Consider the following 66,119-nt stretch of genomic DNA (forward strand, 5'->3'; position numbering starts at 1 on the left):
CCCCAATATGCCGAGGTAGGCGAGGCTGAGTTTGTGTAACTGGCCCAAGGTCACCCAGCAATTTTCCAAGGCAGAGAAGGGATTCAGTCCTGGGTCTCCCAAATCCTAGTTCAGCATTCTAAGCACTATTTCAACACTCTTGTTGTCCAGCCAAGAAAAAACTCCCTCTGAACCATTATTCACGTAGTTGGCTGGGCTTCCGCCCAATAAGTCCTGTGCAGATGTTTTCCAGTATATGCCCATGAATTTCAATAGGCTTAGGCTGGAATAGCACTGCATAGGAATGCACTGCTAATCTTCTGTTCCCACTTTCCAATCAAGAAGGAATTCAAATTTTATAACCTGAACAAAGTGCAGTGGGTAAGGTTTTGTGTGTTGTGTTCCTTAGCCTAGCTATGGAATCTGGGATGCTTTAGCCAGAAAGCCCTGATGCTGTTGACATCAAACCTACATAGGTTGATTTGGTTAGCCTGTAACTTGGCACTCCTGCTCTGGTTTTAATGCAGTAATTTCAAATTATTTCAGTTGGATGAGGGAGTAACATGTACAATGCAGAAAGTGGGTATGATTTGGAGGATCCAAGTCCACAGTCCTAGCCTGGCAGATATTTTGTCTGCAGTTGTTTCCCTGGTAACGTTTGATGCTCTGCCTTCCAATAGAGCGATTCCAGCTGCTCAGTGTAGCAATCCAGTGGATCCCTTTCTTTCTTGCCAAAGTGTATAAGGCAAAACTAGTGCAGGGGAAAATATTATGAGTCTTAGATTATTCTAAGAATGCATTTTGCATGGAGGGGAGGAATAAAACCATCCAGTGTCTCTATATTGCAAATGAAGAGGAAACGAGAATAAGAGGCACTTTGGGGTGGGAGGATGAATGGTTCCTGCAACCCAATCTGTCTTTTTATTCAGACATTGCAGACAGATGCACTGAGGCTGAGTGACATAATAGGGCAGTGTAACATGTGCTGTTGATATCCCTATACCTCCGTTTGGGATTGTCAACTCATTCTCAAAATTTCAGATGAGAACTGAGGTTGGTTTAATAGGGCTGTACAGCTTCTAGCAGTGGCTTTAGAAACTGTCGTTTGAGCTTTATTGCAAAATGCATTCGAGATTTTAAACAACGTGTACTATCACACAGTAGGTGTTAGCAAGGTATGTTCTGCCTCAGAAAAAGATGTTCGTATGATCAAGTGAGGCTGCAGCAGCTGAGAAAATTGTTTATGCTTCCCCATTAGAATATAGTCCTAATTAATATGAGAATTTTCATTCATTTTTATGCACTGCTTTTGTCAAAACTTATTTTGTGCATTATTGTGAACATGGTGGTTTGGTACAAAAGCATTTATAGTTTTATCAAACGACTATCAAAGAGTTGGGGGAGGTGCAGGGCTAAGTAGGCATTAGGACCCAGGTGGAGCATTCTACAACAAAAATGGTTTGGCATGTTGAGTTCTGTGGTGGAGGAATAAACAACCCTACTAACATCTTTTTCTGAAACAGTCTATATACAGTCATACCTTGGTTTTCGTCGCCTTCGGAAATTGTTGGTCTCTGCTTTCGCCGATGGGATCCAGCCATTTGTTGCCTTCGGTTTTCGTCAGTTGCCTCGCCGCCAAAATCCAAGGCGACTTTTGCGTAAGTTGCTACGCCATTTGCACAGGTGCAACTTACGCAAAAGTTGCCTCAGTTTTCGTCGGTTTCAGTTTTTGCCAAGGTAATCCAAATGGATTACCGACGAAAACCGAGGTATGACTGTACCTGGTACAATTGCATGGTACAGTGTAGTTCAAGTCCATTTATGTGTTCATTTTACCTGAAATCACCCAGCCATGTTGAAATCAGGTTGTACAACAAAATATACCCTATATACAGAAGAAGAAGAAGAAGAGTTTGGATTTATATCCCCCCTTTCTCTCCTGCAGGAGACTCAAAGGGGCTGACAATCTCCTTGCCCTTCCCCCCTCACAACAAACACCCTGTGAGGTAGGTGGGGCTGAGAGCTCCGAGAAGCTGTGACTAGCCCAAGGTCACCCAGCTGGCGTGTGTGGGAGTGTACAGGCTAATCTGAATTCCTCAGATAAGTCTCCACAGCTCAAGAGGCAGAGCTGGGAATCAAACCTGGTTCCTCCAGATTAGATACACGAGCTCTTAACCTCCTACGCCACTGCTGCTCCTTCTGCAAGTGGTAGCTGAATTGATACCCCTGCTTATTTTTGGCTAGGTTTAACTTGGCAGCTGGATGAGGCACTAGAATGGTTGGTGGTGATTCAGACTAGGAGTGATGCCACTTCTGAATTTATAAGATGGACCACAAATAGAGGAAAGCAGAAAAGTCCTAGACTAGCCTTTTACCTAGGTGTTGGTTTACTGTATGCCTACAAGTTTTTAAAAAGAGCCCTTCCCTCTTACAGTCAGAAGTGTGTTCTACCACCTCATTCTGTTGTTTGGACCAGGACTGTTTCATTTTATTTTGTCCTTTTCATTTTATTTATTTTGGCAAGGAGCTCAGAACAGTATACATGGCTTTCTCTAGCTGTGTTTTCTTCTCCCAAGAATGTTGTGAAGTAGATTAAACTAAGAGAAATTGACTGGCAGAAGGTCTCCCAGTGGGTTTCATGACTGAAGCTGAATCCTGGCGAATCTCCCCAATCGTTGCTTGTCTGACATGCTAACTACTCCATCACATTAAGTACTCTGTTGAAGGCAAAGCCAGTGTGATGTAGTGGTTAAGAGTGATGGACTCTAATTTGGAGACGCGAGCTTGATTCCCCACTTCTCCATATGAGTGGTGGACTCTTTTATCGGGTGAACCCGATTTGTTTCCCCACTTCTACATTCTTGCTGGGTGACCTTGGGTTCTTCAGAACTAAAGAGTTTGGAAGCAGTCTTGAGTCTCCTTACGGGAAACGGGGTATAAATCCAAACTCTTCTTCCATGGCATTCACTAGTATGCAGGTATCCTGTATGCTTCCCAGCATAAAATGGAAATTCCCAACTGAAACAGGAAGCCAGAAAGCAAAACATGCCACCTTTTCAGTAGCGAAGATATAGTACTACCACTGATGAAGCTGTTGTGAACCATGAAAGCTAACAGGCAGAGAACTACTGAAAACCAGTTAGCGCTATAGTAACATTCCCTTTGTGAAATGTTGAGGGATCAAATCTGAGATGGCCTCTTCTAATGCCTGTGTTGTGTTTTGCCTCAGTGGACAGCTCCGTATACCCACTCAACCGTCACTATGGGCTTCAGTAATACTGTGTAGATCTGTTGCTGGCTGTTTGATTAGGAAAGTCTAGATAATAGTCTGGTCTTACTTTCAGAGGTTAAGAAGCAGCAGCATCCAGATTGAATTTGGACCTCCTCACTTTATCTTAAATCCGCCCTTTATCCCTGAAGGGATCCTTGAAATATTTTTCAGGCCTTGGGAGAACCTCTACACATTCAGGCTCAAAATAAGCTACAAAATTATATTAGTTTCATGTGTAGACCTGTGTATAGAAATGTTGATGTACTAATATAGGGAAATGTCTGATAAGATTTAAATTCATCATCATCAGTGAACTTCTCAGCCTTGTCTATTCTAGAATCCTCCCTTTCTCTCCAATTTCTCTTCAAAATTTGCCATCTTGGACCACGAGACATGACTTAATGAACGTACGTGAAATTTATTTTAAGGTAACAGAACAAAATAACTACAAGAAAACTGCAGAATACAGATACAAGAGGGAGAAACTGATGTCATAGGCCAAATTGGATGGGTATTTAATTTCTTGAAAAATGAACTTCCCCTTCCTGTAATATAACATTCACCTCAATGGTCTCCCCTGTCTCTTGTCAAACAGTGATAACGGATTCAACCAAATAAACTCAGTCCTATGTTTTAATCAAGGATATTCATGTGGTTCACAACAGCCTTGCGAGGTAGGTTGCTCTAATTTGAAATAAGGTCAACCTGAGGCCACCAAGCGTCCTGGCTGAGTTGGAATTTGAACCCAGACCTGCCAGATCCTGGTCTGAGGGGCTAGCTGCTAAATCACCATGCGTATTCTCTTTAAATACCCCTTCAGGCCTACAGCTCCGAATAAGCAGCCGCCTCCCGCCCGCCCCGTCGCCAATGAATTCCCACAGGCCCGCAGCAGCCCCTCCTCTGCCGCTCCGCCAACCGCTGCCAACGTTAATGAGGTCAAAGGTCACAGCGGTTTCAAATGCTCGCTCGCTTCTCACAGGCCAACGGCAACAGCAAAGCGATAATTGGCCGAGACAGTTTGGGCTCCGCCCACCAACCCGTTTGTCAATCATTCCCTGCCTCTTGTTGGGAGACATAGACGACATCTGCCCCGGGATTGGATAGTTGGAGCCTGACTTGTGACTGGTTAGAGACGGCCAAGCGGCCTCACCCTTTTAGGTCACCTTATTTGTTGTTTATCAAGTCTCTTCCCTCGTCTACATTTCTATTGACGGACGCAGCCGTCGTTTCATAAAACACCCGCCCCTTTTCTTAGCTACGCGTCTCTTGATTGGCTTGGCCGACTTCTCCGCTCTATTGGTGAAACAACCGCAGCCCATCCTTTCCATCTCGGCGTTCCAATTAGTCAGACGGGGCCAGGGTGCGGCTTCGCGAGAAGCGATTGGTCGAGAGGGCGTGAACGCTCTCCAGGTGCCCAGCGTCCATTGGCTCGGGACGCATTCCCGCTCCTCCTTCCGGCAGAGAGGTGGGTTTGGTTGAGGTAGTTTGTTTGTGTGTGAGAGAGGAGGGGGGCAGGGAAGGGGGTCGTCTCAGGTACCTGGCGGGGGAGGGGGCCGCCTTATGTGGCAGGGGCTGGGCTGGGCTCTTGGAGGGTGTGGGGAGGGGGCTTCCCTGGACGGACAGTTGCCTGGTAACCGGGGTGGGGGTGAGAAAAGATGGCCCCCTTATGTCTAGGAAAAGGTGGGGAAGGGAGTGGGCTTGGTGGGTCTTCCCTTGTGGCTCCTGGGGGGTGGGGGGGTTGACATGGTTTGGGTTGCAGGCCTGGAGGATACAGGCCTAGGGAAATGAGGTGGGGAGTGACCCCTTTGCCTAGTAGACGTGTACTAAGGAGGTGTGGAGCAGCCCCGTAAGGTGGGAAAGCAGAAGAAGGGTGGTGGTCGACCCTGGGGCAACTAAAGGGTGAGGTTGGGCCTGAGTGTGAGCTGCTTTGCCCTGAATTGGGTGACTGGGGAATGTGGGATGGAGTCAGCAGGGACTGGTTCAGTAGGGTGGGGCCTGATCCCCTTGCCTAGTAGAGGTGTTTGTTCAGACAGCTGAACGTGGCTGCCAAGGAGGTGTGGAGCAGCCACATAAGGTGTGAAGGCAAAAATAGGGTCCAGGTTGACTCTGGGGCAACTCAAGGGTGAGATTACGCATGTGTGCGTGCTGCTTTGCCTTGAATTAGGTTTCTGGGAATGTGGAATGGGGTCAGCAGGGACTGTTTTAGTAGGGTGGGGTTTGTCCCTGATATCCTTATCAATTGTGTGTATTCCTTGTTTGGGGGAAGGGGACAGCGGAGTTTATTAAGGCTCTCTGGCTTTCCAGTGAAAATGAGAGTGTTGTGGAGCCTGGGGTATTGTGGTGCTGTGGTTGGGGACTACCTGACAGGTATCTAAGTTGATGGTGTCTATCAGTAAGTCTCCAGTAAGTTTCTTGTTGGAATTTCCTTTTGGATTAATATTTGGGTGGATTTGTGGTGTGTTCGTGATTCTAAAGTCTGACTCTTGAGTGTATCAGCTCCTGCAGAGCAGTTTGTGTGCTTCCAGAATCTCTTATCATTAGCTGTGAAATCTTGGCTTGATGACAGTGTGGTAGAGAATCGTATCAAGCACCCTTTGTGTAGTACTTTGCACCACTGAGTACTTGTTCAATGAAGTTGCAACTGACCTGGTTTCTGATCGTCATAAGATCAGAGTGTTGACCTGTTGAAATGGTTGTCATTGCCTCTTGCTATTTGAAAGGACAATTAAGCACTCATGCCTTGTTATAAAATGCTGGATCTTCCATTTTTCCCCTTTGCCTGTCCAGGCCTCTTTTAGAGGTTTGGTTTTTATTGGGAAGCCGCTAATGGTGTGATCAGCATCCATAAGGGGGTCTTGGATTTGGTTTGTTTTTGGGTTGGGCATGTATGATTCCTCCACTAATTCTTGCAACTGTTCTTCAGATGTTTTGGAGATGTGATTTTTAAAAAGTCATAGATATTTCCCTGCTTCAAGGGTGTAATAATCTGTTCTCTTTACAATCTGATTGGACTAAAATGATGTGCGGCAAGCTGTACTCCTTGGTGATACAGGGGTGTCCAACTCTGGTGCCCCAGATGTTCATGAACTATGATTCCCATCAGCCAATTGGCCACGAACATCTGAGGCGCCAGAGTTGGATACCCCTGCTGTCGGTGATGCACAAACACAGCCAGCAGGTTGGAAATTCTTAATTTGTCCCATATACCCTAAGGTTTTTTTTTTAAGGTATAATAAGAATTTGATATTTTCATGCTTCCATCATATAACAAAACTGGTTGTGTGTATCGCGTTAGGTAAGGGAGTGTCTGTTTCCAAGTCCAAGGCTATAGAGTTCTGCTTTGTAATAAATGTGGTGTCCCAATTCTCTTAGTATTTCTCACTGTGAAATTGTATACTTGTGAAATCACTAGTGAGACTGAGAGGACAGGGGAGGATATGAATCATGGAAATCATGTTGCAGAGGGTTATGAGGTCATTCACTGTAGACCTATCATAAACTCTTTGGTCCACCTGGAAATATGCCAAGTGATATGAAGAAGGAAATGTGCCTTCTAATGTTTACTGATGGGACACTATCTTTCCTGATTTTCAAGAGGAAATGACCTCTTCCTAAGTTTGGCATTTTACAAAAAAAAAATGCCTAACCACTTATATGAGGTGCTGTCCTGCTTTTTAAAAGACTGCTGCTGACTTTATGTTGTAAAAGAATTAGTTGTGTATATTAAATGACATGCAGGTCATCTCCATCAGAGCTAAGCTCTTCAAATCCTATTGTGTTATTATACCCTGAAAACCATGGTTAATAAGCAACATTACAGAACTCAAGGAACTCTTCCTAACAGTAAAGCTAATGTGAATAGGCGTTCACAACATTAATAGTATTATAATTCGGCTGTACTAATGAAAGTTCAGCTATTTCTCAGCTGGTGTGGAAGCGTGTGAGTGTAAAATCTTATGCTACAATAAATCTTTTAGTTTTTTAACTGCTCAGTTCTGTTTGAAATCTGTACATTTTAGTGGAACACTCTTAATTCTTCGTTAAACTTGGTGATGATGAGATAAGTATTTTATGGCTGCTTCACCTGTTCCGCCACTGTGAGGTTGCTTGCTCGTATTTATTTAACAGGCATTTAGTGGGGGGGAGCAGATCTAGATATAAAGTTCATCCTTATTTCATCGTTTGGAGTGCGATTTCTCTTTAAAGAAAACAACTTACGTTCTTGTTGCTCAGTGTCATTAGTATTTCTGTGTACTGTCGATACTTCTGCTTACTGCTATGGGCATTGTGTCTAAGGTGGATATATGATAGCTTGAAGAATGTATACTTTTAGTAATCCACATTCCTGCAAATGCAGTAATGCTGCCTCACATCAACAAGTGTTCTGTACTTGTCACTGATCTCATTCCTGCTATATGAAAGGTTTATATTTCTGGTTGTATGCTACTTTGCTTATTTGTGAAACAGCGTGGAGTGTGGAAAACTTTTGGGAAAATGGAAAAGTCCTTCTTAATCATCTTGGGAAAATATCTGCGTTTCCACAGGGAAGCAAAGCAATGTGTAAATAAACCACAGGTGGTCTTACAAATTGACAGCAACAGGTTCAACACTGGAAAAACAAGCACCATTCACGGAATCTTATCCTTCAAACATGTGGCAAAAGGGGAAATATTATTTTCAAGCCCTGCTTGTGAGCTTCCTTGAGGCACCTTTCTGTTCACTATTGTGTGTTTGTAGCAGAATAGACTTTTAGTCAGGTCTGCCAGCCAGGGAACTTTTTGCCTTGCATTTGTGGATATTTGGAATAGATGTCCCTTGTCACTTTCTTGCCTGAAAAGTCGCAAAGGTAATTTTGAGTATCTCATAGTGATTATGAACAGAATTGTGAGCACACTGACGACTCTCAGGATTCTTTCAGGTGCAGCCAGGGGACTTCCATTTGTATAGAACTAACACAAATGTATTTATACTTTGGAGAATTTATATCCCACCTTTTTGCTTTAAAAAGAAATACTCAAAGTGAGCTGCAGAGTGGCTGTTGTGGATTTTCTGGACTGTGTGGCCGTGGTCTGGTAGTTTTTGCTCCTGCTGTTTCTTCTGCATCTATGGCTGACATCTTTCTGAAGCTTGTCACAGTGAAATGTGTTTCTCTCAGTGACCCAGTGTGGAGTGACTGTGTGGTGGGAATATATGTCCATCTCACAGGGGCATGAGGGACATTTGAGTGTGTCTGGGTGGAGTTTATTTACAGTCGCATTTGCAATGTACATATCTATGCAAATATAGCAAAACTAGTTGAATAAGGCTGATCAAATATGTTGACTTTTTAAGTCTTGTATGCTACCTTATTCTGGATGCTCTGGGCATAACAGTAAACTCATTTTTAACATATTTTGTTAACCCAGGTCACCTATCGAAAAAAAGGAAGTCATATTGCTTCAGATTTTCTTACCCTATAGATATAAAATGTTCATTTAAGTATATTTGATGTTAACTCAAGCACAGTGTACAGATTGTATAATATGTATTCTCTCTTGGGGATTGCATTGGGTACAGGGTACAAAGTAATATCTTATGTAGGGCCAAAGCCATGTGAAGGTTTGTCACTTTAGGAAATCACTGTGGCCTCTCTAGTACTAGCTAAGATGAATTGCTACTATTAAGAGCTTTTTATGCTAGTTAGATCTTCAAATTAAAAAGGGTCTGATAAATGACTACTAGATGCTAGCCACAGATGCAGGCAAGACGTTAGGAAGAAGATCTACCATAACCACACAACCCAGAAAGCCCACAGCAACCAGCTGAATCTGGCCATGAAAGCCTTCAACAATATATTGATCACCTTGGTTGGTTTGTCAGAAACAAACAAATGGCACAAAAAAGGCTGGCAGTCACAAGACAGATCACTTTGAGACCATATATTTTACAACTATATCCACAGAATACTCTCAAAAGTATCAGTACAATAATGTGGAACTCGCCACAGGGCACTTTTGCACATGCAGAATAATGCACTTTCAATCCACTTTCAATGCAGCTGGATTTTACTGTGCAAAATAGCACAATCCACTTGCAGACAATTGTGAAAGTGGATTGTCGAAGGCTTTCATGGCCGGATTCAACTGGTTGTTGTGAAAATGTATTGAAAGTGGATTGTTCTGCATGTGTGAAAGTGCCCTCAGTCTCTACTGTTACACAGTCATACAGGGATAATTATCCCAAATACCATTCTTTCCATGTGAATACAAAACTTACAAAACCTTTATCTGGTTTCCTGTAGATTCTTAGTTTTGAAATGAATTGTATCGAGCTAGTGGGCTCCCAAGGAGCCGTGTGGCGTCATAGTTAAGTGCTTGCACTGCCACTCACACGGTCAAGAGTTTGAGCCCCCTGCGGGTCAGATATCCTTGCAGCTGGCTCATGGTCAACTCAGCCATCCATCCATTTCTTGGTCGGTAAATGAGTACCTAGCTCATAGCAAGGGGGTAAAGAATAGTCGGGGAAAGCAAGAGCAAACTACCCCACAAAAGCGGCTTGTCTGTAAAATCACTGCTTGCACTGGTACCCCAGGGTCGAATACGACTGAAGGGGAAACTTTACCTTCTCTTGGAGGCGGAGACCTTCTCAGTGGGTGATTTCCACCCCCTCTCAGGGAGGCAGGATCAAAAACATCACTTCCTGTTCAGGCTAGGATTCCAATTGTCTCCAGTTCTATTTCCTGCCTGATCAGGGAGTGCACAGATCACACCCTCATGGTGTCAAAGGAGAACGGAGACTGGAGAGCGTTCCTCAATCGTCGTATCAAGCACAAGTACATCCACCTGAAGAGTTTAAGATGGAATCCGTGAGGCTCATCACAGAAACTTCTCGCCCAAGAGACATCCTCACTCCACTGGACTGCAGGGAGGCTTATCTACATATATCCCGTAATCGCTATTCTCACACACAGCCCGGGATGCATTCTTCTTTTCTCGACCCATTTGCTCCTAGGTCCCATTATACTCCTGCACCAACGGGGAGCACACATACACCTCTTTTGGGTGACCTACTATAAGATTAAAATCTGCATCAGCAGCACTCAGGACCTACGTCGGACCATGCAGGTCCTACAAGACCACGGTTCCTCGTGATTCGGGGAAAGATCCATCTGCAACCTACTCAACAGTTCATTCACTTAAGGGTAATGATCGACTCCGTCAAGAACACCTATTCGTGCCAGAGGTCAAGACCCAGAGGGTCATCACGATGGTGTCCATGGTGATTAAATCCAAGTGCGGCTCTTACCCCTCTTCTTCCTGACCAAACTTTTAGGAGTCATGACAGTCTCCTTCGACGTGAGACAAGGGAACAGATTTCATTCCAGAGTACGGCAGTCCTTCCGCCGACCTCACCAGTGGGACGCTTCAGAAACTGGACAGATCCCTCGACATTCCTCAGTCTCTCAAACAGAGCTCTGATGGAGGTAATGTAGGACCGCCTTGTCACTGGGTGGGGTCTTGCCAACAAGTCCTATGGGCAGGGTTTCATAGACTTGAGCCTTCAGAGCTAGGGAGCCACATTGGTAGAAGTACTCACGCAGGGCAGGTGGTCCAAACCAACCTCCTCTCCCTCCATCAACGTACTAGAGAGACGAGCTGTCTTCATGTCCCTACAACATTCAACAGAAGGTGAATGGCAAACAGGTGCTTGTTTGAACTGACATTGCAGTGAGCGAGATCTACCTGAACCATCAAGGGAGGTCACCATCATCTGGCCTCCACAAGGAAGCAAGGTATATTCTTAACCGGGCAGAGGGGAACGTCCTGAGCATCCAGGCCAAACACGTCAAGGGAAACTCAACCTGAGCGCCGACTGGCTGTGTCGGCAACCTGTTTTCCCAGCAGAGTCAGTGTTACTTCAGTTCATCTCTCACTTTGGCAACCTGATGGTGTTTTCCCAACAGGTCAGTGTTACTTCAGTTCATCTCTCACTTTGGCAACCTGATGGTGGACCTCCTTGCCATAGCAGGGAACGTGCAAACCCCGGCCTTCCTCTCTAGGCTCATCTATCCTCAGGCACAGGAAGTAGATGCTTAGATTGCCCGTGGCCTCGGTACCTTCTCTACGCATTACCTCCAATGCTGGTAATACCAAGGCTGCTAAGACACAAACGGGCCGAAAAGGAAGAGGTAATACTAGTCGCCCTGTACTGGCCAAGGAGAACGTGGTTCTCCACAATAATGGAGATGGCAGTATCTCCTTCATCCCATTTTCCAGGGCCTTTGGTCCCAGGGTCCTCTTCGTTATCCCGACACATAATGACCGTGTCTGACCACCTGGCCGTTGAGCGGGGAACATTAAGACGCAAGGCTCCTCCGAGGACGTCATGGATACCATGCTGGTCTCTTGGCAGACCTTCCACTGTAAGGTTATATAATTCCACATAGAGGTCATTCCTGATCCAGTCCAGGGGACAACTGCGGAATCCAAGTAATCTCATCGATCTCAGTCCTAGAATTTCTGCAGGATGGATTCCGAATGGGTCTCAGGAGTGCCACTCTCAGACGCTAGGTAGCAGCATTGTCCACAGTTCGTTCCCAGTTCCAAGGTTCTTGGTTTAACACAATACCCAGTGGTGTTACGTTTTCCTAAGGGGATTCAACAGCTACAACACCCTGTGAACCACAGGTCCCCACCTCGGCGCCTTCACACGGTTCTTACGGCTCTCACCAATTTTCTCTTCAAATAGGTTCATTCACTTACGCTGTTTCCGCATGTAAACGATATTCCTGGTGGCAATTACATTGGCCACAGAGCCTCGGAACTCAGATCCTGGTCAGCCAACCCAAACCTTGCGTACTCCATCAAGATAGAGTAGTATAATCGCCAGATCCTACCGTACCTCAAACCTTAGGTCGCTTCTACCTTCCACCTTCAGCGGAACAACATCTCTTCTCCTAAGTTGGGACAACTTCTGTCCATGGCAGTCTAACTCCACCATCAACTGGAAATAGTGGGAGCACATAAGTCCTCAACGTACCAGTTCCTGGGGGCATCACGGCCTACTCCAATAGGAGTGCAGCAACCAATGCAAACTTGCGCAACAAGGCTACTCTAGAGCGAATATGTAGAGCTGCCATATGGGCCAGTTCCACGCCCTTGGTGAGGTATTACAGACTGCAGTCATGCGGAGCAGCTGAGACCGGTTTTGGTTTTAGAGTGCTCGAGAACATAATGGAGGCTTAGCGTAGCCCACACGGATTGGGGACACTGCTTGGGGAGGTCCCACCGAGAAGGTCTCCGCCTCCAAGAGAACGGACCATTGGTACTCACCCTGAAGGGGCCTTCTCTTGTAGGCAGGAGACCTTCTCATCCCTCTCATGGCATCGCTAGCGCCCGGAATGTTCTAAGGTTGGTCCTGGTTAGGGAAACAATCTTCCTCTAAAGTTCCAGTCCCTCTGTGGGTCCTTAAACCTGTCTGCTGCATGTTGATGGATGTTTTGTTACTGTTCTTCCTGTTCTATTTCTGTTTATAATCGTCTTTACCACTGCTCAGTCAGGAACGAACTGGAGATAATTGGAGTCCTAGCCTGAACAGGAAGTGACGTTTTGATCCTGCCTCCCTGAGAGGGGGTGGAAATCACCCACCGAGAAGGTCTTCTGCCTACAAGAGAAGGCCCCTTCAGGGTGAGTACCAATGGTCCGTTTTTTGGTGGGCTCTGGGTAGTGCCTGAGCTCATTGTGTCTTCAAAGGCTTGAAATATTGTTAGTGCTAAATGAGTCTCTCCGCTACAACCATAAGTTCTCTCTAGGACAGTGATAAGTAACAGATTCTCTAGCAGCTGTTGAATATCCTACCTGAAAAGGATGGTGTTTGGGAGAATTATCCCTGTATGATTGTGTAACAGCGGAGACTGAGGGGCAAGTCCCACATTCTTGTACATTGTACTGGTGATACCTTTGAGAGTATATTGTGCATATAATCAGGGGTCTACAACCTGTGCCTCTTCAGATGTTCATGGACTACAATTCCCATCAGCCCCTGCCAGCATGGCCAGCATGAACATCTGGAGAGCCACAGGTTGCAGACCCTTGGCGTATATAGTTGTAAAATATGTTGATAGTGTTGAAGTTATCGAGTCTTGTGACTGCCTGCCTTTTTCTGTGCAATTTGAGGCTTGCTTTAGTTGCATGAGCCCCCAAGTACAACAACATGCTAGCAGAAAAGCAGCCTTGCATACGAAGTGGAATGGTTTGATGTGTGCTCTGCACTTTAATTGCAAGTCACCTCTGAAAGTCGATGCCCAGAAGACTAACAGGCCCATCCAACAGGGGTGAGGGCAAAAGGGCTTTAGGGAGTGGTGCAACTGTGCGCTAGTGCATTTGCCCTCGCCAGGCAGAGGTGGAAGATGTGCCAGCAGCTGGCTGTCCCTCAGCCCTGGGCTGCAAAACATGGAAGTCTGGGCTGCACTGGAATCGGACACCACCATGGGGGCGGCATTCCCGAGGACAGAGTTGACATCAAGGTTATGGCTAGGAGTGCTGTGCCCCGGCCTCTGGATTTATGCCACCCTTTTGCTGATGTAAGCCCTGTGGGGCTTTCCACTGGCCAGGGAGTTCTGGAGTTTCCTCTTGTTTCCTGCGCCTCTGGAAAGCCCTCTTGGCTTTGGATGGGGCTGCCCACGTGTAACCGTTGAAAGTGTAGAATGTTTTGACCCAGTTTAATATTGGTGGGAAAATGACAATGATTCCTTCGAACTTTGCGGTAGAGTTACTTGCTGTAGTATCTGGCGTCAGGATATCCTGGACGCTATCATATCTGAATCTTAAACAATGTGTTGTTGATATGGTAGGCTCTAAAGCTCTAACGTATGGTGATTCAGTTAACTGTCTCCTTCTGTCATCATTTTGTTAACCATTGAAATGCTAAAGGCTTTTCAAGGCTGAAAGATTAAACCAAGTTGTGTGCCCAAGTGGAACAGAATCCAGAAGGAAGATCGTTTGCCAGTGCACGTGTCCCCTGTGCCTGATTCCAGGTCCCTGCTAAACTGAACTTCCCAGCTTGCTCCACCAGTAATTAAAGACTTTCCATTCAAGTCCAGAACAATAGGATGGGGGTAAACTTGTAATCTCTCATCTCCTAAGCCTGTCCTTGAATTGGTGAAGGCAGTCCCAATTCAGATAAGGCTGTTGGTAACTGTCATGCTGAACAATTTATGTGCTTGGACACAAAATTCAAGGGGTAAAAACTTCTGGCCAAAGGCTGCTTGATACAGACCTTGGGAATGTCCGATATTTGGAAGTAGAGCTGCAAAAATTCTGGGAAGTAGCGATCAGCTGCAGTGGTAGCCAATTGTTGCATTTCGGGTTTGGCTAGAGATATGAAGGCCTAGAGGGGAAAAAAACATTTTTTTTCGGATGGAATCGTTTAAAACTTGAGGTGCAGAGGAGCAAATGACTGTGAAATGCTTTTTTCGTTGGAATGGGTAGAACACTTTTAAAGGAAAGGCGTTAGTTGCTCAAAATGCTTGGTAGAAAGATTTTTGAGCAAAACAGCATTCCTAGTTAGAGAATTCTTCTGTGTGCTTTGAATGTGTATTTTCAAAGTTATGCTTAGTGACTAATTTTGTCCACAATTAATCTGTTGCATGTTGGGGGGGAAAGCATTGAACTCTTCAATAGTATATTTCAGGGTCAAACTTTTAACTGGATGTCGAAACATGGTGCTGTCCAAAATAATGTTGTTGTTGTTTTGTTTACTACAAAATGTGTAGTACTCTCTTCCTACTTCTCCGGTTGGCAAACACTAAGATATATGTACTAAGATAATATGGGGAACAATACTTTGTAGCTTCCTTTCTTTAGTATGGAGTAGACTTACAATTGTTTGTAGAGAACTAACAGCCCCATCCAATTGGTGTGGGGCAAAAGGGCACTGAGCAGCAGTGCAGCCTTGCTCTGGTCCATTTGCGCTCCCCTGTTACCCTGGTGGAGGTGGCAGGTGCACCAGTGGCCTCCCATCCCTCAACCTGCCTCTGCAATACCTGTAAGTTCAGGCTGAGGCAGGGATGCGCTGGTGTCCCAACTGGCTCCCTCCCGGGCACCCCAACCTTCAGACTTAAGTTCTGTTAACCCCAGAAGCTTCCCCACGGCAAAGAGGGTGGGGTTTTTTTGCATTTTGATTTTTGTATTTGATTTGATATTTAATTTATATACTGCCCTCCCCCAAATGTTTTATCGCTATTGTATTTATGAGATCTTATATTGTATTTGTTTTATGTCTCATTGTACACCGCCCAGAGCCCTTCAAGGGTTGGGCGGTCTATCAAGCCTAAATAATAATAATAATAATAATAATAATAATAATAATAATAATAATAATAATAAAGTAATAATAATAATAATATTTCATACAACAGCAGCATAATAATAACATAGGTATACTAGCATAATATGCCAAACAATATAACAATAATACAATAACAATATTAAGATAATGTCCTAGCAGTGATTAATGCAGTAATCTAAAGCCACAATAAATATCATTCCCTAGAAGTAAATCAAATCAAGCAAACTAACAAACACATCATTAACCTGACATAATATATACAGATAGATGGTGACTTCCTGATAATATCATACTCCAGCAGCCCAACTACACAATCCTACCTACACTACCAAAAATACCTAACTTAGCACATGCCTATTTAATCTCCCAGAGCATGTGGGTTTGGTGTAAAAATCTTACCAATATTTAAGCCTCCCCAAGCCGCCGGGAAGCCTCCGTGTGAGCAGTGGGCCATTGTGGCTGCTGGCCCATTGGATGGGACTGTTAAGTATTTATATTGATATATTTTGTAAATATTACAGTTTATATGCTAAGTTATAAGCGATGCATTTATATTAAGGGCAGTAAAATCAACTTGGGTTTGAAAGGAAAGCATTTTCATTTGTCTGGAAATTTGGTGCTTCATGTCAGATGGGGTGGGGGCAGGGACAGAGGGAGAGGGAGAGGGAACTGCGCCTGGGGCATGACCTGCCTGTGCGCGGCCCCTGATCCACCCATGCCCCGCCCCTAAGAGGGGGTCTGGTGTGCAATTTTTTACCTCCAATGGTGCACTCCTGGACCACAGCCCCCCACCTTGTCCCGTTGCAGCTTTGCTACTGGGTGGGGGCGTCATATACATCTGGCCGGTCAGTGGTAGCTTTGAGTTGAGGTATTGGTATTTATAATGTCTATAGTCTTCCTCTGTGAGAAAGGATGCTTTACAGTACATAGCTTATTTTACATATGAGTATCTCTTCAGATCTCAGAAGCTAAGCAAGGTTGACCCTGGCAAGTATTTGGATGGGAGACCTCCAAGGAACACCAGGTTCGCAACACAAAGGCTGGCAGTGACAAATCACCTGTGAACATCTCTTGCCTTGGAAACAGCACCAGTAGTCACCACCAGTCAGGTGTGATTTGACAACAAAAACAAGCTATCCTCAAACCAAAAGGAGGTTATTAGAACTGCTAGGAGTGGTTTTCTCTTTTGCTCGGAGTTGCCAGATGGGAGTTCCAACAAAAGAGACTTCATCTAGGTGGAGGCAGTTCTGGCCTACATTCCCTAGAAGTAAATCAAATCAACCAAACTAACAAGGTAATAGCTGGGATTCATGCTGAACGGTTAGCAAACCAGATTGATTACCTTTCCAAGGAGGCAGACCGACTGACACTGCTCATTAGGTCACTCACCACATTTTGGTTAATCAGTTCTAGTCAGGTGTCATCACCTTGTCATGATCTGCCCCCGGAAATACCTGAATCCTCTCAAATCCCCATCATCCAAGGGTTTTCCATTTAGTACCTACATTATTAGTTACATCCTGCCTAGGTTGCCGTTGTATCCCTGATGCTTTCATTTAGTCTCCAGGATTCTTTGCTCCTGCTTTAAAAAAAGAAATGAGGAGAAAACATGATTACATAGAAGAGTGACATGTGAAGCTTACTTACATCTTTCAACATCTTAAATTTTCATCATTTATCTCCTTATTGTCCAAGACCTTGATCTTTGATGTAGTCCCAAAAAAGTTCCATCTCTTTCTGTATTCTGTAGTTGACTTGTGTATCAGAAATGTCAGTTTGCAATTGCGGCGGTTAGTCTGTCTTTGTCCCTATTTAAAACTGTAGGAAGCATGGTTAGTGTCTAGGAAATGTCTCTTTTTCTTCAGTGAGATTAGTAAAGTTGTCTGCTGGGTAATACATAGGTTATAGGGGTGCCTCAGTGATTAGAACAAAAGAACAAGCCAGCTGGATCAGACCAGAGTCCATCTAGTCCAGCACTCTACTACTCACAGCGGCCCACCAGGTGCTTTTGGGAGCTCACATACAGGATGGGAAAGCAATGGCCTGCTGCTGCTGCTGCTGCTGCTGCTGCTGCTGCTGCTGCTGCTCCCGAGCACCTGGTCTGCTAAGGCATTTGCAATCTCAGATCAAGGAGGATCAAGATTGGTAGCCACAGATCGACTTCTCCATAAATCTGTCCAAGCCCCTTTTAAAGCTATCCTCCTGTGGCAGCATGTTCCACACACCAATCACACATTGCGTGAAAAAATGTTTCCTTTTATTAGTCCTAACTCTTCCCCCCAGCATTTTCCATGTATGCCCCCTGGTTCTAGTATTGTGAGAAACAGAGAAAAATGTCTCTCTGTCAACATTTTCTACCCCATGCATAATTTTATTGACTTCAATCATATCCCCCCTCAGACGTCTCCTCTCCAAACTAAAGAGTCCCAAACACTGCAGCCTCTCCTCAAAAGGAAGGTGCTCCAAGAGCATCTGTTTTTAATTTTTTGCTCTGCCCTACATGAAGCAGAAGGGAACCTTATGTACAGAGGAAGCTTTGGAAGACTTTGGGGTATGTCACAAAGAAGCTGTGATTAAACACATTGATTAAATTATGTTTTTGAAATGGATTTGACTCTATATCTTTCCTGTGTAAGTAGAATGGCATATAGCAGTTTCGTTCAGCTGGTCACTGCAGATGCTATGCAGCAAGAGCTCAGCAGAGGTACCTTCCGAGAGCATCTTTGTCACCAATTCTGAACATGATCCCAGAATGCAGATTTAAAAAAAACAACAGCACAGTAGGGCCTGGGACAGCCGGCGGGGGGTGGAATGTGCTTGGAAACTCCAGGTTTGTTTGGGGGGGGATGAAACCGTCATGCAGTTTTTAAAAACCGGAATCAAAGAAAAGTGATGCCTGCGTTCATGCATGCATTGCAACTTTTAAAAAAGTGATGCGTGTGTTCGTGCATGCATTGCAACTGAACAAAATCATGGTCAAAAGGATTGGATTCCCTAGCTATCTCATGCCCTGACCAGAATGGCCCAGGCCAGTCTGATTTCTTCAGATCTCAGCAACAAAGCAGGGTCGGCCCTGGTCAGTATTTACCTTATATGCTCGCGTATAAATCTACTTTTTCAGCACATTTTTTTGTGCTGGAAAAGCCCCCCTCGAATTATACGTGAGTAAGAGTCCCACTTAATTCTTGTGTGGCATTCCTCATCTCCGGTCTTCACTCTCTCCTGTCTTCTTCTCTGCCTTCCCCCTTTCAGCCGCTTTCTCTGCCTCTGCCTTCTTCTCTGCCTCCCCCCTTTCAGCCACTTTCTCAGCCTCCTTCTCTACTTCGTTCTCCTCTACCTTCTTCTCTGCCTTCCCCCTTTCAGCTGCTTTCACTGCCTCTACCTTCTTCTCAGCGGCAGCCAGCTCCTGGCTCTCGGCGGGTGACAGTCAGTCGACCTGGGTGGACAAGCTGCAAAATGGAGAGGTCGGTGGCAGAGACCTTGGGATTGGTGAGATGGGGGGTCAGTGGCAGAGACCCCCAAATAGTGCCCAACCGTATCTATTTTTATTTTTGAAATTTACCAGTAGCTGCTGCATTTCCCACCCTAGATGTATACTCGAGTCAGTAAGTTTTCCAAGTTTTTTGTGGTAAAATTAGGTGCCTCGACTTTTATTTGGGTCGACTTATACACGAGTATGTACGGTATATGAAAGTCCACCAAGGAATACCAGGGTTGCTTTGCAGAGGAAGGCAATGGCAGACCCCCTCTGTTAATCTCTTTCCTTGAAAACCCTGCCTACCCGGTAGCCATAAACCAGTTGCAATTTGATGACACTTCACATGGCCACACAGCAATCTCATAAACCAAGTACTCTTTTAAAAAAGAAATAATTGAGGGGAGTGGGAAGAAACTGTAGGATGGTGGGAGGCGGTGGTGGGAAGAGACATGAAGCATAGAGGTTGGCGCACAGAAGAAACGAGTCAATAGGAATGTGAGTTTCTTTGTTTATTGTCTCTCTGTGGCGTAGATTGCTGTCTAATAGTATTCCTGACTTGGTGTGCAAACTTGCATGTGAAAGCAAATAAAGTATACCTCATCTGTAAATAAATAATGTAATTTGCTGTGATGAAGTAGTAACAAATACTGGGAAACTATTGTAGTCAGTTCGCAGTTCTCAGATGTTATGGATCAAGAGCTGGTCATCCCCTGCCAGCATCATGCTGGCAGGGGATGATGGGAAGTGTAGTCCATAACATCTGGAGAGGGTCGCTGGTTGATTGACGACCTAGTGTTAGTCTAGTAGGAAAGCCCAGATAAATAGGGAATTGGTTCCTCTATCAGTTTCACCAGCATGGCCAATTGGCCATGCTGACAGAGGCTGATGGGAATTGTAGTTCCTGAACATCTGGAGAGCCGCAGGTTCCCTACCCCTGGTCTAGTCTGTAGATCAAAGAGATTTACCTATGGCAGAAGGCTTGTTGGAAAATGAGCAAATCACTCATTTCTTTTGAATTCAGAAGGTATTCAGAGGATTAGCAGTTAGCAAAGTTAGATTTGTCTATTATTGGCCCAGAATCAGATAAAGGGGATTCTTAAATGTGGCATTGGCTCTTTAATGGTGGTTAGACTTGCTAGAACGGGGAAGATTGTATTAAGCCATCCATCCTAGATGTATTTTTAGAAGTAACAAGTCAGATTGCATTGATCAAGCTATTGTACTTGTAAGGCAAAGTCCGTCCCCCCCAAAAAAAGTTTGTATTAATTTCAAAGCATAACAGATTAAAAGAAAAAGCTTTTACATGTAAACATAATAAATGTATATATGAATATTAGATGGACCTTAGCGATGCTATTCAAAATTTGAGTAATATCATTATCAGTCTAACAAACAAAATATATTCACATAACATCTACATACTAACTATGATACATACACTGATAATGAAGAGGAGTTTATATCATACTATTTGCACTTATCTTTTAATCTATATCTATATCAATCAACAACAATATTTAATTAAGCAAATACTTCTAATCTACATTAAATCAAAACAACAAAAATGTATGTATTTATATTGACTCTATAGTAAATCAAAATATTATTTATACATTCAGCCCATTAATTCCATTATATTAGTATTAATCAATTAGTCATTGAATCAAAGCATCACAGCGTCATTAAGTAAAAGCATCCGAACAATACATGAAATGTGGCTTCCACTTCTCATAAAACTCGCAGCTGCCTATTCACAAGTCTAGTAAGCTTTGCCACGGTGGCATATTCTCTTATCTAGGGTTGGGGTCTGATTGAAGTCTATAAAATTATGCATGGGGTAGAAAATGTTGACAGAGGGAAATTTTTTCTCTTACAATACTAGAACCAGGGGTAATTCCATTGCTGGGAAGAATTAGGACTAATAAAAGGAAACACTTCTGAATGTCACCTTAAACGCAGATTGGTGTTTGGAATATGCTGCCACAGGAGGTGGTGATGGCCACTAACCTGGATAACTTTAAAAGGAACTTGGACAGATTTATGGAGGCGAAGTCGATCTATGGCTACCAATCTTGATCCACCTGAGATTGCAAATGCCTTAGCAGACCAGGTGCTCAGGAGCATCAGCAGCAGAAGGCCATTGCTTTCCCATCCTGCAGGTGAGCTCCCAAAGGCATCTGGTGGGCCACTGCGAGTAGCAGAGTGCTGGACTAGATGGACTCTGGTCTGATCCAGCAGGCTCTTTCTTATGTTCTTCACTTCCTCAATTGCTCAAGAAATTTTTCTGCTTTCTGTTTAAATGCTACTATCACTCTAGCTGCTGTTAGTCAATAGAAGAATAATTCTTGCAATTTTCCTGATAAACTTATTAGAGGAATTCCTAATAGCATAGTCTTAGCACCCATCTGAAAATTGATTTTCAATATTTTTTGCAGGTTTGCAGGTATTTCCAGAATTTTTAAATTTTTTAAAAGTTCACCACATATGATAAAACAATCCATGTACTACTTTAAATTTCCAATAGATCCCTTTGAGATTTTTGTTCACCTTTTCAGTGTCTTCTTGAGTGATGTCCCATCTATGAAACATCTTGTACCAGTTTTCTCTCAGCATTTGGCAAGTTGTACATTTAATATTTTCCGTCCATAAAGATTCCCACTGTTGAAAGAATATTTCTTCTTGAAAGTTTTGCATCCATTTCACTGTACATTCTTTCACTTGTTCTGTTTCAGTATCATATTTTAATAGGAGCTTGTATATTCTTCATAACAGGTACTGTTTTTGTTGTATGATTTCTTTTTCAAAGTCTGTTGTTTAATACGCCTGTTGTTTTCAGTTCTCTTCTTAATCTTGAAGCTATTTGAAAATATATCCAACAGCCAATGCTTTCTTTTAGAGTACATCATAATGAAGACACTGCTAAAAGTTCTTGATTAGATTGCACAGGAGAATGATCTTTGACTCCTTCAACCTACCATTTCCCCCCCTACAATTACTTTCCTACTATTTTTGCTGTCAGATGGGGAACAGTCTTAGGATGTGAGTCTGTTTTGCTGAGATTCCTATGGAGCAGTTTGTCACAAATGCCGGAAAATGCACGTTGCTAAGAGTTATTGCAAAATCCTTTTGGGCAGCAGTAACTTAAGATGAAAATGTCTAGGAGGAACTGCAGGCAGCCTGCAAAATGGAATGGTTAGATTTTCTGGTTTTGTCGTGCTCTCCTCTGGCTCTGGTAAAAGGCAATTTAGCCTGGCTAGATGAACTCTAGGCTCAGGGAGAAGACTTCTTCATCTGCAACCTCTTGCATTCTGCAAGTGGTTGCTTTAATGCAGTGGTTCTCAACCTTCCTAATTCAAGTGGACCCTTAATACAAGTTCCTTCATGTTGCAAGTTATGTGGTGACTTCCAACTTCTGCAACATTTATCCATTTTACAGTGATGGAGAACACTGATGCAGAGTAGGCCTTAGGAGACCCCCCCTGTGAAAAGGGTCGGTCATTCGACTCCCCAAAGGTCCCTGACTTCAGTGTTTAGAGAACCCTTCTGCTGTGATTTGCAGTAATCGTGGGATCAAACTACAAAATCTACAGGGTTTGTATCAGGTGTCTCAGTATCCTCTGAAGAGGCCAGTCACAGATGCAGGTGAAACATTAGGAGAGAATGCTACCGGAACGTGGCCACACAGCCCAGAAACCCCACAACACCCCAGTGATTCCAGCCGTGAAAGCCTCCGACAATACATTGTCTCAATATTCATAAGGCTCTTTTAAAAAATACACACACACACACACACACACACACACAAACAAACTACAGTTTATATTTTGTGTGATGGCACAAATTTTTCTCCCAAAGATTGGCCCTTCCCTAGAAAAAAAATTCTTTGAAAAATTGAGGTCTGTCCCCCTTTCCTTGTAGCAAAGGTCTTGTTGGCTGCTGCCCTGGGGACTGTCTCCTTTAAACAGTAGGATCAGTGCGAGGTCTCCCCTTCCGTTGGCAAAAAAGTTGGCATGAGAAGGAGATGGATGGTGTCGGGGACAGGTTCCTTTGACTCCTCAGTTGTACCCCAGAGGGGTATTTCCAAAAGAGAGGAAAGAATATGCTGTGGCTATATCCCTTTGTTTTGAATTTAACCCTTTGTTTCCAACTTCCAGCCTTTGCTTTCCCAAAATAGGGAGGAGTGGAACATTCTCGATTGACATACCAGCCCGCCCATGCCGCCTGAAAGATTCCGTGAGGATTCCTTTATGAAGGTTTGTGCATGTCAGTACATGTGGTTTGGTTTGAAGCTGTCAAATGCTTCCTTGTATATTCATCAAAAAAATACATCTTCTTCTAGAAAGTCAGCTTGTTCAGTCGGTTTCAAGTGCTGTGCGGTCCTTTGAGTGGAAAATCTTGTCAGCATGCAGGTAATAAAAATGCTTTTGTCTGGTTGTGGTGGGTTTTCTGGGCTGCGTGGCCATGGTCTGGTATCTTCAGAGGTGTATCACAGAGGGAAGTCTGTTACACAGTGTGTCCAGTGTGTGTTTGTATTGCCGTGTAAAAACTGCTGGAGAAACCTGAAAATTACGGTTGCATTTGAAGAGAAATGGTTGTGAGCAGGCTGCAATCTCTGCCTAAAACGATGTGCGTAGTGACACTCTAGCAAGCTTCTCTGAACAGGCAGACGCCAGCTGCATAGGTCTGTTTTCTAAAAATGCACAGGACTCTCCCCGCCAAACCGCATGCATGCTTATTTTTGCCAAGCTCTGTCCGCCTCAACTCCCTTCATAAAGCTGTCAGAAAAGGAAGGAAGTGTTTTCCTCATTCAGCAGACTCAGCTAAAGGGAACCTGAACTGTGTGGAGTGTTTTGCCTTCCTGCCCAGTAAAACTGGGAATACAAATCAAAAACTGAGTTCTGCTGTAGAACTTTCTGGGAACTTGCCTTTTCACCGTGCAGATTTCAGTATTTATTTGCTTTGTTTATACCCAAAGCAACTTACATGGTTCTCCTTTCATTCCTTTAATGCTCACAACACTCTTGTGAGGTAGGACAGGCTGAGAGTATATGACTGGTTTACAGTCACCTAGAAAGCTTCCATGGTGGAGTAGGAATTCACATCTGGGTCTCCCAGATCCTCATCCAACATTCTAAGCACTATATCATGCACTAGCATGCAGCTGTTTTGTATTCAACTTGTAGAACATCTGTTGAATTCCAGGTAGTGCTTCTGAGGATTTGTGTTCAGTTATATTTCAAATATGTGGGGGGAGATGAATCTGATAGCAAACCCCCCGGTATCTATTTGACTTTGATACAAGAGAGTGCGGGTGTCATCCATTCAGCCACGACACCCCTATGTACAGACGCTATGAATGCTTCTAGAATCTGACAATGGTTGAAGATTCTCAATAAAGCCAGCAACACACCGCAAATCTCATGCCTCTACATTCCTAAAGGCGGCTCAAATCAAAAATTGTACCCTTATGTGTGAAAAGCTTATGCTGGACAGACAGTCCCAACCTTTCTCTGGCAAGCAAACATTTCACAAGAGTGACCCTTGTTCTTGGATTCACAGTGTGGAAGCAGAGATTGTTGCTGATTCCTTGTTAAGATTTAAAAGGCCTTGTTCAGATTTAAAAGGTCTGGGTAGTGTTTCTAGATATGTAGTGAGCAGAGCCATTTGGCACAGCTCCTTCTCTGTTGCTTCATGCAGATGTCATCTCCAGTGTGACCCATGACTAAGTTCCCAAGAAAGTGAAAACTGGTTTCAAAATTTGGATTAGTCTGTTCAGCAGTCTGGATGACTTTACACATTTTTTTGGCTACCAGTAGTGAATGCTTTAGTGCCACATGTCATGTGACCTCACGCTAGAAGCAAAAGGTGGACGGATCACTTTCCACACTACTCCTTTGTGTTCTGTCTCTATCTCATTGGTCCGGTGGTTCTTTGGTTTGGGACAGGCTAACATTTTCGATCAGCCTCGAAAAAAAATTGCATCTCCTGTCAATTGCTTTCTGCATCTGCAAGAGTTGTGCTGTGGTCATTTTCGTCCACATGTTGACAGTCAGTAAAATAGACTGCTTTTCCTAAGCTTTTGCTGGTAGGTGCACTTTCATTGAAAATAAAGCATTACATGACCCATTATCGTCCAGCTTCCTCTTCTTATTTGTGAACCAAAAACATAATCAAAACGAGACAAGGGGGAAAAGAGGCTGAAAATGTGGGTTCACTCATTGCTTCATGTTTAACTATGTTTTCTGGGCAAGCATATATTGTGTGGGTGGAAGTTGGGACCAAGTTAGGAAGCAAGTCAGCCTGGGGAGAAAGACAATCATGATGCCACAGAGAAGGTTCTTGATCATATTTTCTGGGTTCTTGAGATCTTGTTTATGATGTTGCATCTGATAGAGTGATTCCTCTGTAAAGTAGGAACCTGATATAAAGAGAATTCACCTGGTGACACAGAAGCATAGGGAGGGAGAAGAGCTGGGATTCCATCTCATGTGGGACTTTTCAGCTAAGAGCGATGTTTAGTGCTTCCACCTGTTTTCCAGATGTTCATGGACTACAATTCCCATGCTGGCAGGGGCTGGTGGGGTTTGTAGTCCATGAACATCTGGAGAGCCGCAGGTTGCAGACCCCTGCTAGTGTAACTGAAATGTTACTCACGGTCCTGGTGGATAGTTCTGGGTGAGGTCAGAGATCTTGCCTGTTCAGTCTTGGTACCACATGATAAGCATTACAGTCCAGGAATTGCTTACTTTAGCCCAAGGGATGTGAGCAAGAAAGGTGTCCATAAGTGCTGCTGATTCATTGCTCACACAGCTCAACTGCACGTGGAGGAGCTTCTACTCAAAGGGAATATTGGTGGACGGTCTTTTTTGGAGTGGAGTTCCAAAGGAACCCACGGGTTCCCTTGGGTTTGACCTTTCAGGTTTTCAAATGGGTTCTGTAAGAAAAATGCTGGAGGTCGCAGGAAACATTTTCTGTGGCCCTTGTGGCCTCTGGGCATCAAGATCCTGCTTTTATTAAATGCCCTCCTTCCCTGTTGGAAGGTTGCTTGCTTGGCATCTGTTAGAAAAGTGTCACACTTCCCCTTATGGTAGGACATCCCCATTTCATAGGTGGAGGTGAAGGAGTGGGTCCTACTGCTTCATTTAATTTGAAGCCTTTATCCTAGATTTATCCTTGGCCTCAGGGTCCGTGGTATGGATCCAGTCATTCCCCCCAAGGAGTTTTGCTCCTGCCACTTGTGAAGGAAGACACTGTAGGGGATGGTTAGATTTTTGCCACCAAGGCCAAGGTTAGGGCTGGCTTGTTTGCCCATTGTTCAGGTTCTGTTGAAGACGAAGGACTTTTCAGTTTTGCCGAACCCTGTCACGTGTGTTTACCTCACATTTCTATCATAGCTTTCACAGCATCTCTCACCTGTCCAATCGGCTGACCACTGTTTCCGTCTTATGTTCCAGAAGGAGCCGCTTAACTGTTGGTGGAGGAGGTTGTCATCCTGTTCTAAGCCAAACATCCCCCTGCTCACAACATCTGGTCAGTGGCTGGCAGGTTTTTGCATCGGCTGGGGCACAGGCTGCTCTTGGAATCCAGGCCATGACCAGCAGAGGAGCTGCCAGGCCAAATGGTCAATCACAAGCTAGCAAGATCTGTCAGTTCAAGCTAGTACTGCTGGGTGAATCAGCAGTGGGCAAGTCCAGCCTGGTGCTGCGTTTCGTCAAGGGTCAGTTTCACGAGTATCAGGAGAGCACCATTGGTGGTGAGTATTCAGGCATTTCTTCTCCGAGGAAGGAAAATTCATGGCTCAGGCTTTAAGAAAGTACAGCTCGATCCCATTTAATCTAATTCTACTTCCACCAGCCAAGGAATGTTCACTTTTAAAGGTAGTGCCCGTTTGTCACCTTTACTCAGAACCATGAATGCTGCTGTGCTAGCTTGCCACTCCCACAGTCCCTTGCAAAGTTGTAAAAGCTGCATGTGGGTAGCATGCCCCACCAGCTGATTATGCGCTCTAAAAGGTAATTAGCATCATGGTATGCCTGTCTGTAGGTGCGGGAGAATTATAACATTAACATAAAGCGCCAGTAAAACCGCAGTCTGTGCAATTCCACAGGGCCTGTAAGATCGAGCTGTCTCCTGGCATATGATTGAGGTAGCAACGGATATCATCTGGCTTCCCTACCTCCATTGCCCCCCGACCACCAGGTGCTCAGGAGCAGCAGCAGCAGAAGGCCATTGCTTTCACATCCTGCATGTGAGCTCCCAAAGGCACCTGGTGGGCCATTGCGAGTAGCAGAATGCTGGACTAGATGGACTCTGGTCTGATCCAGCAGGCTAGTTCTTATGTTCTTATGTTCTTAGATAATAGATATTTGTATACCCCTCCTTTAAGATCTAGATCAGGGGTGTCCAACTCTGGCGCTTCAGATGCTCATGGACTACAGTTCCCATCAGCCCCTACAATTCCCATCAGCAGGGGCTGATGGGAATTGTAGTCCATGAACATCTAGTGGATATTTTAGTGGATATTTTAGTGGATATTTTAGTCATCTTGTTTTTAGCAAATGTATGTATAGTTTTAAATGTTTTTCATATTTTTAATTTATAGTAGTTCGTTATAATTGTATTTATTGCGAGCATATAATGTTGGAAACTGCCCCAAGCCTGTAAATGGAGGGGCGGTATAGAAATTTAACAACATTAAAATACTAATATTGAAGCTTTTGCACCTACAGTGAGCTGCCCATAACTGTGTTTTGTAAACTAATATTTTATGCAATTAATATTTTTTTAATTTAAAATGATTTTTTAAAATACAGACAATTATAATATGCATTAAGTTGGATTCAGTGAATTTGCAGAAAAGATGTCCGCCGGCCTGTACACAACACTCACTCTCTCCCCCTTCTGAGCTGAAGGGCCCTTTCAGACAGCATGGGATGCAGCGTGCAAGCTGTGTGACAAGGGATAATGGCAGAAATAGTCCCTTTGTGTAATTACACAAATGGAAAAAGGTCACGCAAAGGTGGGAGGAGATGATTGACACACACACAGCCCCCCCCCCCCCCGCTCTTGCCATACCTTCCTCACCCAACATTCCCTGTAAGACCTGAGGCCACACTGACACCATATTTGTGCCACGCAAGTTAGCCAGCTGCCTGACAGGGGGCGCTCTTGCTGGCGGCTCAGTCCGCTCAGTGAGAGCAAGCTTCTATGCAGCAGTACGGAAGCCTTAGCGGGACCATTGCTTGCACCCCATGCTTTTCCTGAGGCTCTCTAGCCTTTTGGCAGACACAGGTGGCACTGGAAAGAGGAAGTTAACAGCGATGCCTCTGCTCTTTTTTTGTTTTGTTTGCTGAAGGATTTGAGCCAACCTATTGCAATCTGCTGCCTAATGTAGTTTGCTTCCAGTAGTACTATAAATCGTTCTCTGGTTTTAATGGTGGATTTTTAAAACAGTGTGTTCCTTAACCTGCGCTTGGATTCTCAGCTTTAATAAAAGCAGTTGGGAAGCATAGAAAACAGAAGTTCTTTTTTTAAAAAAAGGTCTTGTAGCTCTTTGAATCTCTTACCTATATTCATGGAGAAATGTTACCATGAGCCATTGTTGGTTGGGGTGGGTTGGGTTGGGTTGGGTTGGTTTCTTATACCGCCCACCCCTGAAGGGCTCTGGGCGGTGTACAACATATATGTGCATAGACAAAGTCTGTTTTTAGAAACCCTTCCTCAAATAATTCTGAGAGGTGACTCGCTCATTAAGATCTTATCATGTATTCCATGACTGTCTTCTTTGAGAAGTGAATTTTTCAGTGGGGGTTCAGGAGAGAGCTACATCAAATCTGGCCTAAGTGGAGTGGGGGACAGGCAGACATGCAGGCAGAATTCTGCATACAGGCAGAATTTTCTATAGGAGATTATTCAGACATGAGGTTCCTGCACACGAGGTCTAAAATTAGAGACCGTGGAAGCCTTCATCTCATTACTACGCAACATGTGTTAGGTGACTTGCAAGCACAGGACAAAAATTTCACACTTTCCACATACACATCTTGCTGTCTCATCTTTTTACACTCTTTCATGCCTAAGCTGTTTGGTGGTGTTACGGCATCTAATGGTCTCCATTTGCCATGTAAGTTAAGGGCACTTGGATTAATGTCTCTCCATGGCCACGTAACTAGTTCAGCAGAATTTCAGCGAGTGTCATAAGCACAGACGTCTGAACTTCTATGTTCTCCTGGATGGTGTAGGCCATCTTGTTATTCTCCACCATCAATCAAGGAGGCAGGAAATATACTTCGGTCACTTCCTGTAGGCTGGTCTTAGCTATCTTGCCCCAGTATCTTCCTGCCTCGTCAGGGAGTGCAGCAAATTCAACAGGCTCTTTGCTTATCGATAGGCTTTGTGTCCTTTGGATCCCAAAAACTCCTTTCTGTTTCTGTGAGAGTTTGTAGTCTTTTTTCCTTGTAACTCTGTGTCTGTGGTCCCTGCCCTCCTTGTGTTTCCCTCTTCCTGCCAAAAAAACCCTTCCCTTCAGCAGTTATGGCATCGGCGCCATTCCCTCCTCACAAGGAGGGATTCTGCCGCTCGGCAGCGGAGAACAAGGAGGGCAGTGACCAGGTCTGCCAGTCAAGCCTCCTGCTCTCCCCCGCGCAGCCATGTGGCTGAGAGGGAAGTGCACACCGGCCAGTCCCAGGGCAGCCATGGGGCTAGCCAGCGGGCCTCTTTATTATCGCCCTCTCAGCGCGGAGATGGCCGCGGATGCTCGACCAGCCCCTGTACAGGGTGCCAGGGAGTGTCTGGGCGTGAGAGCCGTGGCTGCAGCCGCAAAGAGGGGAGGCACCAAGAGGACGGCGGGTCATCTTCACGCCTTGATCCTGTTTCCACTGCTGGTGTTCCAACTCTGCAGCCGATGGACGCCTCTGCGGCAGAGGCCTCCGATCTAGCTGGACTCTCCAGGCAAGAGGGAGAGAGGAGGGGGAGGGAAAGCAACATGGCAGATGCCATTCCCTCGGAGTGGAGCATCTTCTCCCCTCACCGGCTGGTAGCCTTAATGCGTTCCGCCATCAGGGAGGAGGTCTCTAAGCAGCTGCAGCCATCCCTTGCCCTCCCTCCTTACAGGCAAAGGGCTCGCTCTAGATCCAGATCCCCCATTCCCTGTAGGAGGGATAGGAACTGACTGGCTCCTGTGTATAACTCAGAGGGCAGTGACATATCTCCTCACAACACAAGAAGGGATTGGTGATCTGTTTCTACTGTTCAGGAAGGACATTTCAGATATCAGTGTCGCAGGTTTCAGAAACCTCACGCTCAGTCCCCGACCAAAAAGGTCCAAACTGTCAAATGGGCTAATTCTGACCCCAAACCAGTTGCTAAAACACAGGAGGCCCAACCTGTCAGTGCAGCTAACGTTTTACAGGTCTCGATGGCTCAGGAAGGAATCAGTAAGATTTATGGAGCCTGTGACAGGGGCTGAGGTGACTCTGATAAACCCCCAGTTTGTACAGAAGATCAGAGTGTACTAGGCCAAAAAATTAAGGTCAGAGGGATCAGTAGCCCAGCCTTGAGGCGAAATTGGCTGAAGCCCCAATAACATACAAGGACTTCCATGGAAATTGGACGAGGGAGTCTGGAGGTATTTAGATCCCAATTCTATTGGGAATGCTATAGCTTCGCAAGCTAAATCTATGAATGAAATCTCTGAAAAATAAGGAAGGCTTCAGTTAACACTAGGCCCAAATCTCTGACAGTGCTGTGGAGACCGTACAGGGACACCTAGAGGAGAATGCAGAAGTGAACTGAGCATCATTCTGCCAGTCTGTAATTCTGAAGGCAGCCGTAGCTTCCAGAGAAGTGATACAGAGCGTCTAGGAGGAGAAGGTGTACTGCTGTTTGGGAAGCTAGATACCAGCTAGTTGTCTCCAGAAAGTATTAAATGCAGCTGAGTGAGGCAGCAAGCTATAATTTATTGGCCTAACGATGGGGAAGGATATCCATGAATTCTGCAATCCCATCCTACGTGACAGCTGGTGGGCAAGCCGAAATATAAAGGCAGAACTCCTTTGCATTCTGCGGGTGGAGGCATTTCCAGGACCCTACGGATCCAGCCTATAACTGCCCTGGCTACTGAGTAGGATGGACCAAGAGCTCTCATAGCTGACGCCAGTCATTCATGGGCCCTTCTGAGGGACACCTTTGAACGCTTATCCAGGCGGTCCTTGATGTTCCCCTCACTGTCCCTTGAGACCGGTTCCCCCGGTTAGAGGGCTTCCATGGGACATTACTATGGGCATTTGTAACATCCTATGGGGTTCCATTTGAAGCACCTCAGTGAGGGGGAGATTGATCTGGCCTCCGTTCACTTTTCAGAGCTGGAAGACCAGGATTCTGAGGGTAATTGCAGTCTAAAAGCTTGCCGGTTCTAGTCCTGCCAGGGATGGGTAATTTTAAGTGGCAGGATTTTTTGCGGCCAGCACAAGTCCAATAAGTCCTTTCGGCCTGACTCTGGTGCCAGCAGCAAGGCGTGGCTATGTGGGCATTCCGATAGGCAGGCGTCTCCTGTCTTTTTGTCACCAGTGGACAGGAACCCAGTGGGTCCTGAACATAGTTTCTTCCGGTTACTCCTTAGAGTTCCGTTTGTTGCCACAAGACAGGTTCCTCCCTTCACCGAGCAGCTTCACTCCGGAAAAACGGGACAGGCTTAAGTGGGCAATCTCTCTTCTTACCTTAATCAGGGCCATAGAGTCCATCCTGTTGGACCAAGTGGGAAGGGGGGTATACTCCCACTTCTTCACAGCCCCCAAGAAAAATGGGGATGTCCCCAGTGAAATCACAATTCTGGTGCACTAAACATTTTAACTGGAGTTTGACAAGTTATTTATTTCAAATATTTATATGCCACATTCTTAAAAATATATTCAGACTTGTCTGGAATCTTTCACAAGGGGGGGCAAGAGAGAATAGGTTACCTTTGGCAGCCATTCATGTATAGAATAAAGAACTGATTTTAGAAGTAATAATCATTACTTCTCAATTCTAAAAGTAATTTCAGTTCTCTTTGAGTCAGTTAATTCACTAACAAGCATTACAGCATGAGGCATGTTTCAGTCTAACTCCACCTGGCGTTGTAGGGTGGCTCTATAAAGGCTGGGCTTGAGACCAACATGAATAATCTAGGATGACATCTAGTGACAGAGTCTCTGGTGTGATTAGCTTCTCCCTGCACCAGCGAACAAACGCTTTCCAGGAAGATCTGTGAATCCTGGTGGTGGACAGACAACATGAGGCTAGCAACATCTCAGTCACGTTGTTTGAATAGCTCTTCTTTCTCCTACTGTTCTGTTCAAGAACCATGCAGTCAACTGAACCAGATGCACAGATACCATAGGTGATCCTGGGATAACCAATCTGGAACCGTCAAAAGGATTAAGAGCGGTGTCTCTGATAATCCTTGAATCACTAAAACCATGGGTAAGGCCAGTAGGGCGCCATCAAGATGACCCTCGCTCTCTGTCGTCATCGTATCCCAGTGGTGACAAGTCGTCATCGTATCCCAGTGGTGACATCGTATCCCATCGTATCCCAGTGGGATACGAACAACAAGCCTAAATCCACTATCCTTATTAACAAAAATAAATATTTTTAAGTTCGAACCACCCAACGACAAGAAGGTGGTTCTGCCTAACTTTTGCTCCAACCCTACCCATCCCAGCAAACGTTTATGGCACTACCTGGATGCACGTTCTAATATGCAAGGAAAATATCAGAGAATGTGAGTCCCTGTTTATTAACATGGTTTTCCCTAGGGTAGGTGAGGCCATGTCTTCTGCGGCCGTTAGTTCCAGCATCAGGGCATGCGTCATTGAGGCACACAAGGCCAGCCGTCTATCGGTTCCCAGTGGCATCACGGCCCACTCTACCTGGAGTGCGGCCACTAACGCAGCCTTGGTCAAGCACATGTCCCTAGAACAGATATGTAGGGCGGCCACTGGGGCCTCCCCCTCCTCTTTTATGAGGCACTATAGGTTGACCTCTCTGGATGCTGTTCAGGCCTCCTTTGGAAGGAGAATCCTGGAGCACATTATCGGAGATTAACAGAACCACCCTACAGGTCACTGCTTGGGGAGTACCCAAACAAGATGGCCTACACCATCCAGGAGAACGACCCATTGGATGCTCACCGTGAAGGGGTCTTCTCCTGGGTAGTTGTAAGCCATCTTGGCCCTCCCTGTTCTTGTTCTTCTCCGGTAATGTGTTTCATATATAAAATTGCAATGTTAACATTCCAAGCTAGAGGTTCAGAGCCTGTGAGGATTCCTTTGAGCTTTGAGCTTCCAGAGTTTTTAGGTTAGGTTCGTTTTTTCAGCATGTTATTGTGTGTGTTGTTGTGGTTTCATTGTTCTTGTCTCATTGTGGTGAGTCCGATCCTCGGCTAGTCAGATACTGGGGCAAGATAGCTATGACCAGCCTATGGGGAGTGACCAAAGTATATTTCCTGCCTCCTTGATTGATGGTGGAGAATAACCCAAACAAGATGGCCTACAACAGTGGTGGCGAACCTTTGGCACTCCAGATGTTATGGACTACAATTCCCATCAGCCCCTGCCAGCATGGCAAATTGGCAGGGGGTGATGGGAATTGTAGTCCATAACATCTGGAGTGCCAAAGGTTCGTCACCACGGGCCTACAACTACCCAGGAGAAGACCCCTTCGCAGTGAGTATCCAATGGGTCGATCTACCTGCCGTTGTGGGTTCCTAACCCAGTTCTTTGCTTCTTGTTTCACAGCGGCTTTCCTTACACAATCGGTATGCCTAGATGATACAACGGTAAAGTTTGAGATCTGGGACACAGCTGGCCAGGAAAGATATCACAGTTTGGCCCCTATGTACTACCGAGGGGCTCAAGCTGCCATTGTGGTGTACGACATAACCAACCAGGTAAACTTGCACACTTTGCTAGCTTGTGGGGAGAAGAGCATTCGTAACTCAGAAATGTGGAGACTAGCTCCTCTTCCGATGTTCTGCAGTCACGCCGGAAACTTCTCTTTGATATTGCTTCAGTTTCCTTGAGCGTCTTCTCTCAGTTTGCATAGAGGCTGCCAGAGAAAAGTACATGTAAAGATTTAATGGGTTGCTTTTGTTTACAAATCCTGGACCCTGTAACATGTGATTACTGGTATGTAAGATTCTTGCCTGGCAGAACTCTGTCTGTATGAAACTTTTCCTATGAGACTGTTTTTAAAGACCGCATATTCCTTACTGTGCTTTGAACTAGAGCGCGCAATATTTGCTTCACTGTATAAATACAGCTGTCCCGAAGAGGTCAGATTAGTTTGGAAAGGAAATGTCTTTATAAATGTATGATTTACAGCTTGGCTTCTCAGGAAGCGAGATTAGAAGGACCTGTTGAGTTCAGTTGGTGTTTTCTTCCACGGTACTAGGTTTGTTATTGTACTATGGCAAACTTGTCAGGGTTTTTATTTTTTTAATAGCATACTGCAATAACAGCTCTCAATCCAATGGCGTCCAAAAGAGCTTATATAAAAAATGAAATTATCAAATGAAAATAGTCGCTGCTGGGGAGAAGTGTCCCTTCACAAGACTCACCTGATTATACTTGAACTGGAAATAGCTGCCCCTCTAGGTTTGCATGTTATATTATGGATTTTAATGAGGGTAATCTTGAATTTGTGGCCAGATTTCCCTTTCCTTTAGTAATTTGTGAGAGGAACTGTTCTTTCTCACTGCCAAGGACACTGTGGAAGTATTACTATTATTTTTTAATTTTTTAATTATTTATTAGATTTCTAAACCGCCCTCCTCCTTGGGGCTCAGAGCAGTGGACAACAGTGATAAGTACAGCTTTAAAACATAACATAAACAACTAATTAGCAATAATAAAACCAGGAACCGTATAGCGTCAGATGGCGCTTCGCCCTCCCCCCTCCTTCCCTTTATGCCCACGGGAGACCAGATGAAATGGCAGCGATGTATTTAACCAGGCTGGCCAAATGCCTGGTGGAACAGGTCCCTCTTACAGGCCCTGCAAAAACTCTGCAGGTCCCGCAAGGCCCTGATCTCCCTTGGAAGCCTGTTCCACCAGGTGGAAGCCAGCCTGATATCTTTAGAGCCAGGGATCTATTGCTGCCAGTGTGGCTCCTTTTTTACTACTGCGATTGTATCAATATTGCTGCTGGAGAAAGCACCAAGGCTCAGCTACTTAGGCTGACATAATGTCTGCAGCCACCTTAATGTAACCACATGATGTACATGCCGACCAGATTCATACCGCATGTGTGCACAGAGATGCAGTTGCTGCATGTGCATTAGAGGGAACGTTATAGGCCCACACAGCCTGCCAGTGTGGGGGCTGCTATTTCCCAACAGCAACCTTCAGCTTTGATCAGATGAAGAGCCTGCTGAAACGGCTTATCCTTTCACTAAACGATGTCCTTGACGAATTCTGATAGGGAATCTGCCCTTTCCCAATTGCTAAACATTTACACTATTGAGGGGAGTTGGTTCCTGTGTAGTGGTGAGGTGCGCAAGAACGTTCATAATAGGTAAGGATCATCCGGTTTTGTTTTTTGTTTGAACCTTTGACCTCTTTTCTTCTCCATAGGAAACGTTTGCACGAGCAAAGACATGGGTGAAAGAACTCCAGCGGCAAGCTAGTCCCAACATAGTCATAGCCTTAGCGGGAAACAAGGCCGATCTTGCCAACAAGCGCATGGTAGAGTATGAAGTAAGTGGAAGCCTCCAGACTTCTCCATGGCACTTCAAGGATCCTCCATATTTTGATGACTTTGCTTTCTGCAGTTCCATGACCAGAATTCTGCACCCTGGCTTAGTAGTTCTAGCACTGTTCTTTCGTTAGTGGAGGCCTTACTCGAATTCCACGATGGACATCTTTTGGTTAATGATATTTTATTTTATATTTGTATTTATACCCCACCCTCCACCAAGGGGCTCAGGGCGGCAAACAACGGTATTTAAAACAATATAAAACCACATCATCAGTTTAAAAGCCATTAAAAAACAGTAACAACCAGTTTAGAATAAGCCGCAGCATACTAAAACCAGATGGTGCCTAGCTCCAAAGAACAGCAAAGGATTTAACTCGCGCCCTTTCTGCATGGGCCAATAAACCCAGGTGAGAGGTGGGTTACATGAACCCGTCCTCGCCCCAGGCTGTTTGCATGGCCGGCTGTCCCATAGGTGTGTGCCATTTTGAGTCCCTGCAGCTTTGCAGGGAGGCAGGACTGCCCTAGGGCCCTCGTATGACTGTGTAAGTGGGAGCCGGGGGCTGCAATTCTCTAGTTTGATTGCAGCCCCCAAACGCGCCACACAGCCGCAGCTGCTGTGAGGCGTGCTGAAATAAAAGAATAGCTAACAACGCGATTCTCAAAAAAACCCACCCTGCAGCCAATAGTGCAGGTGAGGGGCAGGTTAGACTCATGTTAGGGACGGGAACCGTTCGAAGTTTCCGCCCAACACAGGTTTTATCCCGCCCTTCACCTGCGTTTATTGGCCTGTGCGGAAAGGGCCTCAGTTGCAGGGAGTCTGTGTAGTCACCAAATTTCAGAAGTTCGTAGTGTGCTTCCATTAACTTTATTGTAATACCACAAAGTTGCTGTTGATTCTCTCTCCCTGTTTCCTGAGCCTGCTCAAGGGTAATGGTAAGATCGGAGCAGGATGCAGTATATCCTCAGAGGTTTTGTGTCGTACGTGGAACATAAATATTGAAGAGCCTATCTGCCTGCTTTACCAGTTCTTCAAATTGTGAACCTGATGGTCCTGGCCTTATCGATTTCGATCAATTTCGAATACCTTTAATGGCATATAAATAGTTTAAGATTAACATTGCAAGGTAATAACAGCCTTTACAACTTCTGACGAGTTAAAATAACACCATGTAAAAATTTAGCCACCGCTTCCAACAGCTCGTAGTTGTGGCTGTTTAAAAGATATATAACCTTCTGTTTATCTGTAATGCCTTCACTTCCATGCAGGAAGAAGGCAGGGCATTACACCTAGCTAAGGTGATTGCTCTACGCCACCGGGCCTCAACCAGGAGATAAAAGTACTGGGCTACAATTAATCTATCCACAGGTATTCCCAGAGAGATTGGGGAACAGGTTTTATTAGCTTCCTCTAGCATCTGTTGAAACTCTCTATCAAAAAGTCTCTTCTTGATAGCCCCATAGACCTCCTGCTCTGTTAACATTAGCAGGTCCTCCAAGGAAATGCCCAACTCACTAAGTTTGGCTTCGATTTTAACCCACCACTGGGTTGTGTGGAGGATGGAGCATCCCTGGGATGTATAGTCCAGTTCATCTCGATTAAAACAAATCCTGGCCCAAAACTTGAATGTACGGCACCAGGCTCCTGGCCTTATCTACAGAGCAGGGAAATGAGCCTCCCAGAGGTAGAATAGGGATTTGGTGCACATAAGATTCTCCTGGAGGTGGAGTCCATCTTGCTGGGTTATTTCTTACCCCATCTGTGGGAGGCAGGATCTAATTTTTTCTTTCTTTAGCTTACTTCCTGTGAGACTCCATTTTAGGTCGTATTTTTTCCTGCCTCACAAGGGAGAGCACAGATCTCAAAGAGACTCCTCAGCTTTTACAGGCCTCCTTTTTTTATACCTTTTGTGTCCGTTTGTGTGCCCACCGTATCGTACGTTTTCTGTTTAGTGTATGTCGTTCTTAAGTCTGTCTGTATAGCGTGTAAATCCCTCCTATTAGGTTCCCTTCATTTTCCCGCCTTTTTGGCTCTCACTGAAATGACGGGCCGAGCCTTTTCACCTCCTAGGCTGGCCTTCGCTAGGAGCTTGGCTGAAGCCACTAGGGCTGCCTCAGCCCGCAGTAGGACATCCCCCTCCGGAAGCAAACGCGGGACAGATGCATTTTCTTCCAGGACCTGCAGAACATGTTGAGTGGCAAAACGTGTAGGTAGGAGGGAGTGAAATTGGCCTGTTTCTCCAGCCGCTTGTAATGCCCTCAAGAAGATACTCAGAGTCTGACCAGGGTCTGAAGTTGTGTGCTTCACAGTGTTTGTCCCCTGACTCTCACCTTCCCCCTGTCTTTCCAGGAAGCTGCATGCTTTTACAGGGTTGTCTTACCTTGTCGGGAAGTGGAGTAGGATTATAGGGAAAGCACTTCATTGCACTGATCCTAATTGTGTGCACACAGGCTTCTTGAAACTGGAGGGGCAGCATCCCTAATAGCTTCTAATATTCTGGAAGGCAGAGGAGTGGAATGAGAATCAGAGAAATGCATGCCACCACCCTCATCCCTGAACAGCTCTGGGAGGAGAGGTAGCCGAACCCCCTTCCTGCACTGGAATGTTCAGCTTCAGTGCTGGATTGAGAGCTTCCTGCTCACCTAGCCCCAAACCTTAACAATTTGAGCTATACGACAAGTGCAAGTGTACAAATCTGCTGAAGTTCATGGCAAGGTGGCCTACACACCCTGGTTTGCCCCATCCTAAATATGCCAAGGAGTGTGTGAAAACCAGGGACCTAAAGGGAGTGAGGGTTAGCATGCAAGGGAGGGGAGGGAGGGGTGGCATACAAGGGACGGGAGGGAGGGGGCCCAGCATCTGGACATGGCCCACTCACCGTAGCGGGGGGAGGGTGCTTGGCCCAGCAGGGGTGTGTGGCCTCATGGGGGGTGCTGCAGACAGGCCTGGGCACCATTTTGCCCCGGCTCTGGTTCCCCTTGGGGGTGGGTGGCATGCAAGGGAGGGAAAGGAGGGGGAGGGTTAGCATGCAAGGGAGGGGAGGGAGGGACCCCCGGCATCTGAACATGGCCCACCCACCTTAGTGGGGGGAGGAGAAGGGGACAGTGGCGTAACAAGGAAAACGAGTTCTGGGCAAAACCTGAGTTTGATGCCCCCCATGGGCAGCAGAAGGAGGCGGAGCTCCCCCATCTTCCTCCCCTGGTGGCTTATGGCTTCCCCCCTCCCTGCCGGCTGAACTTAGGCGCCCCCATTACCGGCGAAAGGGTATGAGATGCGGGGGGCGGGTGGACAGTGGCGGGCAGCGACGGCATCCAGGGGAGAGTGGTGCGGTCAGTGGGTCGGCCAGGTGCGCGTGCACCCCTGATTGCTAGTCCTGCCACCCCACAAAGATCCATCCGAGGACGCAGCAGGGCTGACAAGAGGCAGAATACAGGCAGCAAGGCTTGGCAGTTCGGCTCGGCTCAGCCCGATCCATGGATCAGGCCGAGCTGAGCCGTTTTGGAGGTGCTTGCAGGGCCAAGGGCATGAGCCCGCCCCCTCTGAACTCTGCCCAATCCGAACTTGCGGTAACATCTGAGATTCTCGGATGCGTTTTTAATTTTTGGTGTTTTTTCGCATTTCAGCCTGCAGGGGGCGTATTTTTAGAGATATTGGCACCAAAATTTCAGGGTATCTGTAAGGCTGGACACACTCAGACAAAGTCGGCTTTGAAACAAAGGAACAAACTATTGAATTGTATTGCCCTATGATACAGGATGCTGGAACTGAGGGTTCTTCCCCTCAGTTCCAGTATATGTAGGGCAGGGGTAGGGAACCTGCGGCTCTCCAGATGTTCAGGAACTACAATTCCCATCAGCCCCTACCAGCATGGCCAATTGGCCATGCTGACAGAGGCTGGTGGGAATTGTAGTTCCTGAACATCTGGAGAGCCGCAGGTTCCCTACCCCTGATGTAGGGGTTGTAGGGGGCGGTCCCTCCCAGTGGCGGGAACAGGGATAACTGGGGAAACAGAAACTTACTGGGAAATGGAAATTTACTGGCAGGGCCGCGACCCTGACAGTATCATTGCTCCAGCACATGAAGCCTGGCGGGTTCCACAAAAACCAGCATTTTTAAAGCTAGTGACACTAAAATTTCAGGGTATCTTTAGGAGACCGTCCTGATGACACCCCCCAAGTTTGGTGAAGTTTGGTTCAGGGGGGCCAAAGTTAATGGACTCCCAAAAGGGGTGCTCCATCCCCCATTGTTTCCAATGGGAGCTAATAGAAGATAAAGGAAGATACCCGGAAAGTTATGTGACTGTGTCTTCAGAAATGTGCACCCCACAGGCTGCACCAGAAATTCCCCATTGACATCAATGGAAAAAAATCAATGCAGAAGTAAGATTCTTGGGCAAATTTCTGGGGGTGCCTGTCAGGGGTGCAATTGTTAAGCCAGTGACATCACAATTTCAGGGTGTCATCAGGAGACTGTCCTGATGACACTCCCCAAGTTTGGTGAAGCTTGGTTCAGGGGGGACAAAGTTATAGACCCTCAAAGGTGCAGCCCCATCTCCTTAGCTCCTATTGGAAACAATGGGGGATAGGGGCAACCCGTTTGGGGGTCCATAACGTTGGACCCCCTGAACCAAACTGCACCAAACTTGGGAGGCATCATCAGGACAGTCCCCTTATGATACCCTGAATTTCTGGTGCCGATATCTCTAAAAATACACCCCCTGCAGGCTGAAATGTGAAAAAACACTAAAAAAATAAAAACGCAGGAGAATGCCCTGCAAAATTCCTGAGCCCTGGGCTGCTGACCACATTGCCCAATGGACATTATGCCACTGGAAGGGGAGGGAGGGAGAGGGTGGCATGCAAGGAAGAGGAAGAAGAGGGAGGGGGACTGTTGGCATGCAGGGGAGGGGAGTGAGTGAGTGAGAGAGAGAGAGAGAGAGAGAGAGAGGGGTGGCATGCAAGGGAAGGAGAGATAGGGGGTTAGCAATCTTGTTTAGCTGTGATGTTTGGGGATATAATTTATCCTCATTATGATTACTCATTGACTTCCAGCTTGTTTTGTTGAATCAAAAATTAGTCTTTCCTCTGTAAGTATAACTTCTGATTTGTTCCTAATTCTCTTTCAGGAGGCCCAGGCCTATGCAGATGACAACAGTCTATTGTTTATGGAGACATCAGCCAAGACAGCAATGAATGTTAATGATCTCTTCCTGGCGATAGGTAACTCCACCCAGAGTCTCATTTCCCCTCTACTCTGGTCAAGCTAATTACTGTACACATTATGATTCTGCATCCTGTCTTTGTGGCACCCCTCCCACACTTCATTCCACCTTAAACCTGATGAAGATCTCTTTGACACTTAAAAGCTTATACCCCTAAAATCTTGTTGGCCTCTGAGTTGCTACTGAACTCAAATCTAGTTGGGTGGATATTATGTAATTAGAAGGAGGGAGGTTCTCAGGGCATCCTACTTAGCTTCATGTGGAGTATGTCTCATAACTTGGCTATAAAATTGGTGTGTTCACACAGGGGAGGGGGGCTTGTATGTTCAGAAGAGCCTTCCCATCTCTCCTCCCCCCCCCCCCCAGTTATTGAAGAATTAAGTGTCATGCTGCTGTCCCAGCCTGGAAAATGTTGCAGTGAATTACAGTCTAATTACAAGTTATACCAGTCTGGAAAATTACAGATTATACCCATGTGCTATTAATGGGTGTGATTCAGTAGTATTCCTTGATATTCTGACCTCTTTGAAATTCAATTGTTAAAAGCTCAGTTGTGATGGTGCACAGTTAGCATACTTGCTAGCCACTATTCAGCAATCTCATGTTGGACAGCAACTTTTTAAAGAGGGTTCACAGTTCCCTCCCCTCCCTTGCATGCCACCCCTCATTCACTCCCCTCCCTCCCCTTGCATGCCACCCCTCACTCCCTCCTCTCCCTCACTCCCCTTCCCTTGCATGCCCCCCCTCTCCCTCCCCTCCCTCTCCCTCCGTTAGGATGGGTGGCCCATGTCCAGATGCCGGGCCCCCTCCCTTGCATGCCACCTCTCACTCACTCCCGTCGTTAGGGTAGGTGGGGCCATGTCCAGATGCCGGGTCCCCTCCCCTCCCTTGCATGCCACCCCTCCTCTCCCTCCCCTCCCTCTCCCTCCATTAGGGTGGGTGGCCCATGTCCAGATGCCGGAGGCCCTCCACCTCCTTCCCCGTTTTCACATCGTTTTAAACCATTTTACACCGTTTTCACACCATAGTTTGTGGCCCATGCAGAATCCGCCTTTGTCAAATTCAACCATATTTCCTTATGATCCAGAGAGAGGCTAACAGATGATTTACTTACTTGAGAAGCCTCAGATGAGATTTTGGGACTATCCCCATGTTTCCAAAGTCTAGGTATGCCACACCTCCCTCCCCTTCCCTCCCCTTCCCTTCCCTTCCCTTGCACGCCACCTCCCCCTCCCTCCCCTCCCCCTCCCTCCGCTAGGGTGGGTGGGTCATGTTCAGATTCTTGAAACCTTCACTGTGATGTGAGGAGTACGATAACATCTGGACATTAATAGTGTTACAAGAGGGAGGGAGCTATGTTACCAGACGCTTCTCTTGACTGTTGCAGTGTGCATTTGCTGTAGGGTTAAGTTGGCTCTTTGTAAATGGTAGAGGTTGTTTGCCATGTCCATCAGGAAGAGGTGGCAACAGTAACTGGTTATGGTTTGTAGGCCCCAGTCTGTTTGCTACCTGTAGGTTTGGCTAATTTCTTTTTTGAAAACACAGTTCAGGAGAAATCACAATCACGTACAAAGATATAAGGATAATACACAGCAATCAAATGTTGCTCAGCCTTTGTTATATCCTTTAAACAAAAGAGACTGTCGTTTAATTTTGTTATGTCTCCTTAATCAAATAATAAACCTTCAAGAATGTTTTTATTTTTATTTTTCAAAAATACCTCAATATTGTAAATTGAGTTAGGCTGTTAATCTCATACGTAGCTAATGTGCGCAACTCTGAGTCCTTGGGGGAAGCTAAGGAAATGCATTCTTAATATCTCTCATCTGTGTTCTATTGGATAGCTCCTTACAATCCCAGCTTCGGTGGACACATGAAAAGTCCTAGCTTTGCCCTATAATCCATTGACATTCTTGCTGTTCAACCCTTCCCCACTTTCAGATTCCCCATCTCTTGTTCTCACATAGTTTAAATCAGTGATGGCGAACCTTTTTAAGACCAAGTGCCCAAATTGCAACTCAAACCCCAGTTATTTATCTAAAAGTGTCAACCCGGCAATTTAACCTGAATGCTGAGGTTTAAGTTTAGAAAAAACTGGTTGGCTCCCTCTTCACCCCACCCGCTCGAGCAGGGGCCAGCCTGCTCTAGCCTCCAGCAAGTCCTGCACACACCGCTCTGTGCCTCTCTAGCATCTCTGCCTCCTCTGCGCCCCCCCCCCCCTCGGGCAGCAGCCACCCAGAGCACAGGCACCAGGCCCGCCAGCTGAGTCCTCCCTGCTCACCGTGGTGCGCGCATGCCGTGCTCAGTGGCCCAGGCCAGCCTAGGTGTGTGTGTGGGGGGGGGGGTGATTTTCTCCACTTCCCCTGAACATGCTCGAACTCTGTGCGGGTGCGTGCCCACAGAGAGGGCTCCGAGTGCCACCTCTGGCACCCGTGCCATAGGTTCGCCATCACTGGTTTAAATGGACTTCTTAAGATAATTTTTCCACAAGCAAGTTTGCTGCTCCACTTTCTGTACATGCAGCACCTTGACCAAGGCACTGGAGCGATGGCAAATGTTAGTGGTCATTTTTCAGCCCCGCGGTGCAGTGTAGTAAGCTGTGGTACTTCAGTCAAAGCTTTGCTCATGACCTGAATTCAATCCTGACGGAAGTCGGTTTCAGGTAGCCGGCTCAAAGTCGACTCTCCCTTCCAAGGCTGATTTTCATCAGAGCACCCTACTTGCTGGAGATAGAGTGTCAAGAACAACGAAAAGCAATGGCAAACCACCTCATGAACATAGCTTAATTAATTAATTATTACAGTGTATATCCTGCCCTCTCCTAACCATAGTTAGGCTTGGGGTGCTTACAACCTATAAAATCGTACAAGTTTAAAAAAACATTAAAACAGTGGCATTGTAAATAAAACTATCTAAAGATGGCATAAACCAACTAACCATACCAGAGGGAGGGGAACACCTGTCAGAATCCCAAAAACTGCAACAAACTCATGTAAAAGAACAGTAGTTTATTGGTAATGAGATCTTCCCTGGTCAATGCCAGAACTGAGGTCTGCCCGCACAAACCCCTATAATTAAAGCAAAGTGCACCCCCGCCCCCATCGTGGGAATGCGCGCCCAAAAGGACTGCAAAAAGATAACAGTGAAGACAGCCAGGCACTGACCTTGGGCAGCACCTGGTACAGTATAACATCATACAGAAGACAGAGAAAAGTCAGTTAGAAATGCAATTAACCCATTCCTCCACCCCCAGCATCCAGAAAGCAGCATAAGCTAATCCCTGAAACAACAGGCCTCCTGACAACACCTGGATAACAATTCCCTGTACAGGATGTTCATCCTTAAAAGTTGGTTGATAATGGTGGGAGGTGGGTAGCTTGGAATAGGATTGCAGGTAGCCTCAACCAAAGGCCCGGTGGAACCCCTCTGTCTTACAGGTCCTGTGGTACCCCTCTGTCTTACAGGTCCTGATTAAAGGCCCTGTGGAACCCCTCTGTCTTACAGGTCCTGATTAAAGTCCCACAGGGCCCTGGTGTCTGCTGACGGAGACGTCCACCAGGCTGGAACCAGGGCCAAGGAAACCCTGGTTCTGGTTGAGACCAACCTAACATCCCTGGCGCCGGGGACATTCATGTCGGAGGAGTGTAAAGCCATCTGCAGCCAATATGGGGAAATACAGACCCTGAGATTTGAAGGTCCCAGACCACTCAGGGCCCTAAAAGTCAACTAACACCTTGAATCTGATCCAGAATTCAACCGGCAACCAATGCAGTCTGTGCAGGATGGGAGTAATGTTCTCCCTCGTTGTAGCACCAGAAAGGAGCCTTGCCACTTACTGCATGTTGGACCAGCTTTAGTTTCTGGATCAGTCTCAAGGGCAGGCCTACGTACAGTGAGGTGCAGTAGTCTAGCCTGGAGCTGACCATCACTGTGGCGTGGTCGGTACGAAAGAGGTAAGGGGCCCACTGCCTGGCTTGCCGAAGATGATAAAAGGCTACCTTTGCTGTGTGTGCAACCTGGATCTCCATAGATAAAGAGGACTCCAGAGTTATTCCCAGGCTCTTAACAGAAGAGGCAGGTTGGAAAGCCAAGTCTTTGAATCATTCAGAATAGGTGAAATCAGGGAGTTTCTTCATGCCCAAGCACCGTCAAAATCACCACTGAAAGAAATGAAAGACCATTGTTAGAACGTCCAACGATTGAACTGTCTTCTGGAAATTACTGCTTTCTGTACGGTTTTGACCTCTTTATGTCACCCGTGGTTCATGTCAAATGTCATGCAGTGAGTGGACTCCGTTGTTTTAGCTACTAGCTATAATCATTCAAGGCGTATTTGAGGATGGTCAATGGTGCCATGTAGGAAGAAATGGAAACAAACAAGGGAGGGGGAGGGGCCCCGGCATCTGGAAATGGCCCACCCACCCTAGCAGAGGGAGAGGAGGGAGGGGTGGCATGCAAGGGGAGGGAAGGGAGTGAGGGGTGGCATGCAAGGGAAGGGAGGGAATCTGAAAACCAAATGCCTTGCTTAAACCAGTTCTAAACTCTACTGCAGAATTTTGTCTTTCAGTTGAGCCTCCTTTGGGGGTTAAACGAGGAGCTAGCCATTCGCCCACCTGCATGCTGAGTCTCTTCTTTTCTTTCCAGCTAAAAAGCTGCCAAAGAGCGAGCCCCAGAGCACAGGGGGTGCCGTCGGTCGGAATCGAGGTGTGGATCTTCACGAGCAGTCCCAGCAGAACAAGAGCCAGTGTTGTAGCAACTAAATGGTGGCATTGAGAGCAGCCAGCGAGAGATAAGATATAACCTCCATTCCCACCCCACTCCACCACACCTCACCTCCAATAACAGCATTGGCACACTTGGAAGCCGGCCCCCTTCCTTCTCCCGAGAGCTCCGTTTAACTGCACTTCTAATGCTTCAGAAACTACCACCAGACGTCTGTTACCACTACCCCAAGGAAAGCGGAGATAGACCGACCGGGGACTTAACTTCCAAAAGAAACTCTTCTTCACTTTGTATTATAGGTGCAAATAGCTGCCTACTTACTTGGATTCTCCTACTGTTTTCTCCCAGATAGTATTCCTTCTTCCATCTCTCCTCCCCCAACCTCGATAAAATGTACTCTCGGTCCCATAACTTACCCTCTCTACCTCTACCTCCCTTTCTTTTGTTCTGTGCTGTGGGGGCGGGTCAAAGGTGAGGGGAAACTTATTTCTTGTCGATTCATTTTTAAGAGCAAGGTTAATGGGTTTCCTCAGAAAATGCTTTTTGAGGAGATCCTCTCAAGAGTTCATTTTTATTTCCTGTCTTCATTGTTCAGAAAAGCTGCAGTGTCCTTAAGTGTCCGTCCCACCCACCCTAGGGCAGTCTGGAGAGGGAGGAGGTATCTGAACTCTCGCTGTGACATAAATGTGGCCCTAGGACTCAGCTGTGTGAACACAAGGATCATGTGTTTGCATAGGGAGTATGAAACTGCTTTCCCAAATCCTCTGATAGCACTTGATTGTTGCCTTAGAAGTTCCACTGGGCAGGACAGGTGAGGGAGATGAGATTTGTATGTGGAGCGTCCACATCGGCCTGCACAGCTGAAGTCCCCAGTGTGTGTCTCCTCTCCCGCTGACATTGAGGTTATTTTCTGCAGCCTGCATTTCAGCACTCAGGCGGCCTCATTTTGGGACACTCTGTCCTTCTCAAAGCCGGAAGGAGCAGCTAGCTGAAGGAGGGAAGCGCAAAACTCTTTTAATTCCCTTGGCCTACAGTAGGGAGGAGCCTGTCACAGTTCTACCAACTAAGCCTTCACCTGGCTGTAATATACCGCATTCACAGCACTGTCCATTAATAGAATTTTGTTCTAAGTTGCCAAAAAGGAGAAGGATCACTGCATCGTTTTGCAAATCCGGGACAAGCCTAACGGTTGAGATTAGTGTGGACTTAACCAAAGGTTTTGGCTAAGGGGAGAGGGAGGACCAAGACCGCACGCAAACGGGGCAAGATATGCTAGCAGGACCAGTACTGTATTTTCTGCGTCCATCTCCCTTCCAGTGAGCACCCGGCTTGCCTTGTGATTTCCCCCTGCCAACCTCCTAGAATTCCCTTGCGTACAAAATTCGTCTTGCCCTGCGTAACAGCATTGAGAGATCGCAATCTGGATTGGCGGAGCAGTTCGGTCCCATCCATACCCGAAGGGCTGTATAAACTTGAGAAGACTGTTTCGATTAAACGTAACTCATCCCTGTCGTGTTCCTTTTCCCCTGTAAAAAGTACAGCACAAATTTCTATGTAAAAATTCCAGGGTGGAGCATGGGGGTGAGAAATTTTTTTTTTACTCCCCAGCTATTAGCTAAACAAAGTAATAGCTTTTAAAATTTAGCTGTAGGTGTAGCTAATCTGTAGGGCTGAGCATGCTGCTCTCTCACCTGCCTCTTGCTCTTTGGACAGCTGGCAGTCCACGGTCTTTCGGAAACGGTCCCTCTTCTAAGCACTGGCCTTCACAGGGGATGTTCTGGTGAGGAAGACCTCTCACAGTTGCCTGCCCCTATAATTGAGTGCTGACAAGCACCATTTGGACTGCATCATGCTCAAATGTGTACACACACACCCTTCTTCGTCTCTCTAGCGCGGTTTTAAACACTTATACACATGATTTGCACCTGTACACTTCTCTACCTGTCAGTACCTATTCATCTGCGCACTTGATCTCTATCCAAGCAAGGTATACACACTTCAGGTTTAGCACCACCTGACTGCCCCCGCAGGCCAACCTGGGAACTGTGTAGTTCCTGAATTGCTATAGGGATGAGGAAGGATAGCCCGCTTTTTAAAGTGGCTTTCTGGTGGTGGCCGCATTCAGTCAGAAGCATCTAAAGGAGGAGCTGGACTGACTTGCCTGCTCAAAACAAGAATATTCAAAAGCTAAGATGACTTTGAGCAATAGGTGTCCGGACATGTTTGTTCATGAGCTTGCAATCGAATTGACTCGGGAGGCTCCTCATCACAGTGGATGAGGCTTTGGTGATGGCGTAGGCTGGCCATGCATATCTGGGGACAGTTACTCCAGAATAAGTCCATTGAAATCAGTTTTACGTTCAGAAATCAATGGGCTTAGGCCGGAGCAAATTGGGCTGGAGTTGTAGATGTGCCCTTGATTACATCTCACCAGGATTTTCCTGGTGCTCGTTTCAAGTGCTGCGGCTCAAGTTGACTCATAGCGCAGGGCTCTAGGGGAGAGAATCCTGTAGCGGAACCTTGCCTCTTTAGTTGCATTAACTGAAAACGTGTTGTTATGCCTACATAATGTGGTATAACCACTTCGGAGAACCCAGAACTGGGAAATAAGCATGACCTCTTGCAACCCGAAGAAGCTAGGGGGGTTTTGCTCTCAGCTTGTGGCAACACAAAACGAGACCCTGCATTTAAAATGTGCTTTTTTCTCCGGTTAGCGCTCACCAACTTTTCGTGTCCTGCTTCCTAGTTAGATCCTGGACCAAGTTAGGACACTGCAGCTTTTTCTCTAAAAACAACATCAACAAAAAACTTTTTCTTCTGATCAGGTTTTGTTCTTTTTTTGCTTTTGAAGAAGCTCTTACGCTACATTTAAAATAACAATCATGGTAACAGAATTCAACTGCTGATTTACCAGTGTATTTAATGTAAGTAAACAAACAAAAAAATCAGTGTATTAGATGAACTTGCTGTTTTATTGTGACTTGAGATAAGTAACTGAGAAAATAGAAGTATGGTGTGATTGACCGATGTCGAATGACCTTTTGCAGGGTGAGAGGGATGATACTAAGGCAGTCTAACCATATAGATGGGCCATCTGGGGTGCCTCAGTAAAAGGTGTGTTCCCTTCCCACCCAGCTGCCTAGCAGACAGAATTTCAATCGGTACCTCTAGCTCTTGTGGTGCATTTAGGGGTTCATATTCTGTAGGGTTAACATGAAAGTCGGTACTTAATATCCTTGCAGTGGGATAGGAGGAGAAATTCTAAAGCACTTGGGGCGGGAAAAGATGCATGCCTTGAGCAATGCCTGTGTTGAAATTCTCCTTACACTAGGGACTAGCAGAATAACCAACTCTAGAAAGTACAACACTGGACAAATTGAATTTAGAAATGGCTTGGCTCCTGTTTAAAGCCAGATAGAACAATGATTCAGTTAATAAATGGAGCAAGTTGCTTAGGATAAGATGCTTGGAGTTATATGATCGCTCTAGCTTATTAAGATCAAGTGAGTATAATCTATTTTGGTCCTTGATTGAGATAACTCGCCAAAGGGTTTCTTCGGGATTTTTTCCTACAAAAATGGGATTTTCGCTGTAGGGTTATCATGGGGGAAGTTCCTTGCTGCTAGTGGTATGGAAATTTTCAAATGAGAAAATTCACTGGGGTAGGGAGAGACCCTGATAATTGCAGTCTTGAAAAGAGTTTCATAGAGTGCTGAAATGGTTAGAGCTCCTAGTGAAATCTTCAATGAAAAGGTACAATGTGTGAAATAGTAAATAAGCACGTAAAATGTATTGTCGAAGGCTTTCACGGCCGGAATCACTGGGGTGCTGTGTGGTTTCTGGGCTGTATGGCTGTGTTCTAGCAGCATTCTCTTCTGACATTTCGCCTGCCTCTGTGGCTGGCATCTTCAGAGGATCCTCTGAAGATGCAAGCCACAGATCAGGGGTGTAACGAGGCAAACTGTAGCCCTGGGCAAAACCTGAGTTGGATGCCTACGCCACCCACCAATGGAAGCTGCCACTCCACTCACTTCACCAGCCAATTTTTTTTTGCACCTAGGACATTGGTAGCCTCGCAGGGTGCATTTTTACATAGCAGCACCACAATTTCAGCCGCATCATCAGGAGACTGTCCTTATAAGCTATTCCCCCCAAGCTTTTGGTGAGGAAGTTTGGTTCAGTCCCAGGAGTCCAAAGTTATGGACTCCCAAAGGGGGTGCCCCATCCCCCATTGTTTCCAATGGGAGCTAATAGGAGATGAGGGCTTCAGTTTTGAGGGGTCCATAGCACTCTTGGCCCGGCTCATTTCGAAACCCAAATCTTTACCAAAACCTGGCGTGGTATCATCAGTGGCAGTCTCCCCTGATGAGATCCTGAACGTTTTGAGACTGTGCCTCTCATGAAATGTGCCCCACCCTCACTCCCCGAACCTCCCCATTGACATAATACAGGCAGAAACTCAATGCAGAACAAAGATTCCTTTGGGCAAATTTTCGGGGATGTTCCTGCAGGCAGCATTTTTGAGCTGGGGATCTGGCACCATTTCTAGGGGTATCATCTGGAAACTGTCTCTGATAAATTCCTGCTTGGTGTAGTTTGGTTTAGGGGTCCAAAGTTATGGACCCTCAAAGGGGGTGCCCCATCCCCCCATTCATTTTGCAGTTAAGATAAAAGATGGGTTACCCTTTTGAGTAATGGTCCATAACTTTGGACCCTCTTGAACCAAACTGGCACCAAACTTGGGGTGCCATATCATGATAGTCTCCCAGATGATGTACCCTGGAAATTGTGTTGCCAATACATCCAAAAATGCACCCCTTGCAGGAACATTCCAGAAATTTGCCCAAGAATCTTTGTTCTGCATTGAGTTTTCTGCATTGCTGTCAATGGGGGTTTCAGGCTGGGGGGCACATTTCTGAAGGCACAGTCTCAAAACTTTCATGGGCTCATCAGGAGACTGCCCTAATGATACCCCCCAAGTTTGGTGCAGTTTGGTTCAGGGGGGGCCAAAGTTATGGACCCTCAAAACTGAGGCCCCCATCTCCTATTAGCTCCCATTGGAAACAATGGGGGATGGGGCACCCCCTTTGGGAGTCCATAACTTTGGACTCCCTGAACCAAACCTCACCAAACTTGGGGGGGGGGTAGCATAGGGACAGTCTCCTAATGATAGGCTGAAATTTTGGTGCTGCTAGCCTAAAAACTGCGCTCCCTGCAGGCCAAAAATGGAAAACCACTAAAAAATATCCAAAAACGAACCCTGCATTTTGATGCCCCTCACAAGGTGGTGCCCTGGGCAGCTGCTCACCTTGCCCAATGGGCATTACGCCCCTGCCACAGATGCAGGCGAAACGTCAGGAGAGAATGCTGCTAGAACACGGCCATACAGCCCGGAAACCACACAGCACCCCAAGCATATAAAATACTACCAGAGATAATTACATAGCAGCCAGCTAGCTGAAGAGTGGATGATGACTGCTCACTGTTTGTTGGTAAGAATTCTAAGCTTCTGAGGTGGTGGCAAACAAACTAACAGCCCAATCCTGAGCCCCGGGGCAGCCGGAGACAGCGATGTCGCCCTGCCGCCTCCAGAGGGCTTTTCTGCAGCCAGGAAAAAAGCTTCCCTGCCGCTGAAAAGCTCTCCGTTGGGTTCAGTGGGGTTATGCCACCCAAAAGGGTGGCTTAAGTCCATGGCCCGGGCTGCCACAGTCCCAGAGACAATTCTAGGGTGGAAGTCAACTAATGTTAGCTCCACCCCTGGCTTTGCCTCTGGAATGTCCCCACTACGCTGGCAGGGCTGGTGGCGACGCTGGGGTGTTGACGCAGTGCTCAGTGCCACATCAGGGCATTCCAGGAGGCTGTGGCAGCCGCCGCCAGCAAATTTGCCCCTCTGCCAGGGTAAGTGCCCCAGGGTGGGCATTTCTGCTGGTGTAGGGGTCCGCCACTTCCACAACTCCTTTCACACACTCACACACACACTGTGGATTGGGCTGTAAATAAAGCTCCCAGTGATTAGGTTTTTCACCGTACTGCCCTACAAGGATATCTCCACAGGTAGGGGTCCTTCTTAAGATGATCTTTGTCGTATACTCCCCCAAATGTCAAATTTGCAAGGCGGCTATTGAGCTCAGTTCATCTGCAGAGGTAAATTCCTGTGTCCCTACTGAAAGCTGTTAACCTTTTGTTCTCTCACGCTTTTGTAAAAGGCAATCTTGTCCTAGCTTGGGGAGGAGGGGTCTTCACTAGCTACTACATGAGACCCCTGCAAGCAACATTGCTTATTCCTGTGTCTTGATCGCCAGTTTGCCATTAGAAGTGGTCTTTACACTGTAGAGTTTGAGCTGAAACACAAACTGTCCTAGACTGTATTTTATAGCTAGGCCACATTATCCTTGATTCTTCTGCTTCTGATTGGTGCTTCTGATCTATTTAAATCCAAGTGCTTGGCCTAAGAAATAAAGCAAGTGATACAGCTAATGGGATAAATTGCTGTCTGCTTAAATATGTTGTTCACTTGCTTTATTCCTTATTTAATAAATGGGTGTGGCTGGATATTTGCAAAGTAGCCTCTAGAGGACACTAGTGAGCATTCTTCCTCTTTTGGATGCTTCAGAATCCTTTTCACTTCTCTTTCCACCCCATCCCCAAAAGGGGCAGGAGTGGGCCTCTAGCCAGCAGACTTACCGCATATTTGCATAAGTTCACTGGAGTAATTTTGTTTATCTAATACTGAACCTGTCATGTAAATTTTCAAAAAATCACTCTTAGTGCACTGGTTTCAAAGTGTTGCTCCTCATGCCAGTGTTCCACTGTTGCGTGCCACAATGGGAGCCTGGTTCTATACGACAGATGAGAAAGCTGGGATAGCTCATATCTATTTCTCTGTAGGCGAGGGATGACCCAGCTTCCACTGTGTAAGGTTTGGTATGTTCCGGGCAAACATGGCTAATTTTAAGCTGCAAACCTTGAGACAGTCTATCTTCATTCCCTGGTTAGACCAATATCCCAATCTTGCCTGGATCCTCAGTTGGCTTTGAGTTATTGACCCTGATTCAGTTCACTACTGACTCCCAAGTACCTGCTCAGCCAATTGTAATTGTGCATCATATGTTTATTGGTGATACCCCACTCCTTATCTCTGGCCAAATGTTACCAGTGGTTCCTTGTAGCTGCAGTGAGGCATGCAGGGGAGGGGAGGGAGGCCCGGCATCTGGACATGGCCCACCCACCCTAGCGGAGGGAGAGGGAAGGGAAGGGTGGCATGCAAGGGAGGGGAGGGAGGGAGGGAGGGAGGTGTGGCATGCGAGGGAGGGGAAGGACAAATGGAATTCTATTGTGTCCCCTGGCACAAGTACCATGGCGTTGTGCCCTGGGTTATCATGGGGGGAAAGTTATCATGTGCCCTAGTGTCCTAACTCTACCTGGAATACTTAACAGTTAAAAATACATTTACTGATATGGTGTCCCTCTTCTTTCTCCTACCAGTTAACAAGGGTACTGTGGATGAGGGTATCCAAAGTTGTTAAAAGGCCCAGGAGAAAGAACAGGGTATTTTCCTGCCAAAGTTCCATCAATAATGGTGACCAACAAAGTGTCAATGCCAAAACCTGGCTGGAAACTTCATTTAAATGGTTCTAGATACCATTTTCTCCTGGAAGTAATTCATCGTAGGCACGAAGAGTGATTTTGACACTCCACAACAGTCTCATGTAAGCCCCAGGAAGACTTCTTAACAGCAGGGGAAGACTTCTTAAGGGGAGCCTCAACTTTGCCACCTTCCTGCCAGTCAGTTAGTGGCGTAGGAGGTTAAGAGCTCGTGTATCTAATCTGGAGGAACCGGGTTTGATTCCCAGCTCTGCCGCCTGAGCTGTGGAGGCTTATCTGGGGAATTCAGATTAGCCTGTACGCCCCCACACACGCCAGCTGGGTGACCTTGGGCTAGTCACAGCTTCTCGGAGCTCTCTCAGCCCCACCTACCTCACAGGGTGTTTGTTGTGAGGGGGGAAGGGCAAGGAGATTGTAAGCCCCTTTGAGTCTCCTGCAGGAGAGAAAGGGGGGATATAAATCCAAACTCTTCTTCTTCTTCTTCTTTTTCTTCTTCTTCTTCTTCGCCATATTCTGCCAGGACCTACATAGTCTCATGCCTCCAGCAAGCTCTATAATAAGCCAACATGGGGAAAGGTTGAGTACATGGGTGGTAGACTCCTAGGACTTCTCTAGATGAACTGGCCATAGCCTTGGGCCCTACCACCTGAAATATATCTCTCTGCCTTAGCTATCCTCTGTCAGCATTTTGAAGTTGTCCTGCTAAACTAGTAAAGCTGAAGTAAAGGTGGGCAACCATGCTGGCAAACAAGTGGCTCAAGATACTCTGTTATCCTTCTGGGGACCCAACGTGTTCTTTTAAAAAACATTCAGCAAAGGTCTGCTGGGTGCCTTTGCAGAGTGACGACAGCAGAGAAGTGACTGAGCTTCTCTGGCATCACCACGAGTGAAGCTGAGCTCTAACCTGTGTTTGGTCATCTCAGACTGTGCTGCCTGCCTTGGCCTTGTGCTCAAACTCACCAGTTTTATTGTCTCTCTCTCCCAAATCCTCAATAAATCGAGGAGCTGAGTAGGTTCTAGTAGGTGGAAGTGTAACTTGAAAGCAAACTTGCTGACCACCCAGGTAATTTCAGAATTCCACTGACTGGCAAGAGCCGTATCAATGGGAATAATCTGTTCCGCACACATTGAGAAAATGGTAGGTTCTTGCAACAAGAGAGCCAGCATGGTGTACTGGTCAAGAGGGACTCGCTCTAATCTGGAGAACCGTGTTTGATTCCCCACTCCTCCGCATGAGCGGCAGACTCTTATCTGGTAAACTGGATTTGTTTCTGTGGTTTTATGCATGACGTCTGCTGGGTGATCTGGGCCTAGTCACAGTTCTCTCTGGACTCTCTCAGCCCCACCTGCCTCACAAGGTGGGGAAGCGAAGGGAAGGAGTCATAAGCCGCTTTTAGACTCCTTGTGGTAGAGAACAGCAGGGTCTAAGCTCAACTCTTCTTTACCATCAGACTCTTGGCTCATGCCAGAAAACCACATCTAGCATGTGAGCTGCTGCAGATGTGGTCACTAATATGTTAACTAAAATGAATACCGTATATAATCGTGTATAAGTCGACCCGAATATAAGTCAAGGCACCTAATTTTACCACAAAAAACTGGGAAAACTTATTAACTCGAGTATAAGTCTAGGGTGGGAAATGCAGCAGCAACTGGTAAATTTCAAAAATAAAAATAGATATGGTCGGGCCATTTGGGGGTCTCTGCCACCGACCTCTCCATCCCACAGCTTGTCCAGCTCACCCAAGTCGACTGGCTGTCACCCGCCGAGAGCCAGGGGCCAGCCGCCGTCGAGAAAAAAGCAGAGAAAGAGGCTGAGAAAGCGGCTGAAAGGGGAGGCAGAGAAGAAGGCAGAGGAGAGCAAAGCAGAGAAGGAGAAAGCAGTTGAAAGGGGGAAGGCAAAGAAGAAGGCAGGAGAGAGCGAAGACGGGAGAGGAGGGAACGCCACACAAGAATGAAATGGGACCCTCACTCGCGTATAATTCAGGGGGGGCTTTTTCAGCGCAAAAAATGTGCTGAAAAAGTAGACTTATACACGAGTATATAAGGTAATTAAATTGTGAGATTCACTAGGAGTTGGTGGGCTGGTATTCCCAGAAGAGAGGGAAATCAATGGTGAAGGCAAGTCATGATGATTAAAGGAAGACAACCGAGTAACAGTGCTGGTAGGCAACATCGGAGGGAAACCTGAGTCTTCATGCCCTGTTTGTTTGGCCATCCATGGCAAATGGTTGGCTGTTCTATTAAAAATGATACGGAACTAGATGAACTGCTGGTTTGATCAGGCAGGACTCTTCTTTTGTTCTTTCAAATTTAAGTTCTCCGCTGAGGCAGGAAGACATCTTGCAAATAGGCAATTCCCACTCCTTCCAATAGGGAGGCAGGAAGAATTTTACTTTCAACTTCCTGTTTCCTTGGTGGGAGTCACCTTCCTCGGGACCTCACCACCCGGTCTGAAATTACCTCCATCTGTTCAGGTATGGCGGCAGCAGGGGGAGTGGACATACCCAAAATAATTCTTATTCTGTCCTGTAAGCCTCGGCTGGAACAACCACAACACCCAGAAAGGGTGATTAAAACTAAGGTAGATCATTAGCAGTTTCCAATCCTTGCTTGCTGAGCCAGAGGCATAGCTACAAGGGGGCCGAATTGCATTGCCAGCAGCAAAAATTTCAGGTTTGTTTTTTGTATTTTTTAGTGTTTTCCAGTTTGTGGCCTGCAGGGGGTGCAGCTTTTAGGCTAGCAGCACCAAAATTTCAGGGTGTTTTCAGGGGACTTTCCTGATGATACCACCCAAGTTAGGTGAGGTTTGGTTCAGGGGGTCCAAAGTTATGGACTCCCAAAGGGGGTGCCCCCATCCCCCATTGTTTCCAATGGGAGCTAATAGGAGATGGGGGCTACACCTTTGAGAGTCCATAACTTTGGACTCCCTGAACCGAACTTCACCAAACCTGGGTGGTATCATCAGGATAGTCTCCTAAAGGTACTCTGAAATTTGTATGCTGCTAGCCTAAAAACTGTGCCCCCTGTAGGTCAAAAACTGAAAAAACACTAAAAAATACAAAAAACACAAACGAACATGGGGGGGCAGCAACACACAGATTTTGCACCAGGCTCCATTTTCCCTAGATATGTCTCTGTGCTGAGCCTAGCTTATGCTGAACTGAGGAAATAGCTAAGCATGGTTGGGAGAGATTGGCCAGGCCCTGTCCCAGCCAGTTCCCTGTGAAACTGACCAGTTCACCATTTTCCCTTGGACTACGCTGGAATGCAGCAATAGCAGAGTTAGGTCTAAAAGGCTTGTTGATGCATCTAGCAGGATTTCTGAGGGAGGGGGGGCCGGAAGGAGTCACGCCCATGTTTTCCTGCTGCACCATCTGGCCCAACCACATCTCCCATTGCCAGACATGTGACTATTTAGGGTTCCTGAAACTCCCAAACACCTATCAAGCCATATATATGGATCCAATTGGTTTCCTGAATGCTCTGCGGGACCCTGAACCTGCCGGCACACTCGATGAGCAGGTGGAGGATTGGAACTCCCGCCTCTCTGATGCCATCGAGACTGTTGCTCCCCGGCGTCCTCTGCGCCCCCGCTCAAGGCAGGCTCCGTGGTATACGGAGGAGCTTCGCCACATGAAACGGGTGCTCAGACGTCTAGTGAGCCAGTGTGGAGGGAATCTCGTGACGAAGCTGAGCGAACATCTTATAGGACGTTTATAAAAGCCTATGAGATCAGGAGGCGAAGAGGGCCTTCTTCCGCTCCTCTTTCCCATGTGCTGGCTCTCGCCCGGCACAATTATTCAGGATAATTCGATCTTTGACCTCTTTATCAGAGGGTTCTACAAATCATGGATTGGTTGTTAGCTGTGAGGCTTTTATGAGCTTTTTCGCAGATAAAGTCGCGTCGCTCCGCCAGGACCTTCCGGCCACCTTAACTACAATGAGCGAACTGGAGGCTCCCTTGCCGTCTTCAGGCCCTAGTTTGGCCCAGTTTTCCCTGCTCTCTGAAGCCGCTGTTGACAGGGCCCTGGCTGCTGTTAGACCTACTACCTGTCCTCTGGATCCGTGCCCTTCCTGACTGATTAAATCGTGTCGGGAGGAGTTACGACCCCATCTGTTGAAGATCATCAATGACTCCCTTGAGCAAGGAGTCTTTCCAGATGGGTTGAAGGAGGCGTGGTCCGCCCGCTCTTGAAAAGACCATCCTTAGATCCTGGAGATCTGGCCCTATTACTCGCCTCAATCTTTCTATTTCTGGGGAAGGTAATTGAGAGAGTGGTGTTGGAGCAGCTTCAGGGCTTTCTGGATGACACATCGCCTTTCATCCCTTCCAGTCCGCTCGCAGCTGGCATGGACGGAGACGTTCTCCTCGCTGTCACGATAATGCCCGTGATGCAGCTAGACCGAAAGCATCGGGCGCTGCTGGTGTTGTTAGATCTCACCGCAGCGCTGATATGGTCGATTTCCACCTTTTGACCCACCGCCTGGCCGCTTCCGTCTGCACTGTCCTTCAGTGGATTGCCTGCTCTCCGGGGCGAAGTCGGCGTGGTGGGGACAAAAGCTTCCGGAGGTGCCCGCTCATTGCGCGGCCCAGGGGCATTGCTGTCCCCACTGTTATTTAACATCTATATGCACCACTTGCTCAGCGCTGGTAATGAGCTTTGGGCTGATCTACATCAGTACGCCGATGACACTCAGCTCATTCTGTTGATGGAGGTGGGGGAGCTGCCGCTGCCCCGCAGCTCTACAGCAATGTTTGGAGGCGGTCGCCATTGGTTACAACAGAGCAGGTTAAAACTTAATCCATCGAAGACGGAGGATCCTTTGCCAATGCAGGGGTGAGATTGGGGATTTGTGTCGCCGGGTGTGGGAGGGGGCCATATTGGCACCGACCTCCTGCTTCTCAAGAGCCTGGGGTCCACCTACCCGCTCTTCAATGGAGACCCAGGTACCCATATAACCTCGGGTTATGTTTTCCATCTTCGACAGGCCCGCCGGCTGGCCCCTTCTCTCCAACACTGACTCTTAGCCACTGTGATCCATGCAACGGTCACCTCCAGACTGGACTATTATTGTAACTCGCTTCTACACGCCTTCTTTATGCCTGATCCGAAACTGAAATTATCCAACATGGCGTCTCGTTGCTCACAGGGGTGCCTTTCGTGAAATCACATCTCCCCTGTGCTGGCGCCGCCTTCGCATTGGTTACCTATCGTAATCTTCAATCATGTTCGGCGGTGTGGTGTTGACCTTTAAGGCCTTACGCCGCCCGGACCTCGTATCTTTCGACCGTGATACCCCATGTCTCGCTCAGCCCTCTGCGCATCAGCAGAGGCGACCTGCTGGAGATCCCTTGGCCCCTTGATGACGCTGCTGGTCTTCATCATCGGCCAGGGCCTTCACAGCCCTGGCAATCGCCTGGTGGAACACATTACCACCAGCACCCTGGGCGGGACCTTGAGAGTTCCGCAGGGCCTGTAAACCAATTATTCCACCGGGCCTTTGGAGAGTCCAGTCATTTATAATGCCTCTCCGCTAGTAGGGTCCCCTAACATCATTGGGACCCTCCTCATTTTGGAAGAGGGTGGTATAAGTGGGTCTCAAGGGCCCTATTGTAGAATGTACCTGTTTTAAGATTTTATGTTTTTTAAGGACTTTATAGTTGTTCGATCGCCTGATTCTCCTCGATAGGGCGGTATAGCAAGTTTAATAAATAATAATAATAATAATAATAATAATATATTCACAACCTTTGAACAACCACTGGCAAACCTCTACTCAATGGGTATTTCTCAATGGGTTTCAGTAGCGGTTCTTGCACTCAGGATGTTATGGACTTCATACTCATTTAGTTCCGCCAGCATGTCCAATTGGCCATGCTGGCAGGGGCTGATAGGAATTGTAGTCCATAACATCTGGAGTGCCAAAGGTTCGCCACCACGGGGCTAGATCAACTCTCCTCAAGACCCCTCTTCCCAGTATTTCACCAGACGAAATTTAAGGAGACTTAAGGCAACTTAACTCCTTTCCCTTCCTCTCCCCACAACAGACACCTTGTTCAGGTAAGTGGGGCCGAGAGAGTTCTGAAAGAACCCTGAATGGCCCAAGGTCACTCAGCAAGCTTCATGCGGAGGATGAGGGAAGCAAAGCCAGTTCACCAGCTAAGAGTCTGCTGCTCAGGTGGAGGAGTGGGGAATCCACAGTTCTCCAGATTATTGCCCGCCGCTCTTAAGCACTACACCACGCTGGCTCTAGGACAGTGGTGGTAAACCTATGGCACGGGTGCCAGAGGTGGCACTCAGAGCCTTCTCTGTGGGCATGAGTGCACAGAGTTCGTCATGTGATAATAGTGTAATTATTTCAGGGAGATAATTAGCATTAAACCTAAGACCTAGTTTTGGGGAAGCATTGTAGGTAACCCTGTTAAGCGCTGTTAAACCCCACTGATTTTCATGGGAAGAACTGAAGCATGATCCTTTACCTGGGAGTAAGCTTGGTTGCTGGCAATGGGGCTTGCTTCTGAGTAAACCCTCCTAGGGTCGTGATTCACCCGTTCGAAGTGTTGCACAGTTGCTTCAAAGCAATGCCACTGACTACCACTAAGCTTACTCCCGAGTAATGCGTGCCTTGGACCCAACCGTTTTTTCTATACTAAAACCTCAGTATTCAGGTTAAATGGCTGTGTTGGCACTTTGTGATAAATAAGTGGGTTTGGGGTTGCAGTGTGGGCACTCGGTCTCGAAAAGGATCGCCATCACTGCTCTAGGAGGAGAAAACCAAGGAAGGGTAAGGCAAGGTAAAATCTCTCGGTTGGTACAAGAGTGTAGGTTCAGGCTTCTTTTATAGCAAAGAAGTTTAAAAACCTGTGGTAAGGGGTGATTTCTGGTCTAGAAGTCCAAATGTGACTGACGGGAGCTACAATCTTAAGAAAATGTTCCTGGGAGCAAGCCCCATTTGGGCAGTCTTTTCCACTAGATCACAGGTGCCAAACTCACGGCCCTCCAGATGTTATGGACTACAGTTCCCATCATCCCCTGCCAGCATCATGCAAGTTTGACACCTATGCACTAGATCTAGGGATGCCAAACGTATGGAGAGAAATAAAGGCTCAAAGTGTGGAAACTGGCAACAGAAGCTTTTCATGGCATGGAAGTAAATAATATTCCATCAATCTGCCCCTTTTTTTTTCTAGGCAAGGCAAAGGTTGCCAGCTCCGGGTTGGGAAATTCCTGGAGAGATGGGGTGAAGGCTGGGGAGGGGGTCTCAGTGGAGTGGTGGGCATGCCAGATGTCCAGTATTTGAACTGTCTGGTGAAACGAGAGAGAGAGAGAAAATACCGGACACCTAAATGCCCAGTGGTGCACAGTGGTAAGCTGCAATGCTGCAGTCAAAGCTCAGCTCACAACCTGAGTTCGATTCCCACAGAAGTCGGTTTCAGGAGCCTCGCTCAAGATTGACTCAGCCTTCCAGCCTTCCGAGGTGGGTAAAATGAATTCTTAGCTTGCTGGGAGGAAACTGTGATGACTGGGGAAGGCAATGGCAAACCACCGCATGAACGCAGTCCGCCTTAGTAAAGGTGACGCGATGCCACCCCATGAGCCTGTAATTAGAAGAAGAAGAGGAGGAGGAGCAGCAGCAGCAGCAGCAGCAGGAGGAGTTTGGATTTATATCCCCCCTTTCTCTCCTGCAGGAGACTCAAAGGGGCTTACAATCTCTTTGCCCTTCCCCGCTCACAACAAACACCCTGTGAGGTAGGTGGGGCTGAGAGAGCTCCGAGAAGCTGTGACTAGCCCAAGGTCACCCAGCTGGCATGTGTGAGAGTGCACAGGCTAATTTGAATTCCCCAGATAAGCCTCCACAGCTCAGGCGACAGAGCTGGGAATCAAACCCGGTTCCTCCAGCATGTGCTAGTTTCTTACATCTGATTTTTTTCAGAAGAAATAATTCTTAGTCGAGAGTCCAGCTCTAAGATTCAAAACTTAGGGAAAAAAAGTTTATGGGAGAGTTGCAAAAGCAATTCTGCTCATTAGTCCATTCCAGCGGAGAATGAACGAGAGCCGTTTCTGCACTTCTGTTTCTCACAAAACAGAGATCACCAATCATATGCAGCACCACAATTTGACACTGTCAGCCCGCCTTTTGTAAACCCCGCCCAAGTTCCTCAGATGACTCAAAGGAGCTGGGATTCCAAGAAATGCCAAGGCGGCGAGATTTCACATTCATCTATTTGACAGGCTTAAGATCACATGACCTCAGTGCTTCTACCAGACTTCTACACGCCAGTTCACACCCAGTGCCTTATCAAGAGACAAAATGGTTATGCGCTGTCTCCAGCTAATTGCAGGCCAAGTTAAGTAGGCCGAACACCTGCCTTGAGGCCCCGTTCCCTGTTTCAAATACCTTCGAAAGACACGTTTCAAGTCGTGGCTCTTTCCAGCGGTCGTGCAAACATCTCCACCAAACTGAATTTAATACTGACAGTGTGAGGGGCTTTGTTGAATAATTGAACACTTCATGGCATGACCTTTTCTGTTCTTAACAATACTACTCTTTATTTCTTATTCTAGTGTAGCTTAGTTTATCTGCCTCCGGCTCATAACTTTCTAAACTGACAATCTGTATCCAATCTTAATGCTGTCTGATCAATTAATACTTAAAACGTATAGATGGCTATTCTTTTCCAATAATATATTTCCCGTATGCTGCATCGGTGAAGTCCCAAGCAGTCCTGAGAATGCTGAGGTGATGTTTGCCTGATGTAGACTATACAGCAAGGAGAGTTCCGCCAAAAAAAATTGCCTCGCAAAGTAGGGTCAGGGGCTCTTTGCCTTGGCTCCCCACCCACCCACCCCTCCCTGGGCTGCATAGGAAGAGAAAGCTGATGCTTTTCATTTAAAACTCACCAGTCACTGCACAGCAAGGATGAAAGGACAAGACCTTTTGGGCTGTTTCCCCACTTTTAAAATGACGTTCGTTTCGTCTGGTCCAGGACCTTTTTAGCGCGAGGGTCGTGTTCCCCGGGCTCCCCACTGCCTCGCCGTTTTGAGCGCCAGAATGACCCGCGCTGAGGGGGCGCAAGAGCAGCTGAGTCGGGGCGGCTGCGTTGTAGCCGCCCCTGTAGTGGGGAGTGCAGTTGGCCCAGGAATCCCTGCAACCCCCCTGCCCCAAAATTCTCTGCTGCCCCCTTGATGTTTTTACCACACCCCAACAGGGGGGAGTATTGCCCATTTTGGGAACCCTAATGTATTTATGGGAGAGCCCTACCACGTGTATCTGCGACTCAAGGAACCATGGCAGACAGCCCCCACCCCAACACTGGAAGAGAGGCGGGCAGAGATGGGCTGGGCAAAGCCCAGAGTCAGGCACTAAGTGGGGTACTCCTCTCTGGCTGACCCTTCCCTACCCCACTTTCCTTTCAGCTGCAGGTGGGGAAGGACAGCCTGGAATCAAAAGCCCAGTGGAGGGGGGTTTCTGAGCTTGGTCTTGCCCCTCATGCTTCCATCTTCTGCCACTGCCAGCCTGACCAGTCCCCCCCCTTCTCCTGTGGCAGGATGAGGCTGTCCAGAGAACTCCCTTCTCTTTGGCTGTAGGGGCTGCTGCAGTAACCCTGCCCCTCCCTGGCACAGATCTGCCAATGCAGAGCAAGCAGCAAGCAATGGCTCCCGCTCCAGGCTGATAACATGAGTGGATGAGATTGATTCCCAAATGCCCAAAACACACCCACACCCACACCCACACCCACACCCACACCCACACCCACACCATATACACAGTAAATATCTCAGGGGGAAGGCGTTAAATGGTGCTCCCCTCCTGTCCTAGCTGGGGAAATGGATCTGGGAGCTTTGGCCAATTTGGGACATAACATTAAAAAAAAACTTTCTCCCATCTACTTCGGCCTCTCTATGGGGTGCGCATCCGTGGCTCCTCCCCCATAAATTGCTAGAAGACATCTTCTCCCCCCCAAATTCTGTGCATGGGCTCTGCAAAACGCTCCAAATAAATACCCCTCCATTTAGATCCCAAGAAACTGCTATCAGGTCCATGGCCAAGACATTCTCATTCGGATTCGAATCCCTCACAAATAATTGCAGCTAGGAAGGGTCCTTAGTCTCGGGGAGTATTCCGCACATCTCAGAAGTTTGCCTGCATGTTTCCTCCAGCTTGTACTCGCGGAATGAGTTGCCTGTCAGTTGCTTTTGGGTTTGAAGTAAGCCCTGGTGAATGCTGGTTGCCTTCCAGAGAGCACAAGACAATGTCATTCTCTGTAATTGCCTATTTAAAGGGGGTGTACTAAAACAAATGGCAAGAATGCCCAGTGGGTGATGCCTGCAGGACCATTGGACATAGTGGGAGCCAGAAAGGTCAACTGACATACATTGTCTCTGTTGAAATACATGACAGCAGTGGCGTATCTGCCTAGGGACAAGGGGTACCCCTTGTCCCCGGGTGCCACTCTTCTGGTCACGTGGGGGGCGCAAAATCAGCCCCCCACGTGACCAGGAAGTCCTGCTGTCTCGTTTCCCCCCGACGAGACAGCAGAACTTCCTGCTGCCTCCAAGTGCCCTCAACCTCACCCTGGACTCCCCCCTCCTTTCCTCCCCCTCCCCCGGCTGGGCTCCCAGCCAGCAGCTTGCAGTCTCTTCTGACCTCCCCTCCGGGTCCTGGCCTCGGAGACTTTCTTTTATAAGCACTGAGGCCGGGGGTGGGGCTTCAGGAGCAGGAAGTCCCACCCCTCCCTGCTCCCCAAGCCCCACCCCCTGGGAGCCCAGCTGGCAGGGGGAGTCTGTGGGGGGGAAGTGGGCACCCTAGACCTTGCCCATGTCCAGGGTGACATGGGCGGGGGGGGGGGTCCCGAGGGGCACATCAGAGGGAGTGGAGCCTGCTGGGAGACATCCAGGGGTGATGGGGGCAGGGCCTGGGGGGCATCCTGGAGACAATTTGTCTCCAGGCACCATTTACCCCTGGTACGCTTCTGCACGACAGCGCACAAAAGTTGCAATGAAAACACAATTTAGAGAATCTGCCCAGAGTGAAGTGACAGTCTTCTGAAAGTAGCATAAGTGTTTTGGGATTTAAAAAAGGGCACTCTGAAACTGGAATTAACACCAGTTCCAGAATATTAATGCTTCTCCAAGGCAGGGTCACCAAGCGGGGAGGCTGGGGAGGAAATGTTTGAGCTCCAAGTCAGCCGGAGAGCCCCCGAAGTCAGTGTCAAAAGTGTTCAGCCAAATGTCTTTCTGTTTATTTGTAACAAGTTCAATCTGCAGCCACCAGGAATGCAGGGAAGTCTGAGAGGGGTAAAAAGGCAGGCTTGACTATGGGCTAGACCAGGGGTGTTGAACATGTGGCCCTGGGGGTTGAATCTGGCCTCTTTGGAGGTTTATCAGACCCACAAGTTTGCTGGGGCCAACCACCATCACTACCATCCCTATTGCTCCTGATCTGACCTGATGATCCCACATGTCACCCAACATGACTTCCTTCACTCCCCAGGAACTCTATTAAAACTGGAAACAGGACATTAGCAGACAAGGAGGAACGTAGTGAGCAACCCTGTCCTCATTTAAAATATTATTACAAGACCAGCCTAGAATGGCTGGAACTCTGATTAAGTGAAGCATTTTTTACTATTATACTTCAGTCAGAGGAGGAGGAGAAGGAGGAGGAGGAGGAGAAGAAGGAGGAGGAGGAGAGGAGGAGGAGGAGGAGGAGTCTGGATTTATACCCCGCCTTTCTCTCCTGTAAGGAAACTCAAGTTTACAAACTCCTTTCTCTTCCTCTCCACACAACACTATGACCCCTTCTGCACCCCTTCTCTCACCAATTGTTTGCAAGTGGATTTTGCTATTCCGCACAGTAAAATCCAGCCGCAAAGTACACTGAAAGTGGATTGAAAGTATATTATTCTGCATGTGCAGAAGGGGCTCTTGTGAGGTAGGTGGGGGGCTGAGAGAGTTCTGAGAACTGTGACTAGCCCAAGGTCACCCAGCAGGAATGTAGGAGTGGGGAAACAAATCTAGTTCTCCAGATAAGAATCCACTGCTTGTTATGTTATGTTAAATTTAATTTATATACCGCCCTCCCCCGGAGGGCTCAGGGCAGTGGACAACAGTAAACAATAATACAACCAATAATACATAATAGATACAATGCATCAAAACAGAATACCTAACAAAAACTCAATAACTCTTAACAATATCTAATATCAGGTTATCAGAAACACAGTTCACCACATATTAATTAACATCAACATCAGAAATATCATTTAACAAGTTCGACATCATTTCTCAATAATACAACATAATAACATTCATAGAATATCACCAACAGAACAACCTAACATCTACACAAGTATATCATAATAACACACTTAGTAGTCCATCATGACCAACAATAAACCCATCCTAACAATACAACAAAATTTTAACCTGACAATAATAAGAAAGAGTTTCAAATGGCGACTTCCAGTCTCTTTTCAGTTAGTCTCTGGAACCAGCAGAGAAGAGTAGCAGTGGAGAAGAGGAGTGGGCCAGAAAGGGCTGAGTGAGCTCTGGTTTTCTTTTTAGAGGGCTTTTCTCAAAGCCACATTGTTTAAACAGTGTATTTTTAACAGGGGTTTTCTCTTTTTTCTCCTTGTCCTGGGGCTGCTGGTTGGTGGGGGCTGCTGAGGCTGCTGACTGGTGGGGCTGCTGAGAGGTGGGGCTTTTCACATTTTTAAATCTTTTCAGTTAGTCTCTGGAACCAGCAGAGACGAGTAGCAGAGATCCTTGATCTC

General features: G+C 46.8%; 1 protein-coding gene across 2 annotated transcripts; it reads left to right on the top strand.

The window, feature by feature from the left end:
- The first annotated feature begins 4,584 nt into the window (after positions 1-4,584).
- On the top strand, positions 4,585-48,686 carry RAB5B (RAB5B, member RAS oncogene family). Of its 2 annotated transcripts, none has more exons than XM_048488186.1 (6): positions 4,585-4,715; positions 26,510-26,808; positions 33,833-33,984; positions 35,669-35,791; positions 40,916-41,009; positions 45,656-48,686. In XM_048488186.1, the coding sequence occupies exons 2-6, from the start codon at positions 26,646-26,648 to the stop codon at positions 45,769-45,771; spliced, it is 648 nt and encodes a 215-aa protein (XP_048344143.1). In that variant the 5' UTR covers positions 4,585-4,715; positions 26,510-26,645; the 3' UTR covers positions 45,772-48,686. The 2 variants fall into 2 exon arrangements, with proteins under 2 accessions (XP_048344143.1, XP_048344144.1); XM_048488187.1 differs by lacking the exon at positions 4,585-4,715 and adding an exon at positions 4,741-4,783.
- The last annotated feature ends 17,433 nt before the right edge of the window (positions 48,687-66,119 follow it).

Source organism: Sphaerodactylus townsendi, linkage group LG03 (genome assembly GCF_021028975.2).
Source record: "Sphaerodactylus townsendi isolate TG3544 linkage group LG03, MPM_Stown_v2.3, whole genome shotgun sequence".
Classification (NCBI taxonomy): Eukaryota; Metazoa; Chordata; class Lepidosauria; order Squamata; family Sphaerodactylidae; genus Sphaerodactylus; species Sphaerodactylus townsendi.

What these genes read in the sequence shown, in the direction of transcription:
- RAB5B (XM_048488186.1), top strand. Translation starts at nt 26,646, where the DNA reads ATGACCAGCAGAGGAGCTGCCAGGCCAAATGGTCAATCACAAGCTAGC. An exon ending in TCAGGAGAGCACCATTGGTG is followed by an intron (nt 26,809 to 33,832) that starts GTGAGTATTCAG and finishes CTTGTTTCACAG; the next exon opens with CGGCTTTCCTTACACAATCG. An exon ending in AGCGCATGGTAGAGTATGAA is followed by an intron (nt 35,792 to 40,915) that starts GTAAGTGGAAGC and finishes ATTCTCTTTCAG; the next exon opens with GAGGCCCAGGCCTATGCAGA.